This window comes from Candoia aspera, chromosome 2 (genome assembly GCF_035149785.1).
Source record: "Candoia aspera isolate rCanAsp1 chromosome 2, rCanAsp1.hap2, whole genome shotgun sequence".
NCBI classification, from domain to species: domain Eukaryota; kingdom Metazoa; phylum Chordata; class Lepidosauria; order Squamata; family Boidae; genus Candoia; species Candoia aspera.
Window position 1 is genome coordinate 141,546,612 of NC_086154.1, and position 72,089 is coordinate 141,618,700.

General features: G+C 44.7%; 1 protein-coding gene across 1 annotated transcript; it reads right to left on the reverse strand.

Annotated features, from left to right (window-relative positions):
* Positions 1 to 31,199: 31,199 nt before the first annotated feature.
* SHMT2 (serine hydroxymethyltransferase 2) lies at positions 31,200 to 54,389 on the reverse strand. Its single transcript, XM_063293922.1, has 12 exons — positions 54,250 to 54,389; positions 49,454 to 49,645; positions 48,378 to 48,457; positions 47,626 to 47,826; positions 40,327 to 40,408; positions 38,701 to 38,823; positions 37,820 to 37,959; positions 36,748 to 36,913; positions 34,976 to 35,075; positions 33,445 to 33,600; positions 32,259 to 32,366; positions 31,200 to 31,614 (listed from the first exon to the last, which is right to left on the reverse strand). The coding sequence occupies exons 1-12, from the start codon at positions 54,280 to 54,282 to the stop codon at positions 31,487 to 31,489; spliced, it is 1,509 nt and encodes a 502-aa protein (XP_063149992.1). The 5' UTR covers positions 54,283 to 54,389; the 3' UTR covers positions 31,200 to 31,486.
* Between the last annotated feature and the right edge of the window lie 17,700 nt (positions 54,390 to 72,089).

Consider the following 72,089-nt stretch of genomic DNA (forward strand, 5'->3'; position numbering starts at 1 on the left):
AAGAAAAGAAATATATAAAGAAGTGACTTCCAACTTTCATTACAAGTATAGACAAATTTAGTAACTCTTCACCCCCTATAAGATTACAAACAGATATTTCTTCATCCCATATCTCATCCCTAATTTATAAGTAAATCCATAAAACATCAACTTTTCAATCCTGGTGTCAGCAAAAAGTCCATAAACAGTTGCCAGAACTTTGCAAAAAAAAAAAAAGTCTTATTTTAACCTTGATCAAATAAATCAACTTTATATTCCTTTCTTCTACTTTTTTATATGTATTTTTATTAAAAGTTTTAAGAGCAATAATAAGAATACAAACTAAATTGAAACAGAGGAAAAAAAAGAAAATTAACAGAAAAAGGTAAAAGTGCAATAAGAAAAGAAAATAGAAAAAAATAGGAAAAAAAGGGAAAGATATGAAGAAAGATTATAAAGATAGATATAAAGGTATAAAGAAGTAGCTTCCAATGTTCTTCGCAGCAGTTATAAGTACAATTAGATTTTGACCTCTCTCTCTAAAGTTACATCATGACTCTCTTCTTTCTATAACCTATCTTGTCTAATCATCAAAACCATAAATCACAAGTTCATTTTTTTCATTTTTATGCAAAAAGTCCATAAAGGGTTTCCAGTCACCAATAAATGTAGATATTGTCCTTTCTCCATCAAAGAAGTCAGTTTGTCCACCTCAGCTTGTTCTGTCGACTTCACCAACCATACCTCCCTGGTGGATAGTGCCAAATCTTTCCATCTTTGTGCATATAGTAATCTCATCACAGTAATCATATACTGAAATAATCTTCCATGGCATTTTTCCTAACTATCCATCAATCCTAAAAGGGAAAGTTCTGGCTTCACTTGGATATTAATCTTTAAAATCCTCTCTATCAATTTATGTATTTGAATCCAATTTTTTAAAGCTTTTTTACATGTCCACCAACCATGATAAAATGTCCCTTCATGTTGTTCACATTTCCAACATACATTTGAAATGCCTTTATACATTCTAGATAATTTCTCTGGTGTTATGTATCATTTCATAAACATTCTTTTTGAGATCATAACATAATGTAAATTTCAGCTCTTTTAACCAAATCTTTTCCCATTGATCCATCTGTATATTATAACCAAAATTCTTAGCCCACTTTATCATACATTCTTTAACCTTCCTGTTTCAAATTTCAATAAAAGTTTATACATTTTAGTAATTACATGTTCATCATCACTGCACAATTGTACTTCAAATTCTGTCCTACTTTGCTCCGTACCATAAGTCTTTTTATCCATTTTGAATCTTTCTGATAACTGTAAATGGGAAAACTATTGACAACTATATCCATCTGCTATTAGTTGCTCTCCTTATTTAATCTTATATTCCCCTGATGATTTTCCAATAATTCCTGGTACATTAATTATTTGTCTTTGCCTGTGTTTCTCTTCTACGGAATGTTTCTTGTGCTGCGATCCACAGAGGTGTTTTCAGGCACAACCTGGGTTTATGTGTGTCATATTACACATTCAGCATGAAGCTGACAGCTAATTCCTTAAGACTCTTAACCACTGATTTGTTAATATGGGATTTTTAAAAGATTTTTTATCCCATCATCATCATCATCATCTATAAATAACTCAAGGTGGGGAACATACCTATTACTCCTTCTTCCTCCTGTTTTCCCCACAACGTCCACCCTGTGAGGTGGGTTGGGCTGAGAGAGAGGGACTGGCCCAAAGTCACCCAGATGGCTTTCAGGCCTAAGGCAGAACTAGAACTCGGTCTCCTGGTATTCCAACTCTTGCATCCAAATAACTAAGATCCATCTTAGTGATTGATTGATTGATTGATTGATTATGTGCCATCAAGTCATTTTCAACTTCTAGCGACCACATAGATAGATTTTCTCCATGACAATCTATCCCTAACCTGTTCTTTCAAGTCTCCGAATGGTGCACTCATGACAGAATCAAATCGAATCGAATCGAATCGAATCTTTATTGTAGCCAATGACCAGTCCATAAAACATTTGGATACATAAAATTGATATTGATTAGCTAGTTAGGTAAACAGATTTGTCAGTCAAACTGCTGTGTATCTTACATATTACATGGCAGAATTTGGCCACACTTAAGAAAATAGAGTCACTTGAATCTGAGAGTAAAAAGTTTAAATGGAACTGATCACAGTGACCAGGATATTTAATTAGGTGTGGGATTAGCAGCTCATGGCGAGTGTCAGCATAAAATGGATAGTACAGTAAGGCAAGCTTGGTGTTTCTGTGGCTTCTTCACCACAAGGCAGAGTCTGGGTTAAATAGAGTCCCTTTGTATCTCCCCTCTAAAACCGCTGATGGGACGTGTTAAACCATGCGAAGGTTAGGGCCCTCCTTAGTTTGGAAACAAGGATTTGATTTAAAACCTAGGAGGTCTGTAAGGAGTGCAGGGACTACTTAGAAATACATCGTTGGGGAGGGACATCAAGTCTGTTTGAGTATTGGTGTCCTTGAGATGCTGCTTGATTGCGTCTACTGCATGTTCCTGCCCCAGCATGTGCCCCTTGGGTTAAGGAAAAACCCAAACGTTTCAGTTTTTTATATATCACCATGGCCCAGGAAGAGACGAATTTCATGGGCTAATTATGAGATAGCTCTCCCACTTCTTCTAAGGGGATCCAAAGATAATACTGCAGACCATACAGGTTGACTCAAACTCTTAGCACATTAGATCTTTTCCCTTTGAACGGGGCAATAGGCAGTGACTACCTCACACAATTCACCCATTGGGCAGGAGTCAGACCTTCCCTTCTAGACTATACGATCATTTCTAGAAGCCTCTGTTCCTTTCTGCTGGACTTCCAAATTTACTATCACCCTGAGTGATCATTTCGCTAACACCCAAAGACTGCTGGGTCTTGGCATTTCCCACCTGGAAACAAGTTTGGTTCCTAGTAATGCATTAAAACTGGGGCCAACCCGTTTTAAGTGGTCATCACAACTGAGAAAGTGGAAACCTTTGTAACCTGACATCGCACTTCTCATGTCTGTGACTAGCCAACATATGAAATGCAAGTATGTTATATGGTGTGTATTGTTTTAGTTTTCTTATCTAGAAACAAACAGTGGTGTAATCATTACCAGTTGTGGACTGCCCTATGTCTGCAGTATCTCTTTTCATGGAGGCATAATCAGCTGGTAAAACTATTTAGTTGTGTATATCAATTAATATGCCTGCCTTCTTTTAGGCAACCTCTGCCTTGGGGGAGATCTAATTGACTATGAAGTCACATTATTGCTGCTCATCTTGAAGGAAGCATTGTTGTTTTACCTGGACTGCAGCTGAACTTTCTGCACACGAGTTTCCCTTCTCCCTGCTTTTTGTTCTAGTTACATCCAGTTAACATTTAAGACTAAACTAAGAATATTTAATAAATTGCAGTCTATTTCTGTCAGATTTAATCTGATTAGCTACATAAATTAGCTAATAGATTGGCAAGTTTAAAAAACAAAACAAAACACCACTACAGTGGTATCTCAGAAAAAGGTTTCAATAAAGCTTACAATTTAGTGCAGGAACTATAGTATCTTATCAAGAAGGTTCCATGTTTCTAGAGTTACCAACGTTTAAGCCAGTGTTTCTCAACCTTGGCAGCTTGAAGCTGTCTGGACTTCAACTTCCAGAATTCCCCAGCCAGCAAGGCTGGCTGGGGAATTCTCAGAGTTGAAGTCTACACATCTTCAAGCTGCCAAGGTTGAGAAACACTGGGTTAACCCATCCTCTGTAATCAGAAATCATTTGGAACCTTCACTGTCTGATTTCAGTTTGTGTTATCATAGATACAAAAAAAAAGGGAAGGAAGGAAGGAAGGAAGGAAGGAAGGAAGGAAGGAAGGAAGGAAGGAAGGAAGTTTTTGAGGAGGGAAATTAAGCCACCCTTATTATTTGATATGACAGCCAGTTTGGTCTAGTGGTCAAGGTGCTAGAGTAGAACTTAGGAGATTGGGAGTTCTAGTCCCACTTAGGCACAAAGCCAGCTGGGTGACCTTGGGCCAGTTGCTCCCGCTCAACCCTAGGAAGGAGGCAATGGCAAACCACTTCTGAAAATCTTGCCAAATAACTGCAGGGACTTGTCCAGGTAGTCCCCAGGAGTCAACCATAACTCAAAGGCACCCACATACAAAATTATTTGATATATTGAACCCCTCTGGAGCAGGGGTAGCTACAGACAGAATGAATGGAATATTTGTGGTATGGCAAGATGGATCTGAGAATCAGAGCTGGTATGTGATAGCTGTAATTACTAGCTAAGTAGGTTCTGCAATATGTAATAGTAGGAAAAAAATCCTCTTGGTTTAGGAATATTCTGTCTCTGGGAAAGTTATTTTGATCTTGCCCAGGATGAAAAGGTAGGGTGTGTGTGTGTGTGTGTGACAGTTCCTTTTATAAAAATATTTTTATCAGAATTATACAATACAATAAAAGTATAAAAATGAAAAGAAAAAAAGAAAAAGAAAAAAAGTTAGGAAATAAGGAAAAAGAAGAGATGGAAAAAAAGAAAGGAAACAGAATTTTGACTTCCACCCTTCTTTCTATTGACTAATTGCCATCTTACTCTTTAACCCTTTCTAATCTTCAAATCCACAAATCATCAGTTTAGTCTTTTCTTTTTTCAGCAAAAAGCCCGTATGAGGCTTCCAGTTTTTTTTAAAAAGTCTTCATCATTTTTTCCCTGACCAAATTGGTCAGCTTTGCCATTTCCGCAAGCTCCATCAATTTTATATTCCAGTCCTCTACTGTGGGTATTTCATTATTCTTCCGTCTTTGTGCGTATAATAATCTTGCCACAGTTACCATATACAATATTAGTTTCCCATATTTTTTTTCTAATTCAGCATACATAAAACCCAATAAAAATAATTCTGGTTTATCATAATATTAATCTGCAATATTTTCTGGGGGAGGAAAAACAGAAAGTTGCAGGACCTGGGGCCAATGCAAGTGACTAGTGCTCTCACTGCAAGATTTTCATAGTATATCACTGCTAAAGCCAGAGGAATAATAACCAAATATATAGTCCACAGTGATGCATGAAAGGCAGAATGAATCTGGTGCCTCAGTCACTATTCTACAGCCAGCGTGGCAAAATTACCAAAGGAGCACATGGCTGAACATTCTGCAAAGTTGAGAGGACTTTCCCTGTAGGCTTCCTGTTCTAGTATACGACTTTATTTACACATAGTGTAAAGAGAGCCACTGCTGTGGTTCTCAAGTCTAGTTCCCAGCAATGCAATTAGCTTGCAAAGAGCCTTTGTCAGGCCTAGTTCTCTATTTATGAAGATGGACAAAGGGTAATAATTCACAGATTTTTCTTCGTATGGCACATTCTAAATCTGCAATTGCTGAATTTTATTTTATTGTTATTATCTTTATTATTGGTGCCTTTGAGTCTGTCTTGACTCCTGGCAACTGCCTGGACAAGTCCCTGCAGTTTTCTTGGCAAGGTTTCAGAAGTGGCTTGCCCTTGCCTCCTTCCTAAGGCTGAGAGAGAGGGACTGGCCCAGGGTCACCCAGCTGGCTTCGTGCCTAAGGCAGGACTAGAACTCACAGTCTCCCAGTTTCTAGCCTGGTGCCTTCACAACAACACCAAACTGGCTCTCTTTAAAAATTACCAGCATCAAAATAGCTATAGGCTTCTCATCAGGAATTCTGCCCAGCTTGAACTCCGAACCCATAATCTTATGCTTTATGAGTAGGCAATGCCAAAGAGATCAAAACAACCCACCTTTCCTTTTCAGTTGCCAGATGAACTGTAAAAAGAAACCCACTAGCTTGTTATTTTGCTTTAAACAGTAACTCCGTATGTGTAAATGGGAAAGTGAAGAAGTTTCACAGCATGGAGATAAAGCATAACCAACTGCAAATGTCTGTAATCTCACCAATATTAAAAGCATAATAGTACACATTGTTTTATTAAAGGCAATCCCAGTAGGGTGGGGCTGTTTGTTTGTTTGTTTGCAACCTTGCCAAAGTAATTTATCATGAAATCTAACCAGAATTTGTAGCAAAGTTGCTAAGGTAATATATACTAAGTGCACTGACTCATCTTTGTCCTATGTAGCACAATTACAAAAGCTTGCTGAAGAGTTGGTAACCTTCAGGTCCATTTTTAAAATGTTGTTTTTGTTCATGCAGAGTGTGTGCATCACAGAGGTAGTTGAAGAATGAGGGGTAAATTGACAGATTTATGTAAAATACAGCTCTATACGTGGGTACAGATGTAAATAAATCTTGTCCATAAATATGAATAGGATTGTAACCTCAGGTAAATATAAATGTAGGAGATTTGTTTGATTATACAAATGATGAGTAGAAGATGCTAGTTCCCCCATCTCTCTGATCAGGATATTTGACCTCTTGGCTAGGTTGGTGGAATGTCCAAGAAAGCTGGAATGATAACCTACAGCTAAGTTTTATCCAAATGAGAAAGAGAATAGAGTTCCTAGTTATGTTTATACTAGCTGAATAGAAGAAGGAACTTGGGAAGGTTCGTCTTTTTATTACATGGTACTGTAGGGGTAGGAAAAACTGTACCTAGTGGCATTTTCTTTGGTAAGTACAGATGGTCCTCACTTAACGACCACTCGGTCAGTGACCGTTCAAATTTATGATGGTGCTGGATGAGTAGTCCTTGAAATTCTGGTCATCACAGCACCCCCATGAGTCATGTGATTGCCATTTGCAACCTTCTTTACTGGCTTCCTACAAGCAAAGTCAACGGGGATGCTGGCAGGAAGTCACAAATGGCAACCACATGATGATGTGCTTAGTGACGGTGTGGGATTCACTTAACGATGGCAACTGGAAGTGCCAGAACTGCCATCACTAAGCAGCACAGTCACGTGACATTGTGCTTTACAACCACGTTGCTTAGCCACAGAAATTCTGGTCCCAATTGCCATTGTTAACCAAGGGCTACTGTATAAGAGATCTTGGCACCTGGGACAATTTGTTAGTCAGACAAATTCTGACACACATCATTAGAATTTAAAGCATGTGGATGAGATTATTGACAACTGAAGAGAACTATGGAGAGACACATGTTCCTCTGAGACATATACAGGGTGTACCAAAAGTCAGGCCCCATAATCACAATATGTTTTAATAATTAGTATTTTTTCTAAAGAAAATGTTCCTATACTTAGGAATGTTCAAAGGCCACATGTCAAATGAGTAAGGAAGTGTTAAGAAAATAGCAACCAGCTTCAACATTTAATATAACTTACATAAAAAATTGTCTATGGGGCTTGACTTTTGGTGTACCCTGTGTACGTAGCCAAAGAGTTACCTGAAGTAAGCAGTAAAAAAACCCCAACCTCTGAACTTGAGCATGAAAGATGCCCCAGAGGAATTCAGAGCTCTGATAGCAACTTTTTGGTTGGGAAATTTTTTACTTGTTTTGAAGCTAGGACAATGCTGGCCTATAAGATTTGTAGCCTAGTGCACCGCAGGGAGCAGAAAGATTTTTAAGAGCCTAGTACATTGAGATGGGAGAATAAAATATATCTGACAGGCAGATACATATATCTGCAGGGCACCAAATAATCTAGAATAGAGGGCGTATGCCTACATGGCTGAGGGCAAATGTGCCTGCTTCTCCATGGGGCTGTACAAACTTGGCTTATTTTCTCATTTTGAAGCTACTATGCAAACAGTTGGAGCTCTATATGGCACTGTGCCTGATGGTCTCCCCAACAGATAGTTGTCACAGCGACTGGATTCACAAGGAGTCTCTTTGTTGTTGTTAGTTTTTAGTGTTAATTTTGAAATCTTAATTCCATCCTTTCAGCTTTACACATATAGATATCTTTGTTCTCTAACACTCTGTTTGAAGTGACTATACTACAGAGAACTTCGTTTTGCACAAAACCTGTCCCTCACAGCAGGAGGAAGCTGGGACTGGTGCAATAGGAAGTCCCCGGTGACCTCTTGACTGATTATCAGGAGGGACTGTGACTAGCCCAGAGTCACCCAGCTAACTTCCATGCCTAAGGAAGGACTAGAACTCATGGTCTCCCAGTTTCTAGTCCAGCACCTTAACCATTACACCAAACTAGAATAGAAGACTCTAAAACCTGGGGCTAATGCCAATTTTCCACCTAACCCAGAGAACAGCAAGGGGAGTGGTGGACCCAGCTCACAGACTCCCAGATTGATTGATTGATTGATTGATTGATTAGTTTCATATCTCATCATTCTTTCAAGAGCTCCAGGCAGTGTACACAGCTCTTCCTCCTATTTTCCACCACACATGTACATTTTTGTAAGTCCTTGCACGGGTGCTCCTATAAACATCAGAGGGGAGCATCTTAGCTACCACAGCTCATTGTGGGAAGGTCAGAATAAAAAATAATATAATGCTATTTATATACCATTATCATTGACTGTTCTGGGTATTTTGTCAGTATTTGACAGAAGATATGTCACAGCTTTACCATTTGACAGTTGAGTTTGATGAGATTTCATTTCTGACACCTGCCAAAAGTAAAGCAGGTAAGAGATGCCAACAAGCCTAGCTGCCTAAAATTCTGAAGTAAAATTTCCTATTTAGAATTGCCTGAACCACTTTAAATCACATGCCCTTGTCCTCTTTCTTAGGCAAGACAGCCAGATGGTTTCTGACTCAAAAGGACCATGAGAGGAATTGCCACCAGCCAGAATGTATTCATTCCATATACAACCTCATTAAGAAGCCATTGCTGAACCCAACAGTTCTGGACAACTTTCGTCCAATATCCAACCTTCCCCTTCTAGGGAAGATTGTTGAGAAGGCGGTCAGGCTGTGGCTTCAGAGGGCCCTGGAGAAAACAGATTATCTTGACCCTTTTCAATTGGGTTTCAGACCAGGACATACTATTGAGATAGTTTTGGTCATGCTTGTTGATGAGCTCTGGCGGAGCTGGGATGGGGGTAGTGCAACTGTCCTGGCTTGACTTGATCTCTCAGCAGCTTTCAAGACCATCAACTGTAGTATCCTTCTGGACTGCCTACAAGAATTAGGAGCGGGGGGCACTGTGTGGCAGTAGTTTTCCTTCTTTCTCTGTGGCCAGTTCCAGTCAGTGGTGGTGGGAAGGAGAATCCTGCCTGAGGCCCCTGAAGTGTGAGGTGCCATCTACTCATTTCCCACTCTTATTTAACATCTATATGAGGCCACTGGAGAAATTTGGTTTGAGGTCAAGTATCACCAGTATGCTGATGATAACCAGCTGTATATTTTGACCCCAGGCCAACAAAGTGATGTGGTTGAGTCCCAGTATCTGGAGGCTGTAGGTCTGGGTGAGGAGGAACAGACTCAGTCTCAATCCCAGCCAGACCTAGTGGCTGTGAGTCCTTGGACCACCAGAACTGGAGACTATGCCTTCCAAAGAAAAGTCCTAGTGGGTCATCTGGAAGTCACTGAGGGCTCTTCTACATTCAGCCTTTGCCAATCCACCACTAGATGCCATTCCTACATGGACTTCCTTGGGCAGCCAAACTTAATTCAGCTGTGGTATAACTTGTCACAAATCTATAATTTTCCATTTGTGGCACTGGAGCTCCATCCAAAGGATTTGGGAGCATTCTTGGGAACTTTCATCTTACCCAGTCTCCTCTAATAGAGCTCACAGATAACTTTACAGGTGTAGCTTATTGTTCTAGTCATTTTCACAATTCCTGTTTAAAATCTTGTGGGTCTTCATTTTCCCTGCTTACACAAACAGGCTATACCTTGCCGTCACCCACAGCTTCAGGGCTCAAGGAAGGCTCTCTTCTCATGTTCTACATTGCAACCTACAACCATGGCTGCAGTTGTAGGAAAAAGCACAAACTATGTATTGAAACATGGGTGGTGGGGGCAGGAAGCATATTTTTTTCTGTGTAGAAAAGAAGCAAGGGGGGTATTGGTATTCCAAGAGCTACCATAGGAACTAATGGGATGAGGCTTTGACTGACTGAAGATTTTTGCATTTCCGTAGGGCTGTATTTTTCAACTTGGCAACTTTAGTCAAGCCAACTTTTCATGTGGACTTCAACACCCAAAATTCCCCAGCCAGCCATGGGTTCTGGGAGTTGAAGAAGTTGAAGCCATGGAGTTCTGAGAATTCTGGGAGTTGAAGTCCACATGTGTTAAAGTTGCCAGGGTTGAGAAACACTGCCCTAGTGGTTGAATGGAGAAAGCAATCATTGGTTCATGATGGCTTCCACCTGTTCTCATTTTTTGCAGTCAACAGGAGTAAAAATGACCACACAGATGACACTGTGGGAGGTGGGGAGGGACTGAGGTGTAGAGACAATTGCCCTGATACTCATTTTTAGGTAATAAGAAGAAGGAAAATTTAAAGGCAGAGAGATGAAATACAAATTGACCTGTAAGTAAATGCTCAGTAAATAGACAGTAAATAGATACTCACTGGCTGATTTTGGGCCAGTCAGTCTCTCTCAGCCTAACCTTCAGAGCTGTTGTAGGAAAAATAGGAGAAAGGAGTGTCTTGAATGAAGGAATGATTGGATATGCCATCAAAACAGTATCAGAGGAGTGCCTTGAGTTCCTGAATGAATTATGGGATATAAATTGGATGGATGGACAGGCTTCTGTTCTCGCAGGAAGCCCCCTTGATGAACTTCGACGTGCCTCTATTCTCAATCTGGTCTTACCTCACTGAGCTGATGCTGATGATTTGAGAAAAAAAAATTCTTCCATTCCCATTTCTTTTTTCCTTGAGCAGAGACTTCTTACCTTTTAATCTCTGTATGCATCTTAGGAAAAAAAAGATGCCTGGTAATAATAAGTGAGTAGCAAGCAGATAGGAACAACTGCCATCTTTATCATCATGGCTCAGGGCTTTCACGTCTTAATACTGGAGGAAATTCAGCTGCTTCTTTGCACTCGGTAGCTTCAATTTTCCCCATTGTTCTTCTTTACAATTATATTACATTTGGAAAGGTGGAATAGTTTCAGCACTGACCTGAGAAGAGTTAATCCAGCCTCATTCAAAGAAAAGAGGCCTGCATCTGACAGTCAGATTTCCACCCCTTGTCAGGCCTTGGTGTCATGTCTGCCAATGTCCTGAATAATAATTTAAATGGAAAGATGCAGGTTATTTCCCCCTGGGCAGCTCACCACAATCTCTGATTATTGCCTGACAGATAAATATGCATTAAAATGCTTTGCTCAAGTCTATATTTACTTGGCTTAAAACAGCCAGTAACCATAAGAACTGAGCACCCTTTAATATATTTTTGTACAATTATTCCCAAGCAAATATACACATACAGCCAATTCCTTATCTCCATACACTGCCTCTGTTCACAAAATATATGTGTTCATTCCAGTGGTTGCATTTACCATTGTATTTGAGAAAATACAGGAGAGGAAGGAAGTCAAATTTGTAGTGTTTGAAAAGGTAATGTTTCATGGAGTTAGGAAATTCTCACTTTTGGGTTCACATGTGCAGCACAAGTACTGTATGGAACAGGGAGCTGGATCATATTCTTTCGCCCTATCTTTGCATCCCCTTGTATTATCCCCATCCAAGCCCCAAAATTCACATATGGTAAAGGAGAGCACAGGTCTATTTCACAGATACATTTGGTATCTACAAACCATGATGATGATGATGATGATGATGATGCCAGTTTTTGACTCCTGGTGACTGCCTGGACTAGTCCCTGCAGTTTTCTTGGCAAGATTTCGGAAGCGGTTTGCCATTGCCTTCCTTCCAGGGCTGAGAGAGAGTGACTGGCCTAAAGTCACCCAACTGGCTTTGTGGCAAAGGTGGGACTAAAACTCCTGGTCTCCCGGTCTCTAGCCTGGTGCCTTAACCTCTACACCAAACTGGATCTACCACTATGACCCCTGCTTAACCATGACTCCCATTAGCAACTGTATTAATCTCATGATTGTGCATAGACTTTATCCCCACTGTAATTCAAATAAACTTGGGGCAGGCCAGCAGATGTTTTGTCATGTTTCCCTCATACCCGCTCACCCATACACAACCTGAGATGGCTTCACAGTTGAAAACAAGTGAGAAAATACAGAAAAGGCAGAATAGAATTGTTTCAAGGGGACACATTTAGTTGCCATCAAGGATGGCACTATCAGGCAGAGACAAATCTGATTCAGGAAAAGTCGGCCAGCAGAGATGAAGAACAGAAAATCCTAATAAATTGTGCCCCGGAGTTAAAAATGTCCCATTTTAAATTTTCTGTCTCTGAAACCAAAAAAGCTAAAAGAAAGCAAAAAGAAACCCATAAGTGTATGTTGGTTGCTAGAAAGTCCATCAACTTTTGTGAAACGAAAGGAGATAGCTGAACAATACAGAGCTGATTTCATAACATGAATCAGAGGTGCAGGGCAATTAAAAACATATTCAGGCAAGATTGATGTCCATAGAGAATTTGAAAATTCAAAGAATTAGTAATATTTAACCTGGCATTTTCAAGAATGGAATCCTATTGAAAGGCAGTATAGCATAGTGGTTAAGGGGTTGGACTGGCACTGAGGGACCTGGGTTCAAGTCCATCCTTAGTCACAGCAGCTGACTTGGTGTCTGGCTCTTGACAGCAAGATTTTCCCAAGGGATTCCTTATCAGGTTTACTGAAAGGGAAAAGGAATTCAGTTACAGAAATCTGTGCTACTAGAGGGTTTTCACCTTCAAAAGCCATTTTCTCTCCCATCCTGCTACGGTGGGAATTTTTCCAGCTTCTTAACACAACCTGTGTGTGAATTGGCCACAAGGCCATTCTTTTGACTAATAAAAGAGGAATGTCCAGATGTCCAGGATGGGAATCTTTCTCAGGCTGCGATCACACCATTACACTGGACAACTATGAACAAGACATCCTTTCTCAGCCTGATCTAACTCACAGCGTTGTTGTTGTGGGGGGAAATGGTCGGAGGAAGTGCCTTGAGCTTCTAAAAGTAGAAGTGGGATATAAATCTCACAAAGAAAGAAAGAATAAATGACAGGGGTCACTTATTATTTATTATGGACATACGTTGATCTCCATGGGATGAAAAGAGAGGTTTGGAGAGTTGAAGGACTATCTTTTACGATGTTTCATGTACAACAAAGTTCATAAGAGCAAAAATGTTTAAATGTTAAAGGATCAAAGAAGACATCTTTGTTGTTTGTATCTCTAAGCAATGTTGCCCCTACCCCTATGCCTATGGAACACCTCATTAACCCATTGTATCGGTTGCCATAAGATACTGAGGCCAGTAATGCATTTTTTTAAATAAATAAATAAATACACAGATTAGGTCATTAGGCTTACATTTTAGGTCTGGGACTGGCAGAATGACTATTTGGGAATGACCAATAGCAGATGGGATACTCCCTTTCTCCTAAGGCTTCAGGCATATTTTTCCTAATGCATATGTTTGGGGCCAATTTCAGAAGTTGCATCCTGGGAGCTGGTTTGACCTCTGCAAACTCCTAATATGCTATTGCTGTACCTAGGAAGATATTATTCACATATGCAGATTATTCACAGGTCCCCCACAATGTTCATGAGATCATACAAGAGAGGAGCAGAAATTTATTAGAAAGAAGAGTGACCTTATACCACCAACAGAAACTAAGCTACATCTTTCTGTATCAGGCAAGAAATAAATCTGCTTCTTGCTTTTCATTAGCTTCTTCAATGTGGTAGGTAATTTCACACAACTATGGTAGAAATCTCCTTCTTGGCTCCATTTACCTCTCCCTGTCTCAGTTATTCGTTCTTCAACAGCATATTCTCAATGGACTCATCCAATCTAAAGTATCCTCAGAATTTTTGCCATCGTTTCACCAAATATCAAGTCATTTCTCTACAATCCCTCCCACTCTTCCTATCTCACAATTCGCTGTTTCTTTCAGGGTGCTAAAGCCTTACCTTTTCAGAATCTTATCAGAAAGCTCAGTGATTGCATCCTAGGACAGAGTTGATCCATAAAGGAGCCAGTGATGTAGTAGTAGTTAAGGTGCTGAGCTTGCTCTGGGGATATCCAGATTCATCCACCTTCAGCTGCAGAAGCTCACTGGGAGACTTTGGGCCAGTCTCCCTCTCTCCCTCTCTCTCTGTCTCTCTCTCTCTCACATACACAGGTTACCCTGCCTCACAAAATGGGACAACAGACACTACAGTATATACTACCTTGAGTTCCAGAAGGAAAGGCAGTGCTTGTGTGTGTGAGTGTGAGAGAGAGAGAGAGAGAATAATAATAAAAGCAACAACAAACACTAGATTGGCTTTCAGTCAGACCATTGGTCCATGCAGCGATGCTTTAAGGCCTCAGGAAAACATCAGGTAGCTGAGAGTCTCCAAACTGGAAATCCCAGGAACCAAAACATGGATTTTTTGCATTCACATCATGAGTTCTACCATGTAAAGTTGCCTTTAAATGAGATAATCCATTAACCCACCTAATTCAGTACAATACAGGTAGTCCTTGTTTAGCAACCACAACTGGGACCAGCAACTGGGTTGTTAAGGGAAGCAGTCACTAAGTGAAACTGCAACTGTGCTTATCATCTTACTTCGGCTTTCCTTTGCTTTGCAGACCTCCAAAGATAGTAAATGAGGGCATTGGTCGCAAAGTTACTTTATCATCACCATCGTAACTGAGAAAGGTCACTGTCTGAGGGAGTAGCTAAACAAGGTCTACATATACTGTCAAATAATACAGTTTATAAGAACTGTATAAGAAGTTCTATAAGAACTTAGGGAGAAAGGTAAAGGTAAAGGTTTCCCTTGACGTAAAGTCCAGTCGTGTCCGACTCTAGGGGGCGGTGCTCATCTCCGTTTCAAAGCCTTGGAGCCGGCGTTGTCCATAGGACACTTCCGGGTCATGTGGCCAGCATGACTCACGGAACGCCGTTACCTTCCCGCCGAAGCGGTACCAATTAATCTACTCACATTTGCATGTTTTCGAACTGCTTGGTGTGCAGAAGCTGGGACGAGCAACGGGAGCTCACCCCGCCGCGCGGTTTCGAACCGCCGACCTTCCGATCGACAGCTCAGCGGTTTAACCCGCAGCGCTTTCAAAACCCAGTTTTTAGGACCTTCTATATGGGAAGCACATACCCAAATAGTATCTTGCCTATATAATCATTGACATGGGAGTACACTCTCATGTACACTACACTATAACCTATGACAGTCCAAAAAAATAAAATTAAGTTCAATATCCCCATTTTTTCCCTCACAAAACAGTTCCTTCCAGAAATGAAAAGGCTATTAACTGCATTTAAATCTACAGTTTTAACAAGTTTAGATCTGAATAAAATGTTCCATCTAACAGGCAGAACACTTTCATTCGCTCTGCTTTAAGGAACTTTGTAAGTATCGGGGATTGTACCCCTAGCACTTCATGAAAAGTATTATGAATTTAAATGTATCCAGAAGAAACATCCATTAACCAAATTTTACTTTGTTAAATATCTATTTCATAATTTTATTAGCAAAATTTAAACGTGGGCTATTACTCACAAACAACACTTGCAGTTAAGAACGCTGTTGGGCTTAAAAATGTATAAAAACGAAGGAGCAAGGTTGTTCTGACTAGCTCAGCATTCACTAAAATATGATTTTAAAAAAATTAGAGTTCAATAAAGAGCGTTCAAGGGGATTTTGTACAAAAAAAGGATGATTTTGCAAAGTTGCCCATCATGCTTACTATGCATTAAACTCGGCTTTTCAGGTGCCCTTGAGCATTCGGTAGGACTGTGGCGGGTTAATTGCCAAGGTCTTTTGAACCCGACTGCAAAAGCTTCTCTGCAGACACCCCCCCCCACCCCGTTTTCCCGTGACTCAGGACAATGATTTTCAAATTGTTTTCTTGCTCACTTCTAATACTTTTACACCTCAAAAGGCAATTTGGGGCAAAAAATAAATAAAATCTCTCTCCACATTGTTTATACGGTTAGTAGAGTTGACAGAAAAGGATTGTGACTAGACTTGACAGATTGTGGCTTACAACCATCGTTGCGTTAGCTCATTGCTATATGGGTCTCATTTGAAAGAGTGCATCTTGGTTAAAAGGAAAACAAACAGCGGGAAGAGGTTAAAGGTTGTACATCCATTAGTGTAAACTGGGTTCTAACCCTCGCTTTGCTCTAGTTTTCTTGCTTCCCTGTGCAATCCACTCTAACCTATACGGCAACTATAACCTATGCAGAAATCAGGAGTGGGGTAGCACCTTTTCGGGCAAACAAACTTTATTAAAATGCACAAGCTTCATGCGTTTTGCAGTAATAACATTTGTTAGTCTGAAAAGGTGCTACCACACGCCTCCTGATTTTTGGCTACCGTAGGCCAGCATGGCTGTCCTCCTACAGTGGTCTGTATGGTAACTTATTATGCATGGTGCTTTCAGACTGGGATGAAGAATGTGACTATAAGCCTCCCTACCAAACTCCCTAGTGTATCTTTTGTCATCCACTGAAAGGCATGGAGGAAGCTAGTGCGATTGCTTCATGCCTCTCTGCATATCAAGGAAGGGGGTCCAAAGGGGGGAGGGTTGGCTAGGGGAGGGGAACAGGGCTCCGGCCCCATCCAGGGAGGATCTTAGGCCATCCGCGATGACTCTTGGGAGATGCTCTGACATGCAGCCAATAAAAAGCCTCATGCTGAGCTCTGTGCACAGAATCATGAGGCTTGCCAGTCCATGCTTTCCCATCACAGGCTTCTGCATCAAAGGCCAGGCCTGCATCACCTCCTGAACGATAAAAATCACACTTCCAAATGGGTACAAAGTGCCTTTGCCTTACTCCTGACTATCTGCATACATGGCTGGGCTTGGAAGGAAGACCTTCCAGGAAACAGGTGGATTTCAGGTACATCTGAAGTTCTGCACTTTGGGTCTTGGAAATGAAAACTGAAAATCTACTGGGGACCCTAAACTAAATACAGCCATAAACTGAGAAGAGTAGTAGGCAAGTCCAGGAAAGCTCAGGGTGCCACAAGCAGCATTTATAAATGCCAACCCATCTTGGGAGCAGCCATTTTGCTAACTGGGAGTTGAGACCCCCTGGTCAAACAAGGATGCAGACAAATTCATGTCCTGTTGTCTGAAAACAGCTGTATTAAATACTGCTAGCCACTCTTGGCTGATCTCAAAGAGCTAAGATGGGCTGGACCTGGTGAGTCCTCGGTGGAAAATGACCAGAAAATCCTGGGGCTGTAACCTAGACTGGAAAGTCCCAAAGACATCCCGCAAGGATACTATGGCAAACCAATTCCATATATTCTTGCCAAAAAATCTACATGGAGATGTCCAGACTCAACCTTTTTATGACTGTGGGTTCCACACAGCAGGCTGGCTGGAGGAGAAGGCTGCAAAGGCATATATGTAGACACATTATCCAACACACACTCTCCATTCACGCAGAGACACACAAACAGTCATATCTAGTGAACTGCAGCAGAAACAAGGTCATATTTTTTACCACGGACCAATGCAGAGAGACTGTTCAACTTCCCGTTCTGTTTTCAATTAACTGCCATTTATCATCATGCCTAGAGGCCATAGTTAATCTTAATTGCATTTCACTCAAGCAAGCCAGCTAGATTCATAATCCATGATTTGAAATTGGGTGGCTAGAATAAGTCATAGTTAAATGAACTTCATACAGGTTCAGAGATAAACCAAATGTTTATCAGTTAAAGTCTCAGCCCAACCCACCTCACAGGGTTGTTGTTGTGGGGAAAACAGGAGGAGGAAGGAGTATTAGGTCTGTTCACCGCCTTGAGTTATTTATAAAAGTAATAAAGGCGGGATAAAAATTAAATAAATAAAGTGATTGTATCCTGTTTCTCAGGGCTACTCTGGAGGGAAAAAAAGAGTTAAGATGTACAAAATTGCATAGGCCCAAGGTTTATTCTTGGGGCCTATCAGTCTTTAATCCAGTGTTCAGGTTCACTGGATTCAGCCCCCATAATGCTCAGCCAGCATGGGTCTTTGAGTGAGATGGGCTCACTAAATTTGAAATATAACATAAATAAAAGGGAGAAGGCTACCTTTACCTTTCCACTGAGAGCTGTCATCTTACCTCTTGTATTTGCCCACCACCAGCTGTAGAAACTAGGGAAGTGAGTTATCCAGGAAAAGCATCCAGACAACCTAACTCTGCAGAAAAATGCACAGTGCCAGCAGCAGGTATAACTTTCATTATATATATATATATATATATATATATATATGTAAAACAATTTATATAAGCCATATCAGAATGATAGGAAATGGGGAATAATGAAATAAATACATTTAAAAAGCCGTGTACAATAATTAGGCCAATATATATATATATATTGGCCTAATTATTGTACACGGCTTTTTAAATGTACTTATTTCATTATTCCCCATTTCCTATCATTCTGATATGGCTTATATAAATTGTTTTTTATAAAACAACTAGTTCAAAACCTTTAAAAAAAAAGAGCTGCCACCACCACCCAACAGAATTAAAATAGCAGGAAGCTTTTAAAAACTTACAATAAAAAATTATTCCCCCCTAAAATCCAGTTTATGTCCCAGTCTCTGTAAGAATGAGTAGTACAGTATATCTCTTGTCTCCGGATAATAATCCATGAAACTAATGAAGCAGACCATTGTCCGTAAAAATTAGGCTATTTCAAATTCGCTATGTTTAAAGGGCCAGAATAATATTTGTGGTTTTTCCCTAAACTAATTCATTCTTTCCTTTTAGAAATACAGCAGTAGAGTGGAAGAGTGTGAACTACAGGGGCTCATGGCGATTTCTCTCCCCCCATTTTTTAAAAAATGTATTAATACGTTTATACCCTGCCTTTCAAGATAGCTCACAGAACAAGGAGTGATGTTTTATCCTCACAACCCTACTGCAATGTAGATTGCAGTAGGAGATGTTGACTGAGGACTACAGTTAGTCTCCTTGGGCCCAGTCCACCGCTTTTAGCTATATGACCCCCACTTCCCCCACACTAGAGTCCCTTTTTATTAGTGCTTGAAGCACCAACACTAATTCAAACTGCAACATGTGGGTGGGTTGGTGGGTCCAGGTCCCCTAATTGTCTTTCCGATCAAGATATCTTTATAGCAAGTGAACTCCAGAAAACAGGCTGGGTATAAAAACTGTCTTGGTGCACATTACAAGCAGCAGAGCAAGGAGCAGCTCAGTTGCAAATTCCAGATGACACACTCGTTACATATAACTTCATTTTGTTTCTTTCCAGCTGGGAGAAGAAAAATCACGAATTATGGAATAATCGGAGCCCCAGTGACCAGTACAAGGTACGTACAGGACCAGACTATCAGTGAGCACCCCAGCGTAAAACTAATGAAAAATATGGTCCAATAATTAATCCTGGAAAAACCTTGGCAGATATGGAAAGGAGGGGCTGGGAGTCAACTCTGTGAGGATTTAGGAGGTGCATTTTAAGGAAAAATAGTCATTGCCTCTTACCACAGTAATCTCAGTGAGGAGCGGAAAGGGAACTGTTGTTCACCAATAATACCTTCTTCCCTAGTTATTTGCCATGTCTATGGACTCCAAAGACCTGAAGAAGGATCGCCGAGACTGCTGAGAGTGTCATGCAGAGTGAGTTCCCCGCTCCTGTCATGTTCAAGGAAAGCTGCTGGACTTGCCACTGGCACAGCCCCATCTTCCGCCCTCTTGTCAGGCAGAATGCGTCAGCCTTGTAAGGTTCTCGCTTAAGCTTCTGCATAAGCCAAGATAACTTTGCAGCCCTTCTTCCCTGCCTCTGCAGTTTGATGGGATCAAACGCAAAGATCGCCAGTCAACATCCACAGCCCATCCACCAGAATTAAAAGTATGCATTGACCCATTCTACCTCTAGGAAATGCCCCTAAATATTGAGCTAACAAACAACTTGTTTATAAAAAAAATCAGGAGGGGGAGAGAGGGAGAGAAATAGTGACACTAAGCACATTCCTTTTGGTCCCATTTGTGCACACTTCTTGGTTATTTTCCTTCCCTTCCTGCAAATATCCTTGACCTTGATGTGCGGCATTTCCTGCCTCCCACGCTCAGTTTTACCATTCCCACAGAGACAGGACAGTCCTAGTACCTAGATTTTGGATCTAATAATGCCAGTTGACGCCTTTGAGAGGACACCACCCATCATCAATTCTGAAAGGAGTAGTAAGGGATCCTGTTTAGTCTGCAAATGTACCTATCTGGGCCTCATGAGTTGTAGCCTAACATAACTTGAATCCTTGGCCAAGGGTATTATTGTATAGGTATCCAAATTACTTGTGTATTTCTATATTTTTGCTCACCACTAAGCTGTTTCAAAAAGAGTTGAAAGTGGTTTGAGAGAGGTGTTGCTTCTGTTAACAGACGTAAAGCCAGCTCTTTTTTGTCTCACACTCTTGTCTCACAGGCTCTCTGGGAAGAATTCAATAATAGAAGAACCTGTAAGAGCATTTTCTCAGAGGCAACATGAGGTGTGGGTATGCAGACCATACTCCCACTGGGAGTCAATAATAATAATAATAATAATAATAATAATAATAATAATAATAGCACGATTCTCTTTCAAACTGCCTTTACCTCTGGGAAAAGTGTGTCCTCCCTATGTGGGTTATGTGGTTTGTCTCCAACCACAAAACACAAATACAGACCAAAGGTAGACCAGCGAATAGGCTACTGTGCGGATCCCAGAAGCTACTCAAAGTTTTCCCCCAAGACCCCGCCCTCTCCCCCACTCACTTCCTGTTCCTCCTCTTTCTTTTTCCTGGGGGCTGCAGCAGCAGGGAACACAGTCACTTGACCCTCTGCCATTTAGCAGATGCTGTCTGTTGCTACAGGACCAGACAAAGGGCATCTGCAATCAGATTGTTCCCTGTTTCTTTCTCCCTTAAAATAGCAGTGGGGAGAGATTCCCATTTTGATCAGAGCAGCTTGGGGGAAAACTGTAAACTTGGTTCCTCCCCTCCGCTGTTTTCTGATGGAAATTACGAACTCTTTGAAAGCTGTTCTTTGCCCACTGGGTGTCAGAAACACAGGCAGAAACACAGGCTTCCTCATGCGCAAAGCTAAGGGCAGTTATGAGAAAGGGCCACTTGGATCAGAAAAATAATATAATGTGAAACGGTTGTCCGAAATCTGCCTCTAGAGCTGCTGCTTCAGTCCCAACAGAATTCCACCCCTGTTGCAGCTCTTTTAAAATAAAAAAATAAGTAGTATCAAGGAACTCCATCCCTAACTTTCTACAGTATTTTACTTTGGGCTCTAAGCAAAACTGGCAAGCCTCCACTTCAGGATCTAGGAACAGAAGCAGAGCTGTGGCCCCAAGGCAAACTTTTCAGATACTCTGACTAATTCCATCTTTAATCTTCAGTTAAAGCACCAGCATCTACCTTCTAGGGAGCAGACCTACTTGGAGCTTGCAGACGTAACCTGCAGTTTGGGCAGGAACCGCAGCAGAAGTGGCAGCACCAAGTGCTGTCTTGAGGGCAGAGTAGTGCCAGCAGGTTGCATCAGCACAAGAGCTATCAGATCTGGCCTGCAAAAATCTGGATGACTGCTGGAAGGCAGTCTTGCTCCTACCTATAGTTGTGGTCTTTTTGGTCTGAAAGCAAAAAGAAGACGGGGATGGATAACACCACCCACCTGACAGATCTGCAGGGAGAGGTTGCCACACTTACCCACAGCCTTCTTCGCCTGTTGTGACAGTCTAGGCCAGTGCCTCAGTTCCTCTAAAGTGTGCCCTTCTTTTAAAGACTGAAGGCCAGGCAGAAGCCTCCGTGCCTAGGGGGCCCATGGTGGCTACCGCCCCCTTCCTTCACTGTCATAGTCAAGATGCATTCAGACATCCTGCAGTTATTTGATGGGCGTGGCTGGTTTCCCAAAGTTAAGCAAGTTCAGACTGGGTTAGTACTTGGATAGGAGACCACCAGGAAACCTTTCTAAGAAGACAAAACATCTTGGAAGAAGACACTTCAGTATTACTGCCCAAGAAAATCTGTGAAGCCACTAGGAGCTGAGCTCCACTGAAGGGACTCTTTACCTTTACCATTCTCCACTAGTCTTCCCCCACCCTGTCAGCCCTCAATTCGATTCAGGCTTTCTTTCAAGGATTTCCTCTAATTCTGTATTATTACAGGACAGGAGGTGACTAGCAATTACAGTACCAGTAAGCTAAAACGTGGTGGTGGTGCGGGTTAAAGCGCTGAGCTGCTGAGCTTGCCAATTGGAAGGTCGGCAGTTTGAATCCGCGTGACGGGGTGAGCTCCTGTTGCTAGTCCCAGCTCCTGCCAACCTAGCAGTTCGAAAACATGCAAATGTGAGTAGATTAATCGGTGGGCAGGCAACGGCGTTCTGTTTAGTCATGCCGGCCACATGACCACAGAAGTGTCTACAAACGCCGGCTCTTCGGCTTTGAAACGGAGATGAGCACCGCCCCCTAGAGTCGGACACGACTGGACTTAATGTCAAGGGAAACCTTTACCCTTTACTAAGCTAAAACTGCAGTGTTTTTATCCTCTCCTTCACCTAATCCTTACATACCTTCTGTTATACCTCTTCTCTCACACCAAGACAATTTCCTTGCAGAGAAAAAGAAATGACCTCTTTGTCCCTACATAGAAAAAAATTATTTAAATCTGGTGAGGTTTAGAGCTGACATCCCAAATCAACCTAAGCAGTGAGAATATACAGTTAGGCAAATCTGATCTGAGTCCATACTTGAGGCCCAGCTGCAGTTTGTCTAACCACAGTTACTGCAAAAAGCCATAGTTCATGTGTAAGCCATATACTATGGTTTATTACATTACAGCTTTCCATAACGTATAACCTCTTGATGATCATTCCACAAACCTGTAATGTACCAAGACTGCCAGGTCCCAACATATAAACCTGGCCTTTATTTTTAACATCCCTACTATTCTCCAGCCCATTGATCATTCTGGTTCCTGCCTTTTGGAACAGACTTTGACACTTGGTAGAGAGGATGGAGAGAGCCAGTTTGGTGCAGTGGTTAAGGCACCAGGTTAGAAGTTGGGAGACCGTGATCTAGTCCCGCCTTAGGCCCAAAGCCAGCTGGATGACCTTGGGCCAGTCCCTCTCTCTCAGCCCTAGGAAGGAGGCAAGGGCAAACCGCTTCTGAAAAATCTTGCCAAGAAAACTGCAGGGACTTGTCCAAGCAGTTGCCAGGACTCAACACTGACTCAAAGGTGTGTGCACACATGTGCACACACACAGAGCAAGGAGTGTGATCAAAGAAATTGCCATGCCTATATGAGCAATTTTTTTAGAACTGCTATAGGAAAAGACAGACATGACTTCCACCTGGCAGTCTTGTAGGACTGGGAATCAATCAAATATGTAGATGTAGTGTAAATAATCAGCTGCATTACAGTGTAAGCTAGGGATGCAGCTCGATTTGTACTACCACTTCACAGCTATTACAACTGATGGTCCTTCTTCTGAAGATAGGTCACATTTCCTATAGCCGTTGTCTTTTGGCTCTGAAAACAAGAAGGGGGGGGGGATAGATAACCCCACCATCTAACAAGTCTGCCGTGAAAAAGTGGCATGTGTTGTCTCCTGCTGCTCCCCTAAATCTGTAGTTTCCTGCCACCCTTTAGGAATAGATGACAGTTCTGCTTGGACCGGGGAGAGAAATGCAACATTCACTATTATTCGAGATGGCCCTCCCACTCCATTTCCCCCCGCCCTGCCTAAGCCACACATGCCGGAGGCAAAATCCAATCGCGTTGAACAAATCCAATTTGCAGTAGCAGCTAATAGAGTTTGTTGCTGGTTTAAGTGATGGCAGCGTCAGAAACGCTCTGAAAAGCATCTAGGCCTCTGGCCAAGTGGAGAAAGAATGAAGTTGCATGCTGAACCATCCACACATATGGGCCTGGCCAAGCTCTGCTTCATTTCCTCCTCAGCCTTTGACTGGGATCCAAAGAAAATGAGGACACAAAATCTTCCAGGAGAATGATGCAATTACATCTCTAAGCAGTGTCCTGTTTTGATTGATGTTAGGCAAAGGTAGAGAGGAAGACTCAAGCCCCACTGGGATCAAACTCCTGGGGTCAGCCCACATCTCTGTTTCTCTCATTAGTTTCCCTCTTCCTTCCTAAAGGCAACATCTCAGTTGTGGGTCATGAATGCAGCCCCAACTTCTTTCTTAGGGTCCTTCCCTGCTGGCCCACTTTTCTTCCATGTGACGGGAACAAGTCAAGAATTCTGCTGCACCCTTGAGAAGGCAGAGGTGGCAGTTCAGGGTCAGAGGTTGAACAAGTTTCCATATGTCTAGGACAGTAAGACCCTGATTTGCTGGTGAGGACATCGGTGTATAATGGCAAAAGAACTGCTCTATGTGTATTTGTGTACACCAGTTAGGATCTAGAAAGGAAAATGCAATAGCCTATAAGGGAATGCCCTGCCTTTCAGCACAAACAAAGGTGTAGAACAGATAAATTTTTACTCCATCTTCTCTAGCATTCAGCTGCGCTCACATAAAGCAGCTATATTCATACAAAATATGAATTCATGGTTAACTGAACCACGTTACTGAATTAACCCAACTGCTTGGATTTGTACAACATACTGAATTATCAAGTAACCACACTGAGCCACAAGCAAAGCGACCACACTTAAGTCCCCGTAACAGCAGCCAGAAGATGCATCACTAGCCATTCTTGAAGGACACTTCGTTACAATCTAGGCCTCACCTCATCTTCAGTTCATAGCCAAGGCCAGCTATCTGATACCATATTAAACTGGTGCTTTGCACCTTTTCCCAACACAGGTGTCACAAGGTTCATTTCGGTACAGGTAGTCCTCACTTACTGACTGTCCTATACAGCAACCATTCAAAGTTACGATGGTACTAAAAAATAACTTTGCAACCAATCCTCACATTTATGATCGTTGCAGCATCCTGCAGTCACTTGATTGCCATTTGCATGCTTTGCAACCAGCATGCATTTTTGCTTGTGACAAGCAGAGTTAATACCGTACAATATGAAAGGCAGAAGTAAAATCATAAGTCATGATCACATGATTTTTTGCTTAGTGACCACGTCACTTAATGACCAAAGGGGAAGTAAGGTCATAAACCCAGTTATGGTCACGTGATTTTCTGCCTAGCGACTGTGTCACTTAGCAACTCAGTTGCAGTCCCAATTGTGGTTGCTAAGTGAGGACTACCTGTTGCATCAACTTAATGAGAGCAGGTTTTATATCACTTCAATAGCTGGGCGATGCTCTGAAGACGCTATAAGCCAGCAGAGACCTAAGTGAATATCTTGTGGCGCTTCAACAGCGACCATGGTGATAACACAGCAGGAGCTGGGAGGTGCCCAACTCCCATTGGCTACTTTTAGCTGCTGCAAGCCCATCCTTCCCCTTGGGTTGCTGGCAACTTCCCTCTAGGGCCGTTTTGGCTCAGGCAGCAGGAGTGATTGGGCACCGAGCAAAGCAGGATGGGGGTTTTCCAAAGCAAGCAAAAGTGTGAGAGAGGCACAGCAAGAGAAAGGGAATGTTGAGGGAAGGGGAACCTCAGAGAGGCAGGCTGGTGACAGCAATAAAGCAAGAGAGGCCACCACCCCCCACCCCAAGGAACAGGTTCTGATGGATAGCTAAACTCATGGGTCTGGCCATCTGTCAAAACTTGCCTCCTTCCAGGCAAAGGCCATTAGGGAGAGCAGTTGGCTTTTGTTTTTCCAGCCTAGCAGGTGGGATTGGGAACAGGGAAAATGCTTGCAGCCACCAATCACTGTTTGTTTGTTTGTTTACTCTTGACCTGCATTAAACTGTCAGGAAAAACACTACTTGCTCCCTCGTTAATGAGGCAGAGTAAAGGTCAGTTCTGGGAACAGAGCAAATTTACCCAGTCATACTTTGAGACACTTCACAGAGTGGAGGAAATTGGAACCGTTCCTGTGTCACAAATGCTGGTCCTCATCAGAGGAAACTGCAGGTCCAGACTGAATAATAATTGGCTCCTTCCAGGGCAAAAGGGGAGCTTTTGTTTACACCTTAAGAGAATAAACCATCTAGTCCACCAGCCTCCCCTACAGCAATTTCCATCATTCCCAGCCACAGTGACCAGGTGTGGAAAAAATATAGTCGGATGCTTTTGGAGACTCTCTTATCCTCTTTAAAGCTGCCAAATACTAATAGCAATACGTACATCTCCAGGTGCTAATCCTTAGATAGCCACACCCATCTTATCCAGGTACAGCAGAAAGATTTTGGTGGGCTTGGAGAAACCTGCAAAAGGATGTTAAAATAATCTTATTTTAAGGGGATCCCTGAAAGCTGCTCAGTGGGAATGAAATACACACAATGGCTGCAGAATATTGCCAGGAGGTACATGAAAAATTTTACAGGAGGAGATGGAATGAGATGTAGTGGCATAAAAGAGAGTATGGCTGGCTGGCACCTGAACAGCACAACTCTGCCTTGCAAACCTACCTCTTGTTCTAGATGTCTCAACTGCTTTGGAAAACAAAAACTACTGAGTCAAGAGGATAGACCAAAAGAACAGGAGACCTGAATTCCCCTTTACTGTTATCAAACCATTAATACAAGGAAGAGGTTCTCTGGATTGCAGCCTAGCAGGCTTATGAAATGCAGTTTGCCATGACCGTATGGACAGTGATCTATACCTTCTAAATCTGAAAGCCTGCTGTCCCATTCGTGCTTCATGCCATCAGTTTTGCCCAAGAACCAAGATATTTGCTAGGCCTGCTAGCCAATTCTATATTGCCAATTAAGATGAGCATAGTTCAGAGCTACATTTCCTGGATCAATATCTGCAAAAAAAATGCCACCATGGTGAGTGGATTTAAAAACAAGCTTTGCAACCCTTGTTAGCTGTTAGGTCAGAGCAGAGAAACTTGCAGTACTATTAGCTCCATGGCTGTTGCTACATTTTATGTAATACATCCCCATGATATCCTGACCGTCAGTCCTGGCTTGCTAGAATTTTCAGAAGGCACCCACGTTGCACAACTTGTTTAGGTTTTTGCAATGCATTGTGTTGGCTTAGCTACCCAACCTGCCCCCCTTCCAAAAAAAAAAATCAGTTTAACCTTTACTGAGTTGGCAAAAAACAGATCTTCTCCATCAAGACATAAGCAATATTGCACATATGCTTGTTCTTTTTATTTCTTTCTTGGAAATGAGTAATATTGGTGCTGATGGTAAACAGTAATGGTGCAGAATGGGAGTCCCATGTTCTGCAGCTCTGGGATATTTTTCAGAGCAGGAGTGATTATGACATCGGTCAATGTGATTGACAGCCTTGTTCTGGCAAATGAAAGAGGTGATAACAAGACTTTCAAGTTTTACTTCTGTGTGTGACAGGTTAATGCAGAAGAAGGCAGAGAATGAGAAAACTAATAAAACTGAAACTGAATACAGTACTCCTTTTCTTTAAAAGGGTTTTTACACCATGCTAGCCATTTAAATGTTAGCACTTCTTTGCAAGATTGTTTGCATTTCTAATTAAAAACTAAAGGTTGCATTTCAGCTGGTTGAAGCTCTTTTGTTAAAGCTCAGTGGGATTTACAGGTTAAACCTAGGAAATCAAAAGTAAGCGCCACGGAGTTCAAGGAGATGGAATCAGTGGTTGTTTGTTTTGGGTAGCTGTGTTGAATAAGGGATCAATATTACTTCTTTGTTTTTGTGCTTGAGAGTGTTTTCAATTTCCTGGGGGCTTGAATATGGATGGAGGCTGTCATGATGAGCTCTTGCAGTACCGAATTGACCATTACACAGATAATGAATTTCTGAGAGTGGGGGCTCTGCCCTAATGTCATCGAGGATTGGGGCAGGGATAGTCTGATGGAGGTCAGGGCTATGCTACATAAATATCAGCCACACTCTCCCATTTCTTTAGCAGTTTTGATCCTGAATGGCTGAGAAAGCAAGATTGTCATACCTACCTTCAGCCTAATGGCTTGAAGCTCAATCTTTCCTAGTTGAGTATCCCTGGCTGCTATGGGACTTGGAACAGGAAAGCCTGTTGTTGCTTAATCCAAGTTGGAATACAGGGAAATAAATCTTTCCATTTCTTCATCTTTGTCCACGTCACTGATTTATGCTCAGCCAGTGATAGCTATCATACCCGGCAGGACTCCAGAAGATTCTGCTCTTCTGTGAATTTAAAGTGACCTACATCTGCATTATAAAATGGGTTGCCCACTTTTCTGAAAGAGAGGGCAGGTAGACAGCTGCGTACGTTCAAGGTGTGCATGACCATAGACAAAGCCAGCCAGACTACAGCTACAAATAGCAAGGCATACCAATAGCATAAATCAGATGGTAGCGATTAACAGCAGATTATAAGTCCACTGACTTTTATTTGGTATGTAAGGAGATACACATTTCACCCCTGGAAGCAGAAGCTCAACTCTAAAGTTACAGGTGAGAAATGATCTAGTAGTATTACTTAGCTTCTTTTTTCTTAGGGGAAAAAAAACATTGAAAGGAACCTTAAGTAACAAATGAAGATATGGTTTGCAGGACATTGAACTGCAAACTAGCTAACCATATTTTATCTTGTGTATCATACAAAGCCTGTCTGTGTTGTCAGTCTAATAGTTCAAGGTGCCGTGCAAACCCGCACAACTGGATTGAGCAAGTCATGGTTGAATTAATCATTGTTGTCTGAACATATTCTTACAGAATGAGCAAATAAGCGCTCTTTGGAACACAAGGATCATAACCATTGCATTACAGCGATATTCTGCTGGCATGCAGAACCTTATAGGGGTCATTGGCTTATGACCGTCTTCCCCAACCCGGTGCCCTCCAGAGGTGTTGGACTGTAAGTGCCAGCGCGGCCATTCAGGCATGAGAAAACCACAGCACTTCTGTCCTGAGATGCATCCAGCATCATGCGATTACCAGCATTGCACAAAAATAAGCTTAATATCAAAACACAGGATCAAAGCCAGCTGTGGTAGAAGAAACAGAACATCTGGAAGTTGAAACTAGAGCAATTTAACTAAGGCACCAGTTGTCACCAGCAAGAGTAATTAATCATCAGGATAAGCTGCCAGGGCATGCAGGGAGGAGGAAGGAATAAAATTTTCTGTAACTTGCAGCTTTCCAGTGATTTAGGAACTTCCTCTAAAGCTAGATTTGAATGAAGTTGTCTGATTTATTAATAAGTAGAGGGAAATAGTATGCTCCCAGAACAAGGGAAGAATGGATAATATCAAGGGGATTGTTTACCCTTTGAAACTATTAATCTAAAAGTTGAGGAAGAGATGGGAGCCTCTTTCAGCACATTCTCCCAGCTACGTGGCTCAAAAGCACCCACCTAATATTTTATTCCAAATGTTACACATAGAATATACAAATGTTTGTGTCCAGCGGAGGGGGGAAAGCAAGACACAGCAATGTTCCCCTGGAAGCTGTGCCTTGAAGCAAATCGTGCCTGAAATGGTCCCTTTTGGGTAGCAGCAGCAGCAGCATCACCCCCATTCTTTCACTCTAGTGCTTGATCCTCAAGGACAAAGTAAGACTTTCTCATGGAATTCTGCTACAGCCACTGTCTCCTCCCCAAGTTTATCATGCCGTCAACGTCGACTTACTCGTCCAAATACAATTAAAATTCACATGGCCAAATACTACAATGAAAGAAGATACGTAGTAGGGTAGTAGGTGGGTTATTCCGTGCGTACATCTTCTGCAGTGAAGAGGCCGTCGCGCTGACAAATAAAGCATTCAGGATTAGAGTCGCGATTGCCCCATTTAAGAGTTACGTGCATTAGCATTTGAGGAACTCCAACAGTTCTCCTTTATGAGTATTATTTTGGTAGATTTCCTGTCTACAAGGTGTCTACGCCAATGGACATTTACCACAGCCTTGCCAGGCGGATGCTGTCCAGCTAGTTGAGTAGCAATTCTGAGAAACACAGGAAGTACCTTAGGGGAAACACCAGATGTATGAAGGCTGATTGATTAGGTAGCGACCTGGCATAGTGTCCACACAGCCACTTGTAAGCTGATGCTCAGCACTGAGCGAGCAAAAGCCTACCCCATGGCTGCACGTTTGTTAAGGGTTAGGTGCCTGTGCAACGTGTCTATATTTAATCATCCTTTCTGCCTGGTTGTGACAGAGCTCAGCGGATGAGTCCAGTTGCAAGGCTCCACATGACCTCCTCATGGCAGCTGGCTGTCTTTTTCAGAGGAACTCCTTTGGCTGGGTATGGAGGGTGTGACCCTGCTTCTCAACAAGTGGCTCAGGGTGGCTCCTCCACTCCACATGACTCTTTCACAATCTCAGTGGAGGGGCCCCTCCGTTGCACTGCTGGTCTCCAGTGCTGCCTGCTGATCCAGCGAGATCTGCCATGACCAAGTGAGGAGGAGCAAGTACAGATGTGTTGACCTGATGACATTTGGTGGGGGGGGGGAGATGATGATCCTAGGCTCCAAAACTTAACTCCCCAACTCCCACTGACTCAAGATTGAGCTATTTGTGGTTTCATTAGCTGAAGTATTACACTAGCAAAGAGCCCCCACGAATAATCCAGGCCACCTGTAATTAGACAATCAGGAATGTAGGGAATGGCAGCAGGACAATCATCCCCATTTGACCAGACAGTGCAGACTACCGACTTGTTCTATGATAAATTTTTACCATTAAACCGTGCTAAATCTATTTTTTTAAAAAATGAAATAAAAACAGATTACCGTAAATGGCCACCTGCATTCACTAAGTGAGAGAAGTGCTCTTCTTAAGAGAGCAGAAGTGTTTGCATAGAATGTTTCCTCTCAGGGACTACTAGTCCCGATGGCTCCATGCTGCCACCAAGATCAGAAGTCACACATTTCTGATGCTAATTGCTGGCGGACAACAGTGGAGCGGGCTTTTGCCTTTTACCTCTTCCTTGTGGGAAATTCAGCAGCATCTAATTGGCAACTATGGGAAATCAGGATATTGAATTAGGTAGGCCTTTGATATGATCCAGTGGGTGTGAGGTGATCTATTGTTGTAAGGTATGGTTCTGCCTACATCTGTTGGTACTTAGAAACATTACTATGACTAACAAGGGCTACACTCCCATTCACCTCTCTGGCTGTGCATATACATGCAGAGAAGTTTGCATGAAACATGTACACAAGACACCTGCAGGCACAGATGACAAAACGGCAGTAACGTTCCCAGAGGGTTCAAGGGTCTTCATTCATAGCAAATGAAAGTGAGGTGAATCACTTTAACTCTTACAAGTCATTCTGCATAATGCGATACATGTATTGTGAATCAGAGCCAGGTCTTGTTTCTACACAGAAGGTGGTCAGTGGTTTTGAGTCATTATAAAATGGGAACTTGGAATAGAGAAAAAATGGCCAAGGAGATCACCTCTCTGAAAAGGGGCTCCACTGGCTAGCTCTCAGAGGCAAGGCTCCGGGGACTCTGCATATCTGGTTGGTTGGAAGCCCTGCCCATCTAGGTGTAATGGTTAGCCAGTCTTTGGTTGAACTAGATCTCAATGCTTGTCAAAGCCAGGCATGGGGAAGGCACGGGCAAAGGTTTCAACACGCTGCCGAAGGTCTGACAACCTCTGCTTTGTCCCTGGGTCAGAAAGCAAAAAGGATCTGAAATCTTGCAGTTTGGCTGTAGGGAGAAGAAAGAAAGAGGGTAAGTAAACTGGAGGTCTCAAACACACAGAAAAATACAAGGCACAGGAGAAAATCCTCTGATCCCAGAATGTTCCCAGGTACTTCCTATTTCTCATCTATAATTACAATGAATCCTTAGGGCAGCTTTCCCCTGCCTTGACTGGTGAATATGGGGATTGGACCAGCATGTCTGAGGGACATCATGTTGAGGAAGGTTGCTACTGGCTTCCCACATCCCCTCAAGTATAATATAGTTGCTCTCCCTCTCTTCCAGGACTGAGAGAGAACTGAAAAATCTGGAGTAGCAGGTGTTAGCACTTTTACCCACTTTTGTTTTTAGGGAATTAAATGGTGGAAAAAACTTGAAAGTCTCTGATGAAATTACAGAGCAAGTTTAACAAGAAGGTGGTAACCAGCTTTCAGAGGATGCTTGTTACCCTGTGAGTCTCAGCTGAACCACAGAATCCCCTCAATTAGAATATAGCAAAGAATGCAGTGAGTCTATCAAACATAACCAAGTAGCTCATCAATGCCCCCACAGTTGTAGCCAATGCAGTTTCCACTCCAACTCACTGACTGGAAAAGAACATGGCCAATATGTATCAGCAGATGCTGGCTTTTCATAACACATTGACTTACAGGTCTTCTGTTTGACATCCAGTCCAATCTGGATTCCTTCATCAATAAACTCAACAACCTTCTGGAAATCAGCTTCCTGGAACCGTCGGGAAGTGAGGGCAGGTGCTCCTGTGGGAAAAGCCAAAATGAACTGGATAGGGTGTTGTTTTTGACATCTAAAGACCAAACTTACAAATAAACACCATACAGTGAAACTATGAATGGATAATGTTACAGTGCGTAAGCAAGAGAAGAAAAGTTCCCACACATACAGGAGTGCAAATCCAGTTCATAAATTCTCCTTCCCATCTATATCAGGGGTGTATAGGTAAGTTCTTCTACAGCAAGGTAAGGGGTGGGGATTCATGTAAATTGTGTGTAAGAAATGGGACAGCAGCAGGTGATTCAACATGGAAATGGTGTGCAAATTTTGCAGATCTGAGAGATGCTGCTGCAAAACCAAAATCTATGATTGTAAAACACTCATCAGTTCTTGGCCTTCGAAGCTCTGAGGGAAAATTTGAAGGAATGAGCAGCATGGCCAAGTAGAGAGGACAGTAGTCAGAGTGAGGAGGTTCAGTGACCTGTAAAACAAATCTTGTTATTCTACAACCCATGCCCTTAAGGATCTGGGGAAAAAAATAGTTACAGCCTATAACACATAGAAATCTGCATTCTGTGCTTATTAATACCTATTCACTTACTCTGCTTAAATTTATTTTGCTGATAAGGCTTCTGTGACATTTTTGAAGCTATCTCTATGGCCTTAAGGACTTTTTAAAAACATAAAACTCTCAGCATTCTGAATCTTGCAACCTCAGTGTTTGCGAGGATTGAGTCTAAATATATTCAGCCGCTGAAGGAATAGTGACTGTTGAATGGATTCTCCTTCCCAACCCCATGGATCTTCCCAAAATAGCTTCAAGTGCTGAAGAGTAGTTTGAGGGGGCCCAAAATAAGGAAGCACAGAAAATCTCACTGTCTTTGCTGAACTCTGCTCTTGTAATACTGGATGTAGTCCACTCTGTATTGATGAAATAGGTACCATTCCTGAATTTCTAAACTGGTTAGCCATGGGAAAAAACCATGTTTTTTTTTAAGCATCTGAAATTAGGGTTGCCATGGTGCAGAATCATGTTTTTTTAAGACAGATTATCCATAGCTGTGAAACCACCACACACATCTTTTTTTAACTCCCTGCTCTTACCAAGACGCAGGCCTCCAGGTGTCAAAGCACTCTTGTCCCCAGGACAGGTATTCTTGTTAGTAGTTATAGACACTAGTTCCAGTACTCTTTCAGCCCGGGCCCCATCAATGCCTTTTGGTCGCAGATCCACCAGGACTAGGTGGTTATCCGTGCCACCTAGCCCAAAAGAATGAGAAGAGTCAAGTTTTCTCCCTGTAATCTATCCAATTCACAGCAATCCTCTCTATCAGCTTTGCCCAACTTGTTAGCCTCCAAATGTAATGGACAACTCCCATAACTCCTATCAGCAAGTGCATGCTGCTCCATACCCAACTAGAGATTCATTCAGAAGAGTTATTTTGGTGACACTTAACATTCAAGTAGAATTGCCCTGCTGATTCAAGGTAAGGGAGTTCCTTGTTCAGCTTTTCTGTCTAAATCACTTCTTGATCATAGCTAAGATATGGTACAGATCCCCTTCATGAAGTAAATTAACTCTTTCATTTTACTGACCCCAATCCCCAAGCCAACAAATCCTGTGTCAATGACCTCCATAGGTTAACTATGTCCTCCTTGAAGTTCTCAGAAGGTGGAATAGAACCCATCTTCCTTTCAGCTCTCAGAGCAGAGAGATTCAGATAATATAAGATGGTATCATGACCCCATGCACTGTCTGGGATTTTACATGACTTCTTTGAAAAGTTCATTTTCATATCATTCTTGAACCTACTTCTACTCCTTTTTATAAATGATGGACCAAACTGCTAAAAAATCTCTAACTTGATTTTCCTAAACTTATTATGGCCTAAGAGGAAGCCATTCTTACTAGGAAAAGATGACACAGAAAACTCTTAGAAAAGCATTTTTTTCCAACATTAATGGGCAATATTTTGGCTAAATCTGAGTCACCGGGGGACAATAGTGGCCTCCACTGCACTCGCTAAGAATTACCCCATTACAAGCCACATAGCTCTGAAAACTACATATGCAGCAATATTAAGCAAACACCTCCCCGGGCACAATCTCATGTTACATTGTTTACCTCAACATAACAGGGATTATATCTTGTTTGAAAACATTTTATAGTTCTTGGCTGAGTCAACCATTTGAAGATGCCCTCCCACCTATCACAGTATTTTTCACATTCTTTCAGAGACTTGCTAAGCTACCAAGCATGCATCTGCAATAGCTACAGACCTTCATATCTCCACTATATATAGCCTCTTCTTTTTTGTTAATTTTGCCTGAACAACCAGTTTCTTCATGTATCAAAACAAGGCTACAATGTAAAAGATGGTGCAACTGGTTGTACCAGTTCAGACTGTTGGTGGAGATTTCTATCCCACATGGAAAAGTCCATGCACGCACATAGCATATGAAAACCTGGCCTAGAATTATTCTCTTACCTCAGAATCGTTCTATATGGTGGCTACTAATGGGGGAGAACAGTAAAATACAGCATTTTCACCTAGTTTGACCAACAGCTCAGCCCAGAAAAAGCTGCTCCCAGGTGTGTTCTAGCTCAAGAAGCAACAGCAGATCTTCATTCTACCTGAAACAAGATTGTATCCTCGTTGTAGCAATGCCTCTGCCATGGCCTTGGAGTTCTTCAGGACCTGCTGACAATACTCCTGGAACATCGGTGAGCTGGCCTAAAGCAGAATGGATGCAAAGTTGGGAAGAATCAGCATTACTCCTTCTACAGCAGGACATTTTTTAAAATTTACTTTCTATCCCTTTATTATTTTTATAAATAACTCAAGGCAGGGAACATACCTAATACTCCTTCCTCCTCCTCCTTTCCCCACAACAACCCTGTGAGGGGAGTTGGGCTGAGAGAGAGGGACTGGCCCAAGGTCACCCAGCTGGCTTTCATGCCTAAGGCAGGACATTACAGCACATCATGGAGGCGTAAGGGACTACTTTATATTTGGGTTGATATATTATGCTAAGCCCACTCTGAATCAACCACAATTTATTTTAGGGCAACAAGCCTCTGTCAGAAACCATGATTTGTTTATGGCTTACTGATTAAAACTATACTGTTATGTGAAAATAGGGACATATGGTTTTAAAGCATATCTGGTGATATTGTCGCTCACCCACCTCCCTCACCAATTCAAAGTTACAGGACAAGAGCAGCTAAAAAGTTGGCCAAAGAAGTCAGGATTATTTTGCTTATCTGCAAAACTAATCCTGTTTTGTTTACAGCTTGTTCAGTTGCACATGCTTAAAACAAAGCATGGCTTAATGTGATGTATGAAGAGAACCTGTTTATCTACCCATCCAAATTAATATATCCAAATAACTAAGGCCTCATTCCACAGATTCTCTTAAAACTGCATTACACTGGTTAAAAAAAAGCCAACAAGTGCATTACTAGTAAACATTAAATTACTAGGATATTGTACAGATAATACAATATCGCAGCGCATGTAGGCAATTGCACAGTGCATGTAGGCACATATGTAACATCTGTCAGCAACTCCTTGAATCAAATGCATCTTTTCCCAGAACTGTTCTGCAGCTGCAGAGAGCAGCTGCACAATCCTGGGAAAAAGAGAAGATGCTTTAAGGAGTTGCCGACAGATGCTACATGAGTGTCTCTGCATTCTGAAGCCACTTTTTATTTTTAAATCCAAAGTGTTGCGCAGCTCTAGTGGATTGCTATGTTCATTCCCAGACCTCCCATCCTCTGGATTACTCAGAGTCCAGTCCAGGTTTCCCTAGTTCCCAGAACTCCCACCCACCATGGAACTGAGATCCAATGTACTTGGGCGGTACCAGGTTGGGGAATGCAGGACTAGTTCCTCCCAGGAGCATGTGAGCCACCATGCTGAATCAGATACGGAAGACACTCTTCTCTACAGCACAATACAGTGAACTCAGCTGTGACTGACTCCCCAGGATCTACTCCACTGGGATGGCTGCACGCTTCTTTGCCCCAACATAAATCCTCAGATGTTGCCCTTCAGATTAAGTCTGGATTTATAATTAGATTGCATGACACAACCAGAGTAGAGAACATGGAAACAATCCACAGGAAAGCAGTAATGTAGTTGGCCATATTTTGCAATGGTCAAACAACAGATGTTGTTCTGGCGTCTCAGCAGAACAGGCTGTGCACACAAAGGGCCAAGCAGGTTAGTTGCTTTCAGCAAAATCCCTGGCTTGCCTGTCGGAAGCTTCCTTTCTTCAGAGGCTGCTGGAAGTCCAAGACTTTACAAGGCTAAGTATTGCCCAGTTCATGTCAATACCAGTAACTGTATTAAAATCCACACAAGACCACCAATCTCCAGATAAAACAGGGCCCTTCTTTCCCACCTGTTTCAGTGCCACTGCAACTGCAGCAATGGTGTGGTTGTGGGGGCCTCCTTGCAAAGAGGGGAAGACTGCGAAGTTGATTTTGTCCTCCAGATCGTAAAGCGTCTCCCGGCCACTCTTCTTGTCCACAGAACGGGCACCCTTACGATAGAAAATCAGCCCTGATCTGTGTGCAATATGAAGACAGAAGCATCAAAACAAAGGCCTCTCAGCTAGCACACCTATTGCAGAGATCCTCAAATATTGCTCCAAGAGGTGCAAGGCTAAATATATTCCCTTTGCAGTCATAAAAAATCCTGCATCCATATAATGTCCTCCATCAAAGCTGTGTGTTTGTAGTAATTGTACAAAAGCAAAGACAACAGCAATGATGATGGTCACAGGAGACAACTTCACCTCCTTGGGATTCTGTTCGCAAACAAAAAGGCAAGTTTCATGTTCTTGCAACTACTGAATGGCTGCTGAAATCTCAGAAGTCAGAAGAAGAAATCAGCAATGCGCCATCCCTTTCTGACTTCATACGGAACTCCAAGGATAATCTCTCCTGATTAACTCTGGCCTAAGTTTACAAGAAGCCCCAGCTGGTGACATGAATCTGGTAAAATTTGGCCTGCTGGCTCAAGAGACTATGCACAGGCAACACAGTGCTTCCTATTTCTCCCAAGTAATTCACACTTCCTATATTGGAAGTGGCAGAGAAACCACAGAACCTATAAACCTAAAGGACACAAACAGGTCAAATGAAGGAAAACGATGTTTGCATCACATCAGACCCTTGGCCTATCTGCCTCAACACCACATATATTGATGTCAGTTGCTCTCTACAGCTTCAGAGAGGAATCTGCCCCAACATTTCCTAGAAATGCCATGGTACGGACACAGGACTTCCTGAATGCAAACTACATTAACTGTCATGGAGCCACAGTCCTTCTTGGTGCATCTGCAAAAAAGGTGGATACTATGGCTCTTTAGATATTGTTAGATTATAACTCTCAAAATCCCTGATCCCTGGCACATGTATGTGCTGCCTGTATAGAATGGCACATTCCCACCTACTGTATATCATGCTTACCTTGCACCACGCAGAGTCTTGTGAGTGGTGCTAGTCACCATGTCAGCATAGTCAAAGGGTGATGGGATGACTTTGGCTGCCACCAGACCACTGATGTGGGCCATGTCAGCAAGCAGGTAGGCCTTCACCTCTTCACACACCTGACAAAAAGGGACAGGTGAGGACAGGTAATCTCACACTACCTTTGTCCATTTATTGTCACCAAACATGCAAGGAAGAAAGATAGCCAACTCCTAGGGCAAGGGTACCCTGGCCTTTTGGGACAGTGGACACATTGAACAGTTGGAGAGCATGCTGTAGGCATGCAAATATTTTTCATGGAGAGGCTTCCCAAACACAAAATGATTGCTACACTGTATGTGGCCAATTACAAAGCACCAGTTTTCCAGAACAGAAGCTGGTGAGATTCTAGCCTCACTATCAGACCCACCTTTTTGCCTTCAACGTTCACAATGTGAACGTTTTTACAATGTACTATGCCAAAACCACAAACCACGTTTATTTTCTAGAAGTGCTTATAGCATTACAGGTATTCTTAGAAACAATTGTTGTTTTGGACGCTGGTGATTTGTAACATGAAACACACCCTTTCTATTTTACTTAAAATTAAAAGCATCTTTTTTATAAAAAATTAAGAGAGAGAGCCAAGCCCCTGATGAACGAAGGCAAGTGTCCACAAGCATATTGATGTTCACAGGCTCCATGATGGGAACCCAGGACCCGGGCAGCCAAGAGTACTCAGAAGTTCAATAAGTAATTTTGGTCTTGATCCCCAAGTTCCCATTAGACCTCACTGGGAAAGGTAAGGAGAAAGGAGCATTAAACAAACCCCTACCGTTCATTCAGTTTAACTTTTGTCCTCTCAACCCACTAAGGCATACCTTCTTGATGCGGGCATAGTCAATAAGACGCGCATAAGCGCTGGTGCCAGCAATGATGAGACGTGGCCGGAACAGTCGGGCAGTTAACTCAAGCTGGTCATAATCAATGATTCCTGTTGTTGGCTGGACAGTGGACAGAGAAACAGATCAATACTAGCCTCTCCAAATACTGGTAAAGTTAGTACAAATACTTGTGTAGATCAGCATACAAGAAATACATAATCTCTAGCATCTTGCATCAAATACAGCCAAGATATTGAAGTAGAGGGATTACTAGCCATCACTTCCCAGCCACTGTACTTATAGCTGGCTGACACTGCCAACCATCAGTTTCCTGGTTTTCTAAGAGGGAGTCAAAAGAATTGCAAGAGGATCCAAACAAGGGCATCCACAGAGAATCTGGCTGGAACTAAAACTGAAAGGATTCCTTTTTAAACAAGTACTTTTATTGGCTGTCAGTACTGGAAACATAATAATATAAACACATCCTGATGGTCTCCTTTCTCCTTCCGGGAAAGGCAGTGCTAGCAATAAGGATCCTCAACTTTGATGGTAGAAAACAAGCTACTGGGTGTGGGAATAACAGATAAGATCCTCTGAACCAGCTTTCCTCAACTAGGCATCATCCAGATGCATAGGACTGCAAGCCCCAAAGTTCCCAAATCAACATGGACAAATTGCTATAAACCACCTTGACTGCTGCAACATCAGGAAGGTAGATTTACATTTAACAAGCACATAAAGACGTAATATAATAAGGGGCACTAGTTGAGAAGGTGATTCTATACCTTTGTTAAAAGCAGAAGAAAAGCTGACAGCCAGGCATCAAGGCTGGATTCAACCACCCAAGTGTAAAATTCACTACTTCACCCAGAATATAAACTTAAAAAACTTAAACAAAATATAACACAACACAACAGAAGGCTCTAAGTTGGGAAGTTTATTCTACATTTTTGCAAAAACAGAAGTTGAGAGTCACTCATGAAGGTTGGATGAAGTCATCCAAGTGTAAAAAGCTCTACTTTGCTCAGAAGAGTGATCTTCAGGCACAGCATATCCAAGAAGAGAGACATCAAAGCTACTAAGTCTGAAGGGGTGATATGGTACTGATTTGCTGGCATGAATGAATGAAGTTGGTGCTCGTGAATCCAAATTCTGCAAGTTAAGCATATCCGTCCAATTTTCCCTTTCTTCACAACTTAATCTGCAGAGTTTACTAATATGCATAATTTATTCTAATTTCTGTCAGCCACAGGGAGGGGCAGGAAGATCCATATGCAGCTGAAACTCTTCCCACCATCCCCTTGATGACTGGAAAACTTATTTAGCCATAACTCCGATTTCAGAAAGCACTGCTCACAAGCTTGCACGACTACCTTGGCAACCCAGAAGCTAGACTGTTTTGCTTTGTTGTCATTTAAATCATAATAAAAGTCTAGATTTTTAGAAAGTTCAGTTTGATCTTCATTCCCATCTTCTGCATGTAGCCAGAATCACAGCATGCACAAAGTTTTGATCAGGGGCTGTTTATCACACCATTCTAGAGCTGCATTTTCACCCTATTGTCAGAAGCAGAAAAAGAAGTCGGGGCCATGTAAATATTTTGAACTCCTGCTATTTACTCACATTGAGTTTGTAAGGCATGGACTCAAAGAAGATGGATGTGGCAGAGATACGCTTGACATCAGACATGTACCCATGAGTCAGGCTGCCAAGAAGAAGGAAGACATTCTGTCAGGACAAAGCTTAAGCCTCAATCACAGCACAACTCAGGTCAGGAAGCTCAGGGAAAAAAATATTTCTGTCTAAAGGGGCCACAAATTAGCCAGGCACTTTCCCCTCAAGTCGAAAGGCCACCATGAGGTTGGGCAGTACTGAGAGAGGTTGTCATGCGCTGCCTACCTCTGAATAACGTTCAGACACTGGGTTGCAAAGCAGGCTCTGGTTTATTTCAGGATAGGTACAACGTTGTTAGAAAAAAGCTGAGAGTGACAGGAGCGCGCCGGTGCGGGGTTTAAATACCCCGCGCCGGTCAGCGCCCCCTCGCTCTCGATCACGTCACCCCCCTTTGTCCCATGTGTTGCCCTGCCATTGGTTGAGGGTTTCCAGGATCGCCCATCCTCCGGTTTTCAATCTTCTGCTGATTGCTTTCAGCTGGGCGATCCCCGTTGCAATTGCCGCTGATGGCTTGGGTGGCTCCGTGATCCGTTTATCTATTGTCTATTAGCCGTTAGTCGTTGTGGGTTGATGGCTACTTAACTTGTCCCCCTTCACCTATTTCCTTGTCATTGTCATGAGTGCCATTGCGCTGATGACTTTAGCTCAACGGCACTCATGACATACTGCCCCCTTTCCGAATAGTGTTCTCCCCCGGGTTTCTGGGTTTTCCCCATGGAGCTGTCAAAACGCCATTTTTTTTTTTTTTTTTTTTTTTTTTTTTTTTTTTTCAAAGTTCCCGCCGGAGTAGTTGTCGCCCCTCCCTTTGCTCCTCCCTCTACCACGTGCCTTCCCAGGGTGTGTCCATGGTGCGCATGCTCGGGTTCTGACCTGGCGTGCGCATGCTCCAACCACACCCTGTTTGTTTGGCTCAGTTCGGCGAGGCGAGAGGCGTGGCTGGTCGGGTGCTGCTCAGCTCCAGGTAGGGCCCTTTTTTGCTTATTTGGAGTGCGTCGCCTTTGTTGTGTCTCCTGGGCGTTGCCCCCAGGTTGCCCTGTTGACTTGCTTGCCACTCCCCCGCGGCCAGGGGGCGGGGGGAGGGTGCTGGCGATCGTTTGTCACCACCCCGTGGGCCCGGGGCGGGGGGAGTGAGTCCCGGGGGGGGGGAGGTCCACCCAAGTCGCGGGCTTGGGGGGGGCCCCTTCCCTTGGGGCACGGGAGGCGGGGGGAGGCCTGCGGGGGGGGGGGTTGGTTTTGCTGACCTTGATTGCGGTTTGTCGGGGTATGCCCGGTGGAATGCTCTGGTCAGGTCAGGCGCTTTAACGTTGTGCGCCGCCACCCATTCCGGGTGGGGGAAGTGTTTCCACCTGACCAGATAGTGTAGGGTTCCTCGTTGCTTGCGTGAGTCGAGGATGTCCCTTATCTCGAAGTGGTGTTGCCCGTCGATCATAAGCGGTGCGGGCTGAGGCGTGCTTGGGTGCCATCGGGAGGTGGTTGCCGGTTTTAGGAGGCTGGTGTGGAACACCGGGTGGAGCCTCCGGAGGTTGTGTGGCAGGTCCAGGCGTATTGCTACCGGGTTCACTATTTGCGTGACTCGGAACGGCCCGATGTACTTAGGCCCCAGTTTTTTCGAGGGTTGGGTTGACTTTAGGAACTTGGTGGAGAGATAGGCCATATCCCCCGCCTGGAACGTCGGTTGTTGGCGCCGGTGCTTGTCGGCCTGCTCTTTGTAAGCAGCCTGTGCCTCCTTCAGCGCCGCCGTGATTACTGGCCATGCTTCCGCGATCTTCCGTCCCCAGTCGCTGGCGTCCACCTGGGGTTCCGGGGGTTGAGGTAGCTCCGGTATGGGGACGAAGTCGCGCCCCGAGACTACTTCGAACGGGGTTTTTCCCGTGCTCGTGTGGACGGCGTTGTTGTATGCGACTTCGGCGAACGGGAGCAGTTCAGCCCAGTCGTCCTGGTGGTAGTTCGTATAGGATCGTATAAATTGCTCTAAGGTGGCATTAAGAACCTCAGTGGCTCCGTCCGTCTGCGGATGCCAAGCCGTAGACAGGGCCTGTTGGGTCCCCGTCAGCTTCAAGAAGGCCCGCCAGAATTTGGAGGTGAACTGTGTGCCCCTGTCGGTCACCACACGTGCGGGACATCCGTGTAGCCTGTACACGTGGATGAGGAAGAGTTTGGCTAGTTGTTGTGAGGATGGGACTGACGTGCAGGGGATGAAGTGGGCCTGCTTTGAGAAGTAGTCCTTCACCACCCAAATGGCCGTTTTCTTCTGGCTGGGTGGGAGGTCCACTATAAAATCCATAGAGATTTCCTCCCATGGGCGGGAGGGTTCTGCCACCCGTTGCAATAGCCCCGCGGGTTTGCCTGGTGCCCGTTTGGCCCTAGCGCACGTTGGGCAGGACGCCACGTAGGTTTTTACGTCTCGCCTGAGCGCGGGCCACCAGAATTGCCGCCGTGTTAGGTGTAGGGTCTTGAGGAACCCAAAGTGTCCCGCTTGCTTGGCGTCGTGTGACCTATGCAAGATCGCCTGGCGTTGCGAGTCCGGGACGTAGATTCTGCCTTCCCCCCATGCTAGGTCTTGCGCCATCGTTACCTTGTCGGGGTTTGCCAGGAACCAGGGGTCGGTTTTGAGGGCGGCGGCGAGGTCCGTGCGCATTCCCCCTGGTAGTTGCGGTTGCCGTCTTTCCGTCGCCGGTTGTCCCGCCGTCGGCTGCGCCGTAGCGTCGAGCTGCCTCCGTGCGCCGCTTCGGGTGGTCACGGCCATCCCCAGTTGCGAGGCGGATAGGACCGTCCCAATGGTGTCTGGGGCGGGCTCTTCGTCTTGGGGCAGCCGGGAGAGGGCGTCGGCCAGGAAGTTCTTCTTGCCCGGCATGAACTTCAACTGGAAATCAAAGCGGCTGAAGAATTGTGCCCATCGGACCTGTTTTGGGCTAAGGCGTCTAGGCGTTCGTAGGGCCTCGAGGTTCCGGTGGTCCGTCCAGACCTCGAATGGTTGGGTGGCTCCCTCGAGTAGGTGACGCCATGTTTCTAGTGCCGATTTCACCGCAAAGGCTTCTTTCTCCCAGACGTGCCATCGCCTCTCTGTCTCGGAGAACTTCCTTGACAGGTAGGCGCATGGTTTCAGGAGCCCCGTGGAGTCTTTTTGTAGCAGGATGGCTCCCAGGGAGAAGTCTGAGGCGTCGGCTTGGACCACGAACGGCCGTTCTGGGTCCGGGTGCGCGAGGATTGGCTCCGTCGTGAACAGCGCTTTCAGCTTGTCGAATGCGGTCTGGCACGCGGGAGTCCAATTCAGCACTGTGCCTGGGTTCTTGGCGCGTCTGGTGTCCCCCACCCCTTTGGTTTTGAGGAGGTCCGTTAAGGGGAGGGCTATCTCAGCGAACCCCCGGGCGAAGGACCTGTAGAAATTCGCGAATCCCAGGAAGCTCTGTAGTTGCCGTCTGTTGCGGGGCCGCTCCCAGTTTAGTACCGCTTCGACTTTTGCGGGGTCCATTTCGATGCCGTCCCCGGAGATTCGATACCCCAAATAGTCTAGGCGCTCTTTGTGAAACTCGCACTTTGTGGGCTTTGCATAGAGCTGCGCCCTTCTGAGCTTGTCGAGGACTTGCCTGACTAAGGTTACGTGTTCCTCGTATGTTTTTGTGTAAATAAGGACGTCGTCGATGTAGACCAGGACCCCTTTAAACAGATGTTCATGCAGTACCTCATTGATGAGCTGCATGAACACCCCAGGGGCCCCCGCGAGTCCGAAGGGCAGTACCTTGTACTGGAAAGCGCCTAGGGGGCAGTTGAACGCCGTCTTCCATTCGTCCCCCTCCCTGATTCGGATGCGATAGTACGCCTCGCGCAGGTCCAATTTGGAAAAGACTTTGCCCGTGGACAGGTGGGCGAGCATGTCCTTCACCAGGGGTAAGGGGTATTTGTTGGACAGGGAAGCCGCGTTTAGGCCCCGGTAGTCGGTACAGAGCCGTAGGGTCCCGTCTTTCTTCTCCCGGAATAAGACGGGGGCTCCGACCGGTGAGCATGCTGGCTCTATAAATCCCCTGTCTAGGTTTTTATCGATGAACTCCCGGAGGGTTGCCATCTCCTTCGGGGTCATCGAATAGATCTTTGGTCTAGGTAGGGGGACGTCGGGCAGTAGGTCGATTCGGCAATCCGTCTTGCGGTGGGGGGGTAGTTGGTCTGCCTCTGCTTCTCCGAAGACCTCGGAGAAGTCGGCGTATTGTTCCGGTAGGTCTGCAGTGGTAGCGGCGTTGTCTTGTGTGGTCGCCTCCGCTCGTCCTACCGTGGGGTTGCTTTTGCCAGCTGGTACTGGTGCTCGATACTCGCCGTCGCCGAATGTGAAGGTGCGGGTCGCCCAGTTGATCCGCGGGTTGTTTTTCGCGAGCCATGGCATCCCCAGGACTGCAATGGGCCGTCCGATGGGCGTGACTACGAACGACGTGCGCTCGGTGTGAGTGCCCATTTGCAGGGTGACCGGCTCGGTTTGTAGCGTGGCTGGTTTCCCCCCCGCTGTGGAGCCGTCCAGCTGGTGGAATGCTAGCGGCGTGGGGAGGGGGAAGCAGCGGAGTTCGAGTTTGGCGACTAGGTCGGGGTGGATAAGGTTTTTTGAGCACCCCGAGTCCACTAGTGCCGCGGCCGTGGTGGCTCCGTTGCCGGCAGAGAGTTGAATTGCTGCCAATATTACGGAGCTTTTGTCGTTTCGTTGAGGTGGTTCGCGTTGCTGTCCCGCCGCCTGCCTCGCCACGCGTTTCAGGGCAGGCGGGGAGCATTTCCCGCCGGCTGGTCGGGGTCGGTATTGTCCCCTTCTCCCCAGTAAGCGTCCCAGCCATCTTCCGGTGTCGCTGTGGCCACGGTCATTCGGCGGTGAGGGGGCGGCCCCGGGTTGGGTGGTTTGGGGCTAATTTTCGGGGCGGGCTTGGGCGCGCTGGTCGGCAGTCGGTTGGCGAAGCAGTCCGCCGTCTTGTGCCCTAATTTGCCGCACCTCCCGCAGGGCTCCCGGTTGAACTTCATTTTTGGGTATATGGGGCCGGCCATCCCCCCGTGTGGTGCGGGTACCTTTTTCCCGACGTAGTTTGTGTCTTCCGTGGTTGTCATAAGGAAGGTGCGGTGCGCGTGTTCGGCTTTCCCCGCGAGGTGGATCCACCCGTGTAACGTTTCTGGGTCGTCGCGGTAGAGGGCCCATTGGAGAACGTCGCGGTTGAGCCCCTTTTTGAAGATTTCTAGCAGGGTGGTCTCAGACCAGTCGCAGACCTTTCCCGCGAGGGCTTTGAACTCCAGGGCGTAGTCAGGGACCGTGCGTGTGCCCTGTTTAAGTCTCTGGAGTGCGCTTTTCGCCCGTACTTTAGCTAGGGGGTCTTCGAAATAGGTTTTCATCTCGTTGATGAAAGCAGGGAAGGTGGCGAGGGCGGGGGAGCTGGACTCGTACAGTTGGACGTACCAGTCCGCCGCCCTGTCTTGGAGTTTGATCGCCACGGCGGCGATCTTGTCGGCCTCGGAGTCATAGGAGTGTCCGTGCCTCCCCATGAACTCCCTAGCGTTGGTCACAAAAAACGAGAGTTTTGTGGGGGTCCCATCGAAGAAGATGGGGAAGTCCTTTGGGGCCCGGGCGTTTTGTGCGGCCCCGCCTCTCGCTTCTCGGGGTGTGGTGTCGGCCGCCTGTGCCGTCTGCTGGCCCTCCGCTGGCCCGTGTGGGTTCGATGCTTCGCTCGGGGTGTGGGCTTGTGCGGGGACGTCGTTGGGTGGCGCGGGGGGCATAAGCGCCTGGAGCATGGTCCGGAGTTCCGTCAGCTGAGCCCGCATGGCCGCGAGTTCAGCTCGTGCCTCCTCGTCCACAGCCCGCGCCGCCGCTGGGGCCGGTTCCGTTGGCGCGTCCTCGGGGGTGGGTTGCCGGCGGGGTTCATCGTCCCTCTGCCGCGGGTCCGCTTCCTCCGCCGTCTGATGGGTGTCTCCGTCGTCCTCCTCCGTGTCGAGCGCCGTGGGGCTGTCGCTCCACGCCCGTTGCTGGGGTGCGATGTGGGGCGCGGGGTCCTCCGCTGGTTTCGGAAGTCGTGCTGCTCCCTCCCGCGGTCGGGTTGCCTCCGTCGCCATCTCCCCTTGGGGTTGGAGCTGAGGCTCGGGTCGGGTTGGGTGGGCGTCCATGGCTCCGGGAGTCCGCGGTGCCTCTGGCCTCGGTCGGTCCTCCTCTGCCTCTTGCCGCGCGGCTCGCCCTCCTTGCCCGTGCCGTTCCGGCCTCATCTTGCTGGTCTTCTCGCCGTCTACTCCTCCCGCGGCTCGTTGTCGTCCGGTGGGGCTCGGCGAGGCTGAGTTTATGACTCTCAGCTTTATGTCATGCGCTGCCTACCTCTGAATAACGTTCAGACACTGGGTTGCAAAGCAGGCTCTGGTTTATTTCAGGATAGGTACAACGTTGTTAGAAAAAAGCTGAGAGTGACAGGAGCGCGCCGGTGCGGGGTTTAAATACCCCGCGCCGGTCAGCGCCCCCTCGCTCTCGATCACGTCACCCCCCTTTGTCCCATGTGTTGCCCTGCCATTGGTTGAGGGTTTCCAGGATCGCCCATCCTCCGGTTTTCAATCTTCTGCTGATTGCTTTCAGCTGGGCGATCCCCGTTGCAATTGCCGCTGATGGCTTGGGTGGCTCCGTGATCCGTTTATCTATTGTCTATTAGCCGTTAGTCGTTGTGGGTTGATGGCTACTTAACTTGTCCCCCTTCACCTATTTCCTTGTCATTGTCATGAGTGCCATTGCGCTGATGACTTTAGCTCAACGGCACTCATGACAGAGGTGTAGATTATGGGGGACGCAAGGGATAGCAGTCCACAGAGGGAGAAGAGCAGATCCTCGTCAACATCACCCATGACCAGAGGAGGTGCCAGAAACTCCTACAGGCCAAAACTGAAAAAGACATGGCCATGACTAAATGAGAGAGAGACTCCAAGGAGGTAAGCCTCAGCCTATGAGGAGTTTCATGTACAGCTGGTCAAAAAGGGTACTCCAAAAATGCCACTTATGGGTCCTCAGTCATTCTGGATCAGCATGGCAGTATGAATTCTTCTCCCTGTCTCTTCCAGCTCCTTCAGCAACTATTTCCTGTGGCTCTGTTAGTCCTTCAGGGTTATCCTTATGCACCATCCCCCTCCCTCTTTCCCCTCAGCTATCCCAATGTGGCACCCCAAACCTCCATTTCTGCCCCTTCTGATATGTTCACTAGATTGGAACATCTCGGGGGCTTTTCTCCCCAAGTTTCACTCCCCAGCCCACACACGTACTGGCCCCCGTCAGGCAAATCCAGGCCCATGAGTCGCTCGTGCGGCTGCAGCAAGGCTGTGTAGGCAGCAAAATTGGCTGGGGACCCAGAATAAGGCTGGACATTCACCCCCCAGCGCTCAGGATCCAGGTCAAAAGCTTCAAGAGCACGGCGTTCGCAGAGCAGCTCAATGCGGTCTACCACCTCGGAACCCCCATAATACCTGCATCAGGGTATCAACAGCAACAAAGGAAATGTTAGGAACAGAAAAAGCCTTGATGCCACTATAATCTCTGAAACAGAGAAAAACCAGAAGAAAATCTTACCTACGTCCTCCATGCCACCACACTGTACAAAGAATATTACCTAGGCAACCATTCCCTAACAAAGCCTTCTGGCCATCCCTTCTCTGCACATAAGCCCCTCCACCTGTTCCATCATTACCATTTTTCCTTTCTCATTTCCAAAATAGAGTTATAACATGGGAATTGTGGTCCTAACTGATCTGGAAGGTGCCAAGTTGGGGAAGGCAACTGTAGGCCCAGAATGGAGGCACTATGGCCCTCCAAATGTTGTTTGTCTACAATTCCCAGGTAAATAGGACCAGTAGGCATATTGGAGCCGAACAACAACTAGAGGGCCAGAGTTTCCTGTTCTAAGGCAAACTGCTGAGAACACACTCAGGCAATCTCTTTTCACCCGTTCTCATGTCTTCCCATTCCAATCCGCTACCATCTTCTTTGCCCCAGATGGTCCCATAATAAATTATACTACCTCTTGCCGGGATAGCCCTCTGAATACTTGTTGTTGAGACAGGACCCAAGGGCCTCCAAGGCAGCCCGGCTACAGAAATTCTGAAATTGAGGAAAGAGAAAAAAGAAAGTGCAAAATGGGAGACAAAGAAAGTGATCTCCCAATCTCTCTGTCTCTGACAACATACACACCCACATATCAGGTAGGGGCATGACTTTTCTGGTTCTCTTATGCCACAGAAGAAAAATAGCTATATTTTGTGGGGCGACAGGTTAATTCAGATGAACACAGTGGGAAGATCAGCTGTTCCTCCTATGCACCTTCCCAGTGAAACCAGTGCTGTTAATGTCAACTTTGGAAGCAAGCAATAGCAGGTGGGGGTGAATATCCAGTAGAACAGCAGAAGGTGAGAAACAGCTGCTGTTTCCTAACCCAAATCCAGAAAGAAATAATATTTTGGGTTTTTTAAAACTTTGGCTAGGCAGTATGAAAAATATGTTGTTGGTTTCCAGTTAAGGCAATTATAATCCATCCATTAATATTACAGCAGGAAAAACATTACAGATTCTATATTTCTTACAACTATTTTATAAGATAGACCAGTTTGCAAATAGAGAACCTAATTCAACAGAACAGCAGTCCCAATAAAGTTCTCTAGTGAGTTGCAGCTGCAAAGAATTGACTTTCAACCCACATTCTAAGCCATTGACTGGGATGAGACAAATGAACGGACAGTAGGCCAGCCGACTACTGAGTATTAGCCATGCTCAGGGATAACATACCCATTGCAGAGGGAGGGACAACGCCATTAAAGGATGGAAAACTATCACCTTTGCAGATGGTTTATGGGTTTTCAAGAAACATCTGGTTTGCTACTGTACCAGGAAATATGATGGACACAAGAAGAATAAAACTGAAACTTCTTGATTTGTATTCTTAAAGATCTGGGTGCATTTGTGCTTATGAAGTAACTAAGCCTCTCCTGAATAGATGTCTTTAGGAGTCGAGGAAGAGGACAACACTTCCTCATTGGAAGGATCCAAAGTAAAACACATCTACTTCACCTTCATCCCAGGGCTTCATCCCATGTCACTCACCTCTGAGGCAATGAGTTCTAGTCCCCGGCACTGGCGATCCTTCTCTTGCTGCACCAACTCCCACATCTCAGGGTCACTCTCTGCCAAGCTCTCCTGCCCAGTCCAGCCTGATGCCTCCTTGGAAGAAGCTGCAGCTGCCCTGCTGTGTTGGGCCCGCAGACTCCCCCTTGCCTGGCAGCATCTTTGTAGGGGCTGGGAAGGTAAAAGAACAGGCAGGATCACAAGAGAGCCAGCATAAACCATTCCAGTAAAAAACAAATTGATTTTTCTCATTTATGATTATCCAGAGGAGGCAAAATCTTTTACTGGAAACTCCATCAATGTGTGTTCTACATGACCAGCTAGACCAGCTGAGAACTTTGGAACTCCAGATGTTATTGGACAAGAATGCCAGTCAGTCCCATCCCATATGGCCAACAGCTGGGGATTATGTGATCATAGCTAAATTTCATTTGAGAGTCCAAGCTTGGAAGCTACTGAGGTCAACAATCCAAGTAGGAAAAGACAACATAAAATTAGGAAAATTCTGGGGAAAAAATGACTGGTTTAAATAAGAAGGTTGTCCTTCCCCCTCACCAGGCACCAAGACAAGCAAAGTCTTATTTTAAAAGGAAGATCTTGGAGATTTCCTATAAACCAGGATTGAAGGGGCTAAGCATATCTCCAAGGGCAGCAGATTCTACAGTTTTGGGGCTACCATTGAAAAATCCTGCCTTCTAGTCCACATTCTTCTTACTTAATCTCAGAATGGGACCTCAAGCAGGGCCTCCCTCAATTATCTGACAGAAGAGACAGAATCATTTTGGACAGGGAAGAACTGAGCAGAGATAAGTCTTCCAAAGCAGTAAAAATACTTATGGAAAAGACTTCATAGCCAGGAGAAGAGCATTTGGGGAACAGAAAGTGCTGGTTCCCAAATCACCACTCATAATATATCTATCTATCTATCTATCTATCTATCTATCTATCTATCTATCTATCTATCTATCTATCTATCTAATTTATCCCTGCCCATCTACTCCCATCAGGGGACTCTGGGCGGTTTACAACAATCGATTAAAAACCATAACCATAAATACACAAAATAAAATATAATAAATAATATAAATAGAGGTAAAAATAAAGAATCCAAGTGGTGAAGAATCTAAAACAGTCCAAGTATGGGAGGAGTGGTCTGTAGCAACCATCCCCATGTAGATCTATTCCCCTCTCCACCCCAAGCGAGGCGGCAGAACCAGGTCTTCAGACTCCGCCAAAAGGCCAGGAGTGATGGGGCCAATCTCACCTCCGGGGCAGCATGTTCCACAGGGCAGGAGCTACTGTGGAGAAGGCCCGCTTCCTGGACCCTGCCAGATGAATTCTCTTACAGACGGGGTCCACAGCGTGCCCTCTCTGCACGATCGGGTGGGACAGGTTGATGTAATGGTGAAGAGGTGGTCCCTCAGGTAATCTGGCCCCATGCCATGTAGGGCTTTAAAGGTAATAACCAACACCTTGAATTGGACCCGGAAGCAAACTAGTACCCAATGCAGCTCGCGCAGCAGTGGTGTTACATGTGCCCTTCTAGGGGCACCAAAAACAGCTCACGCAGCTGTATTCTGAACCAGCTGGAGCTTCCGGATACTTTTCAAGGGTAGCCCCATGTAGAGCACATTGCAATAGTCTATATGAGAGATAACAAGGGTATGAGTAACTGTTCGAAGGGCCGCCCAGTCCAGGAAGGGGCGTAACTGGTGCACAGCACGTAGCTGCAGAAAGGCTCCCCTGGCCACGGCTGCCACCTGCTCTTCGAGCAGGAGCCATGAGTCCAGGAGGATCCCCAAGTTATGCACCAGGTCTGTCTGGGGCAGTGCAACCCCATCCAGAACCAGAGATGTTAATGTCCCAGATACAGAAGAACCATTAACCCACAGCCACTTGGTCTTAGTAGAAGCCTGTAGTTCCCCATCCAGGTCCCCACAGCTCCCAGACACTTGGAGAGGGTAGTCGCGGCATCACTTACTTCACCCGGGATGGAGATATACAATTGAGTATCATCAGCATATTGATGATACCTCATCCCATGGTGACGGATGATCTCACCCAGTGGTTTCATGTAGATGTTAAAAAGGAGAGGGGAGAGTACTGATCCCTGTGGCACCCCACAAAGAAGGGGCCATGGGGCCGATCTCTCCTCCCCTATCAACACCGACTGGGATCGGCCCTGGAGAAAGGAGGTGAACCAGCATAAGACTACGCCACCCACCCCCAACTCCCTGAGCCGCCCCAAAAGGATACCATGGTTGATGGTATCGAAGGCCGCTGAGAGATCAAGGAGAGCGAGGATGGATGCACTGCCTCTATCCTGCTCCCACCAGAGATCATCCATAAGTGCCTTCAAATAGAATTGCAAGGGAATAATGGCAGGAGAGGGGTATATCTGAGCACCCCAGATGCATCTGACTGGCCACTGTGAGAAACAAAATGCTGGACTAAGATGGGCCTAGGCCTGATCTGCAGGGCTATTCTTATGCTCAGTGAAGTATCCCCTGATGATCAACAGCAATCTTGAAAGATATTGACATACTAGGACTTGGCAGTAATCCCCACCCTTGGGTCCCCAGAAATTACTGCTCTACAATCAGCACAGGTAATGGCCAAGAAGGATGGGAGTTATATTCAAAAAGCATCTGGAGCCATTCAGGTCTGGGAACTACTGCCTATACAGATTTATACAACTTGGAACTCTCCAGATGTATCAATACTACAACTCCCAACAGTACAAAGAGCATTGTCCACAGAGCCCATTGGATTTGGAGATTGAGGTAGGAGGAGGCTGATGTAAAGACTAGTTTACCCAGTGAGTTACATTGACCCAGCATAGATCTTCAGCCCAACTCTATTACTCCATTCACTCTGCCATGCTGGCTCTTGCAGCAGCAACCTGTAGCAATTATGTTCATGTCAGAACTAGACTATTACCACACAAATCTGATGGGTAGCAAGAAGCTTACACTGCAAGCTTCTGTCATTAGACAGCTTTTGAGCACAGTGATAGTTTCTGAAGATTGGGGGGAAGAGGTGTCATGCAGTCAAAATGTAAGTTTTGCTAACGTTAAGGTACACGGCCCCACACATTGGCAAGAAGACAACCCAAAATTGCTCAAGTTCAACAGCTTCTAAGTTGTCTCAGTGAATTTACAGAATAGCATTTATATCCCTTACAGCACAATACACAAATGAAGCTCAGAAAAGGGATTATATTTCTAGCCACTTGACTCAATGAATGAGCAGCGGAGTGAGAACTCAAAAGACAAGCTGGAGGGGTGAGCGGGGCAGTCAATTTCAAGGTCTGATGAAACAGAGATGGCTTTGTGCGGCAGATGGGCAAGTAGGCCTCTTTTGAGTAGAACAGCAGAGGTCTCCATTTGTGCTGCTGAGCTGGCAAGTCCAGCCAGGGAAGAACTTATGGGCGCGTATGTGCACACGAAGCGGGATTGGTTCCTTCATCTCCACCACTGAACACATTTCAAAGCAAGGCAGTTACCACAAATGGCAGGCACCTTGGGGGGAAAAGCAGCTGGCTTTTATTTTCTTTATTAAAGGGATTATCAGAAAACCATCATCTCCTCTGCAGATGATGCAACGGCCTCATTTAGGTTGCATCAGCAAAGTAGCACAACTCAAGAATGCATCAAGTTTGGTATTAAGAGTGAAATGAGCCAGCCAGAAGATTTTTTTTTTAAATTCCTCTCTGAATTACCAAGGGTTATTCGGTAATAGGCACATTTGACATGTTGCAAAGATAGATTTGCCACACAACCTTTGAACTTGTGTCTTTTTTTGTTGTTGGTTTTTAAAAAGGAGAGTTGTACTGACATTATCTAATCAAGATACACAGCCCGCAAATCAGAGAGCAATTTTCAGGGAGGCAGGTCATTTTATTGATTAGGTTCCAGGGTACAACAGAGTTGCTGCCAAGGGACCTTTAGCCAGGTCACAGAGTAACTGCAAAAAGTTACTTTTGTTTCTGATCTATCCCTCTCTTCCCCTTCCTGCCACCAACAGCCCTAAAGCAATTCTGAAGTCTTCTGTAATTCCTTTCCTTCAAGCTGCAATGTCAGATAGGACAGTATGTGACAGAAAAGAGATGCTACAAAAATTAGCCCATAAAAATCAGCAAAGCGTGACTGCTTGGAGAGGTTTCCGCTGATAATGGTGTCTCAGTCCTGAACGTCAAGATAACTTCGCCGTGCTCTGTGCCGCATCCAAGAGCTATTAGCCAGAATTAAATAATAATTGAGCAGCAGAATGGCAACGATCTGTGCCGCTATCAGATCCCTGCTATAAGCCTCAGGCGGGCATATAAACTCCTTAGCCAAGAAGCTCCGATTTCTAAACTTGCACACTTAACAGTCCCGTTCAAAACAAAAGATATAAAATGGAGGGAGGGAGGAGATAGATCTTTCCTGGAGCAGCGAAACTTTTTGCTGTTCGGAGGACGAGGAGCAGAGGAACTGAACGGAGTGTGGAAAACAGCCTAGGCCCTGTTACCCACCACCCTCCACGCGGGTTGCGGGGACGGGAAGATGATAATTAAGGTCAGATCATTGCTACTTTGCAAAACAAGCTGTCCGCTCCCCATCCCAAGAGGCTCCAAGTATCAAAGACCGCCGGCTGAAAAGCGCTCCTCAGAAGTTACCTATGAAGTAACCACCCCTCTTCTCCGCATCTCTGCCCCCACTTCAAGGGGGCAACGGAACTTGCTGCCTTCCCCTCCACAATGAGCCCAATCTGTCATTCGCCCCATACCTTACCTTGACAAAGTGTCTAAAAGGAAAAGACAGCATAACAGCCTAAGGCGAAGAAAGTGCAAGCTGTTGCTCGCGTTAAGTGAGTCCAAAGACTTAAAGAAAATCAGAAACCAAGCCGCTGGGCTTTAAAAAAAAAAAAAACGGAGGGAAACACGTGGCTCTTCTTTCGCCACTGCCAGCTACTACCGGGTGCAAAAGGCACTATGGGAGTTGGAGTTTTTGCTCTCGATGCTCTTTCGCTTGCTCTTACGCGAAGCCAGGGAAGCGGTGTGTCTTCCGGGTGGGGATATGCAGCGATCGTTGTGGGAGGAATGACTTTGTTTAAACCTGTCTCGGTGAAAGCGAAAGCGAGTGTCGGTGACGTAACATCGAAGGATATATTCCAAATCGTTAAGACCCATAATGGGGTTGTTGCCTTTGAGTTCCGTGACTGAATTTAGGTCAGAGCACCCGCCTGTTTATCCAGACGGGAGATTTAAAACCTGGCTGCTCTTCCACAGCATTGTATGATTGCATATTTAATTCATTAATTTATTCCCCAAGCTCCCACCCCCCCACACAATCTCTGCAGTACTCTCCTATACTTTAAACGGCTGCAAAATTCAACAGGCAAAGCTCCACGGTCGCATCTCCACCAATGTCATGAGCGATCCGGCAACAAAAGAAGTAGAATCCGTATTACGACAACATCTTTAATAGATGCAGGCTTACAAAAAAAGCATGCGCCCTTTTGAATTTCCAAGAATTTCTCTGTGGGTGAGAGGGTTAAAAATCCAGGTTAAAAGGAGCGGGAAACGGTAGTGGTGTTTAGACCACTTCCATGCCTTTTTAGATAGCATAACAGGGAAACCTAGAAGATAAACAAGCCTTGCCCTATAACCAAGCGAAAAATGGTGTAGTCTTCATTTCTGAAAATAGATACAGTAGCTTGCTTTTAAAAATAGACAGAAAAAAGGAGACAGCAGTCATTAATTACTGGAGTGGAGATATCAGACAGGGTTGAGAAAGAACTCCTTTCTTTAAGGAACTAAAACTGTCTAAACTAATGAGAAGGATTGTCTGATGAAGGGAAGGACCAAACTGTTGGACTGCTCTCTCACTAAACTCTGTTACATGCTTTGGAGGTTTCTATGTGGAATGAAGATATTCAATAGATCAGATTCCGTAAGTCTGGAAAGGGCATCACCTGCCAGATGTCAATAATCTTGAACTCTACTAGGACTACAAATTCGGGCTGCAAAGAAACTGGGGTTGTATCACTTTGCTACCATCTAGCGGTCCTCCAGATTTTTGCCATCTGGATCTGGTAGCTCTACCTCCATCCCTGTAAGGTGGGCAATAGCTGACCCCCCAACATATTACAGAATCACATGATAAAGTTTTCCCTGGATTTCATTACTTCTGTGTGTGTGTGTATAAAACAATTAAATAGGAAAAAAGTATTTGATGAATAGCTACTGCTTCACTTCCATATTGCTCATTCAGATTTTTAAAACAGAATTTATTAGTAAGTTTTTTCTACCTAAGAAGGTCCTGACACGATGCTCATGTGAGCAAAAAGTTTGTAGGTTAGGATACTGTTCACCATAGCCCTGTAAAAGAGGGGAATATATAAAGGGAATCCTGTTATGCTCAGTGGGGAGGAAAACTCCCTCACGAAACCAGGTGGTGGCATTCTACCCGAATAGGAAAAATTATTCTTCTGCACAAGGAATGAATCCAGAGTATTCCTAGTTGGTACCTTGATGAGAAAAGTGCCAGGAGTAGCAAGGAACCAAGAGAAACGAGTGAAGTGAGAGCCACAGATTCCACACTGCCCCTCTCTTGATGAAGATGAAGCAAAAGGACAGCAACAGACCAAAAAGGGGGAAAGTTCTGCTGTATCAAGAATGGGCAATCAATGATCCTGTTACCTTCCAAGATATTCCAAGTCAGTTTGGCTTATGCTGAGAGGTGATGTACACTGCAACCCAGCAAGGTGTCTATGTTCCTGCACATCCAGATAGATAACTAGATCATCCAAGGATCCACCTAGACATCCTGAACCTTACAGTGGCCAGCCAGAAGTTTCCAGGGTAGCCCACAAAAAGATGGGTAAAGGTAAGGTTGCCCTCAAGTTGGGCTAAGAGTTCTTCTCTATGTTCCAGAAGTGGCTTGCCATTGCCTTCTTCTGGGATGTTTTTCTGATTTCCCAGTCTAGCCAACCACCCTGGCAGTCCCAGGTGGCCCCATCCACATATTAATCAGAGCCAACCCAACTTAATTTCTGAGGCCAGCCAAGCTCAGTTGCCACCTGCTGTGGCTCTATGCCACAGCTCTCCATTAGGGCAATTGCTAACTTGAATTGCTGTTTCTGGAGGCAGCGAACAGCAAACATGTCTATTATCCAGTGATGGATAATCATCTCATTCATCCTTTGTGCTACATTATGGTTTGTGGAATAAGCCAGAATCAGCTGGATTCATACAATACACTAAACCACAAAGTATGGTTTACAAGCTACAATGATTGGGTTCATACAACATGGTAAGCAAAATCAAGCAAAATGGATTATGACAATGTTGTATCACGTAATTTAACACCATCTGAGTCTGTGCAAATTTCTCTAATCCCATTTTAAAACCATCTAAATTAGAAATTCCTATCATCACACCTTTTTTAGCACTGAATTCCATAAACAAATGTTTGAAGAGGTCCTTCCTTTGCTGCTCTGAATCTGATACAGATTAATTTCACTGGATGAACCTGAATCTCAGTATTCGCAGGAGAAGGGGCAAACTTTTCTCTCCACTACTGTCATGAGTACTGATGGCGAGCAGGAGGGGGCCTCTATCCAGGGGGGAAAACGCATGCGTAGTACTGAGGAATCGTAGTACTGAGGAAAGAGACACAGATCAGACCCGCCTTGACTTTTGGGGTTCATCTGTCTGGGTTTTTCCCACGCTTCTTCAGTTTGTTAGGATTTTCTGTCTAATGTAGCAGTAACAAACACTAGAGACCTATTCCTCGTCTCAGCGTGATTTCTGACTGTTAGGACAACTACCTAGGCATTCTGGTCACTTTTTCTTCTCAACTAAAAAGACCCAAGTGCTTTACTTCTTCCTTCCGGAGAACTTCTTTGACCACTTGACCATGTGGGTTACTTTTTTTGCACCTCCTTCGACCTCTAATGGACTCTTGTAAAGAGGGAGCAAACAGACTTGCATGGAAATATATAAGGGGTAATGGCAACAGAGATTTGCATGATGGTATTCTGATGCTGGCAGTTTTACTTTCCAGCTTTAATAGTCTCTAGCATGTGGCGGTGGCTCTAGCAGACACGGCGCTGCAGGTTAAACCGCTGAGCTGCTGAGCTTGCCGATCGGAAGGTCGGCGGTTCGAATCCGCGTGACGGGGTGAGCTCCCGTTACTAGTCCCAGCTCCTGCCAACCTAGCAGTTCGAAAACACGCAAATGTGAGTAGATTAATAGGCACCCCTTCAGCGGGCAGGTAACGGCGTTCCCTTTAGTCATGCCGGCCACATGACCACGGAAGTGTCTACAGACAAACGCCGGCTCTTCGGCTTTGAAACGGAGATGAGCACCGCCCCCTAGAGTCGGACACGACTGGACTTAATGTCAAGGGAAACGTTTACCTTTACCTATTCTGATCCTGGCAGTTTTACTTTCCAGCTTTAATAGTCTCTAGCATGGATTTTTAAAAAGGTGTTGTTGTTGTTCTGTAAATCTGCCACCAAGTGTTAATTCATTCCCATCCCAAATCCTCTTGCTTTTTGCTGGTTCAGATCCATACTGTATGCATTCTGGATTTTATCATGACTCCCAGCACGATCAGGTAAGTGAGAGTAAGACTGCAACTTCAGTGTACAACACTTCACCTTTACTTGGTTTAGTATTCTCATACATTCTTTTGTCTGGAAGACTTTTTTCAGAGCCTTTCACAACTCACATTGGCTTTCCCTACCCCAAACAGCTTGGCCACCTTGATGCTCTGTCCTATCCTACCTTTGCACTATAGGTAGTCCTCATTTAATGACCACAATTGGGACTGGAATTTTGGTTGCTAAGCAAAGTGGCCATTAAGTGAATCCAACCCAATTTTATGACAATTTTTGCAGCAGTCATTAAGCAAATCACCGCATGTGTTAAATGAGCCACATGATTGTTAAGTGAATCACGCAGTTCCCCACTGATGTTGCTTGCCAGAAGTCAGCCGGGAAGGTCAAAACTGGCAATCACATGACCATGGCATGCTGCAATGGTCATAAATGCAAACCGGTTGCCAACCATGCAGATCATGATCACATGACTATGGGGATGCTGTGATGGCTGTAAATGTGAGGACTGGTAGTAATTTTTTCCAGCATCATTGTAAGTCCAAACTGTTACTATACGAATGGTTGTTAAGCGAGAACTACTTGTACTTACTACCAAGATGAGAAGTTCCTTACCAGAATACAAATTCAAAAGTAGACCCTTGACCCTTGCTGTGACTCTCCTCCTAATGTGAAGCAGCCCCCCACCCCAGTTGTGTACTCTGCTCAGTCTTTTTGTGTTTTGTCCATGGACCCCAGCAGGTTTTAAGTCCCCTGCTGAGCAATAGCTAAGAGGTTTCGCAAACTCAGAGTTATCACAGTGGCATGAGCACTGCAACATTTTGTCACGTACTAGTTTGTGGCATATTTGGAATTACTCCGCTGCCCAATAAAGCATACAAATTAGTTGCTGATCTAGCTCTTTGCACGTTCCTCAATCTTAATATTTTGCTCTGCTGATCCAAGCTGTCCTAACTGCCAGGAACCACGCTGAGACAAGGAACTGGTCTCTAATGTTTTATTGCTTGTACATAACAGGAATCCTAACAAACTGAAGAAGAGTGGGAAAACCCCAGCCATATAAACCCCAAAGGTTAAGGCGGTCCCGATCTGTGTCTCTTGGAATGGCTGACCAATTCCTCAGTGCTACGCATGCGCTTGACAGTCTGGATGGGAGCCCCCTGCTCGCCATCCTCACTCATGACACAAGCCTTCTTCAGCCCTAGCAACAACTCTGGAAATAAGCAAGTGTTGTATTTTTCTTCCCCCTCTTATCCCAGGTCTGTCTTATCATGTGGTGATTTGAGATAGATGGGGCCAATAATGCTGCTGCTCTGATTTTGTGAGCCATGGTGATTGGCTGCTTCTCTTAGAGGGGTGGGATGTCATTGAATCAGAGCTGTTCCCTTGAACTGTTCAGGGGTTTGTTTTGGGTTTGTAAAGAATCCAAGGAGGGAAAATTTTATTATAAGACGGGTTTGGTAGCTTGTTCCTGGTAAGTCTGTTGCTGTCTGCAGTTTTTGATGGATAGTTGGGTCGCTTGCTTGAGTCTGTATTTTGGAAACTGTATTGGGTCTTTTGGGTCACCATGGGATTTTTCAGGAAAAAAGATAAGTAATGGCAAGCATAGCTCCCACTAAAGCAGTGTTTCTCAACCATGGCAGCTTGAAGATGTGTGGACTTCAACTCCCAGAATTCCCCAGCCAGCCTTGCTGACTGGGGAATTCTGGGAGTTGAAGTCCACATGTCTTAAAGTTGCCAAGATTGAGAAACACTGTGCTGTATCTTAGTCAATCTGTGAGCACAGCACAGGTCAAGGTGCAGGTGGTTTGAAGAAGTGGCTACAAGGAACTTCCATAAACACTTATGGGAGAACAAAGAAGGTTTAAGAATATCATTTCCAGCCAGCACTGAGTTTCTCACTTCTCTCTCTCTCTCTTTCTCTCTCTCTCTCTCTCTCTTTTAGCTAATAACTACTGCAAGGAGAAGGGCAGGTGTGACTGGCTACCTTTTAAGCTTCTCCATGCTTGCATCTCTACTGTAGAACCATTATGATGATGGATAGTGTAGACTAATCATTACAGTGGCAAACATGCATTGATTAAAACAGGCTAAATAAAGCCAATTTACTTGCCCACAATTAAAATTAAGAAAATTATTCCAGGGTTAGCAGCAAGATTCTGCTGCACTTTGGTCATTAATTGATGAATTGGTTGCTTGCTACCCTCAAATCAGATGACTTTAATCAACCAAAACCAAGGAATCAGGTGACAGGGCACGAAAGGTGTACATTTATTCCCCTCCTGGTATAGCCTGCCTCCCAAACCATTATTTATCTCTGTTTCTGCAGGGCCAAGACCAATAGATGAACAGCATAAAGGAGCATGAGGTTTCCTGCTGCCCTGTAATACATCTGCATTATGTATTAATTATTGCTGTTAAGTGACGACTGTGTTGTGTGCTTAATCCTGCAGCAACACTCAGCAGAGAGGCAGTTAAATGCCACATGTGGCACTGCTTGCTACTGGGAAGGCCCTATAGGAATGTTCTCATTAAAGAAGGGAATGGGCACAATCAGGCACTAAAAATGAAGCTGTATTGAAAGGAAGCACTCAGGTGGCTGAGCCTTTAAGAGCAGCTTGTCCTGCTGATCTTAGACAGTGATAACATTGTTTTTTCCTGCTGTGAAAAGCTTCACCTGTTGATTTTGGTAGATCAAGTTGCTCTTAAAGGTACAGAAAAAGAGCAGAAAAGGGTTGTTTTTTTCCTGTTCACTTAGCAACCCTAGGACATTTCTATCTTTTGTGATCAATGGGTATTTGCAACTCTAATCTTAGCAAATAGGCCAGCTGCAAGGCTTCTACTGCACACCGCTACATTCCTCCAGTCCTTGAGTCGGCAGAGAAGTATCCTGGTATAATTTGTGTTGCCCCGATGGCCAAGCTCTATTCTGAATTCCCCTGGCAGTGTTTCCCTTCCCACCCCGTGTCACCTGCTGGCAAGCAAACCACCACCAGTCACCAACATGTGATGGTGCTAGTCTGGGTGAATGTTGGCAGATGCCTGGACTACTTGCTTTAGCTATCTTTCAAATTGCTCAGGTGCTAGCAGGGAAATTATTCCAACAGCCGAACCAAAACGGCTGTGGATGGTGGTACCCATGAACTGGTTGGGAGGGGGTGTGTCCACAGCAGCCAATAGGAATTGAGTGAGCCTAGCCCCTGACTGCATTATCACCAACATCGTCAGTGAAGCATCATAGAGCCTTCCTATGGTTAGAGTTGCCTTTCGAAGAAGCTGGAGGCCAAAGTGGGGCCAGGATGGTGGCTAAAACTGATTTGATTTCAATTCCATTAAAATTGAATGAAAATTAAATATACATAGCATGACTACTCTCCACCTATGTATTTAATCATTGTGCCTCTTTGTCATATGAAAAATTACAGTTTACTAACAACAATTGGAGGCCTCTGGGAGCCTTAGGCAGGCTTTTTGGAGAATGGATGTGCTCCTGCAGTCGGAGGCTGTACCTCTCTGGCCTCAAGGCTCGGCACTTTGACCCTGACCTGAAGTCCTTGCAGGTGCGTCTGTTATATTCTCTGGTGCATCTAGGTTTGGGGTAAAAGCAGAGTGGACAGTCACCTTGCTTCAGCTCAGACCTTTTCTTCCCGACCTCCCATTTAACATTGCAGAGACCAAATGTCGGGCTAGATGGATCATTGGTCTTACGCTGTCTGGCAGCTCTTATGTTCCTGCACTGCTTGATTCACGCTAAGGTGCCCCAGGGACCTCTTGTTCAGGATGAAAGGTGCTTTATGATGTAGTTACTGCACAAACATATCCCAGCCACTAACGATCACTCCTTGCAAGAGTTGTGGCTTTAATTCCAACAGCCCTCTGGCTTGAGCCCAACTCGGCTTATTGCTTTCTCCTCTGTACGCATCCTCTCTGCTTTCCAGTGGAGATGCCTACACTTAGTGGAGGTTATCGACAACTAGTTATACTTGCCCTATCCTGAAATGGTTGCATTTCAATCCAGGGCCGAGAGTGAGTCAAGTCCAGCAACAGTTCAGGAAGCTGAAACCTGGGTCATGGTGAAAAGGAAAGTCTGTGTTTACTTCCTTGATCCACTGGGAATATTACTGCAGTCCGTTCTTTGGGACTGATAGATTGCAGCTATTGATATCCCTCCAGTTTTGCATTTTGCACTTCCTTAGATCAGTTAGATCTGGCAGCCTCATCCATTCTTGAGACTCAGCTTTCTTTCTGTGCAAAAGCATCCTAGGCCATTTAGAGGATTCTACCAAAAGCAGAATTCATTTTTCTCTTGGGTCATGGCTTGAGGTGGTCATGTGCAGTGAATGTTAGAATGGGGTGATCCTGGTACAATTATCTAACTCAACAGTTGGGCTGAGCCAAGCTTTACATTTCTAAAGTGCCCCAGAATAATGCTTGTTCAGGAGCATTGTGGACATTTAGAAGGTGGCTAGAGGTACTAGCCCAACTCAGTATGTGCTGGACAGGAAAAACAATGGAGGTAGCATCCATGACAGGCAATAGGGTTAGCATATACAACTCAGTCCTTCAAGGAAGAGGAATGGGGCTGTTTCTTCCTAGCAATTCAGCCTAGGGCAGTTGCTTCATTGACTAATGGTAAGATTTGCCCTGTCCAGTAAACCATAGTTCTCTTGCCCCTTCCTTGGCCATAGACTGGAACTAGGAAATTGCCAGGAATATGAGAAGCCATAATCCCAGCACATCTGGGGGCACCATGTTGAGGTAGGTTGATGTCAACACCACTGGGAGCAGTTAACAAAACTGTCAGTAAGATACTGATCTTACATCTCCTGTTTGGCAGCACATGGTTCTGGCCACAAGGTCCATTTTACCTTTTCCCCATTTGGCAATTATCAATCACTAAAAACTCTAATTGCCTCTTTTTCTCCAATATTCCTTCTCTATTCGCCAGGACCCTCTTCCTTTTCTCCTGCTAATGTCTGGTACTCTTTTTACTGTGTTCTTGAAGCAATAATGATACTTCGTGAAAGCAGTAGCTGAACAGAATCTAATTAAAATAACAGAAGAAAAACCAAACATCTGGGCTCAGGAAATAAAGATTTCGCAGTGGGAAGCAAGGAGATAAATTGCACGTGACGTCTGGCAAGAATCACTATATAGGAGCAGATGAGGAGCAGAGAGAGAGAGAGAAAAGGAAGAGGAAAGGAAGGGATGTCCACAAGGGTGGGGGCAGCCATTTCTATTTGTCACTAGGGAGAATGTGAATGTGAATGGTTTGTTCGTTCCAGGCTGATGGGCGTACCAGGAGATGTTCCCAACAGCGTCCCCCAATGCATTCCTTGTATAGTTAATTTGCTGCACAGAAATATGCTTCTCGTCAGTAATGGGTCTTGGAAACTCATAATTTGATGTAATGCTGACTCATTGATTCTACAGAGAAAGCAGGAGGAATCGTTAGTTTGGGTGGAAAACTGTAGAAGTTGAAGTAGCAGCAGCAATAGCCAATGGGTTTTTTTTAGGAAAATCTGGGAAAGATACTAAGGGCTTGCCTACAGAATGAGAATTAGCATACAGTTTCATGCTATGATGGGCAAGCTGCCCTCAATTAAACTCAGTCTCTGCCCAGTATGTAGGAGTTTTGTCAACTAATTTTCACAAAAATAAATAATCCACCTTTGTGTTCCTAGAGGTCTCTCCCACTCAGAATGCATGTTAGTGGTACATTTAATGTGCTATGAGCCACAGTTGTCTGTAATAAACCACAATAATGTCACATGCATTGTGATGTCCTATGCATCCCAATGTCAATGTGCAAGTGACTTCATGGTGCATATGATGGCATTTGCCCCCCTTATGGAACCCCGTGTATACAGCCTGTCATTCCCAACACCTTGTGTGGTTAAGAACCACCTGAAAACTTGATTCTCCTATCTGAGGAGCAAGAGATGTTAGAAGACAGGAGATAACAACCCTATGCAATGTCTGCAGAATGCAACCAAGGGAACACATTCCAAATGAGAAGATATATTCCTGACAAAATAGTGCTTAGCTGGAGGGGTGGTGTAATCATTTAATTCACAACAATTAGAGTTTGGATGCAATGCTTTGGGTATGCCAAGCAACCAGCTTCTGGGAATTAATCCACTGAACAATGCCTGAATCTGGGCAGATTCTGATCTGGTACTTTAAATCAGAGAAGAACTTTGGGGGTGAATGAATGGGTCCCTCCAGATGTTGCTGAGCTATCGTTGTCAACAGGTGCAGCTTTCATGGCCTCCAGTCAGAGATGAGGGGAGTTGTTCAGCAGCATGTGGAGATTCACACATTCTGTCCCTCTCTCTTAAGTGGACATGGCCCAGTATACTTCAGGGGCCTCTAACCTTCTGACGATAGTGGTAAAAATCAAGCCCTGCTTCACATTCTTGGAACAAAACAGGTGTTTCCGGAAGCAGGACCTTGTGTTCACTACTGCTTTCCAACTCTGCTTTTGTTCATTGCTGTGTTATTGCTAAATGAGCTGCTATTCATCCTCCCACCTTACTTAATTGTAGGGGAGAGAGGTCTTGTCAGTTGGGGGGTGGGAAGCACTCCCCTCCAGTAAGAGGAGCTGCCTTTCAAGGTCACCTTCCTATCAGAGCTTGCCATCCCCATATTGAAGAGCTGTAAAGCTCTACCTGGCAGCATTCCATCCTGGCTGACCATGAGAGAGGGCACTTTCCTACAACCACTGGCTTCATCCCCTTTGCCTCCAGAAGCATTTTCACCTCATCCTACCTGCATTCTCACTGTTGATGTCCTTGCAACGTTGAGTATTCCCAATAAGCTGACAGCACTCCCTATAACTGAGCAATGGGAAAGCACAACAGTTCCTTCCAGGCACTGCTGTTCTCCTCCATTGCCACTGTTGTTGTATCAAGTGGTCAACACTATGGTGAAATGATTGGCTAGGTGCTATGGCACCTTGATTTCAGCAGGGCAGGGAGGACAGCCAACCAGGCAGGAGATGGGACAAAAGTGACAGTTCTTGCCAGAGAATAATTGCTCACCGTGCAGTTCTAGCATCAGGGTTGCAGAGTTGCTCTCACCGTATTTCTTTTGGATGAGAAGAACTTCATTTGGCCCAACCACATAGAGCTCAGAAGTCAATCAATGTTGTTGGAACATAGGAGGGTGGCACCGATTCTGGATGTGGAAGAATGTTTAAATAGAGCCATCATATCAGGTTGTGAAAATGTAGGTGACCCCTAGAGGGAAGTAATGAATTAGTGGTTGCTGTATCTCTGTGCTGCCATCTAGTGGTTCTCTGGATTTTTGCAGACCAGCTATGGTAGCCCTGTTATAAAAGTGTAAAAGCAGAATGGCATAGCACAGGCACAGGCCTGCTTTAAAGAAGGAAGGAGTTAGAGAGCAGTAGCAACAGCAAGAAGGTCTTGGCAACTGGGATTTGCCAAATCGGTAGAAGGACTGTAGAAGACTGTTTTCTACCTGCCACTTTTGCCCTGCCCAGCAGATACAAAACTAGCATCCTTCCATCTAGGCTGAATCTCATTGAATCCTGGCAATGTCTACCTCTTGGGGTCCCTAAGGGATGGGTGATATACTTTTCTAGACCTGACCCACAGCAGCAGAAATAGCAACAGCCAATGTAAGCAGGCTCTTACGTGTCCAAGGATCTCAATAGTTAAAGTGGGGAAGGATTACACCACACCTGCTGGTGTGATTTTAGGTTGTGATAAGTATGGACCAGGGAGTTTAATGAGCCAGTGAAGCAGGATGTCAATCAAACATCTCCTGCCTGTCTCTGGTCCTCTCCTCCACTGAATGAACAATTTTCCCAGGATTGGGGAGCAGCAGTTGATTCCTCCAACCAGTTCAAGGGCTGCAAGAGATGTGGGTGGAACTCTGTTAATGTCACAAGAAGGGGCAGGGCATTGTTTTGGTGTGCTGTGAGGGGTTTGAGCAGTGGGAATAGGTAAGCTCTAGGTGGCAAACTGCTAACAACTCCATCTTTAAAAAGCTCCCCCAAATAGCTGAAATTTTGGTGCCATGGTTTCATGCTGTTTTGTGGAGGTTGTGGAGGTGTAAAATAGAGTTGGTTTGCCCCCTGGAGGTCTCCCACTCCAATTTCTAGCCATAATTTTGAAGAAAACCAACAAACATTTCAGTAGGATAGCCTTGGTTGACTACAGGTCACACATAGGCCCATGGATTGCCCACTGCTGATTTTCTGTGTAACTAAATAATTCCTGGCTACATTGCCAGGTTGCCAGCTAGTATATTGTTGCTGAGACTGAACAGCAGGTCAATTCAAAATAAAATCTCCTCTGTGATTTCATTGCAAATGATGAGGCTGACAACCAGATAAATTAATTCTACTTTATTGTAAAACTACATTGACAGAATCCTGCAAATCTGAAAGTCCAGTTCTCCCGCTGTCATCTTTACAGCCCAAGAACTTAGAGAGGATCCCTTCTGAGCCTCTTGCCCTTCCCACTATGCAGCTGTGGGCTGTTCTCCCTCTTATCTGACCGTTTCCTAGGCAGCGTCTCCTTGCCTGTCTCCCAAGGTCTTTCGCACATACCGTTACAGCCCTTTAGAGAATTAGGTGCAGCATCAATATAGACTTAATGTGCAGGAAGGAGGTGTCACCATATCTCATAGGAACCCATAATCCATTTCCCTCTCCAGACTTCCTGTTCATTCCTGCACCAATCTAAAGTGGTCATATTGTCCTAACAGCCAGGAACCACGCTGAGACAAGGAATAGGTCTCTAGTGTTTACTACTGCTACATTAGACAGAAAATCCTAACAAACTGAAGAAGCATGGGAAAAACCCAGACAGATGAACCCCAAAAGTCAAGGCGGGTCTGATCTGTGTCTCTTTGAATGGCTGCTTAATTCCTCAGTACTACGCATGCGTTTTCCCCCCTGGATAGAGGCCCCCTCCTGCTCGCCATCAGTACTCATGACACATATCTTGTGTTGGGCAATTGGGATAGATAGAATAGAGAACCACTCACCCCACTACCTGCAGAATATAATTATGTCTAAGCACCCTTTCCCTTTCTGCAGAGCCCCTATAGTTCCTAGGTATGTTCCAGAGATGTGGGCAAGGAAGCAAATGGGGGCGATACCTAGAACACTGGATAAAACCATGTGGAATCTGATTAAACACAGGTAAGAACCCATTGTGAAGCTCATTCTGTGGCAGCAAGGGCAGCAAAGATGGTTTTCTTATCTCCCTCTGTGGTATCCCGTGGAACTTTTCCAGATGGTAAAGAACATATTGCAAACTGGCGCAGAGAGAAAGATGATGGTACCTTGCAGGTATATGGTGACTGATTTGCTGGGCCTTTCAGATATTTCAGTCACCTCATCAGAGGTTATATTTCATCCACCACACTCTTTAACCTCTGCAATGGAAACACTGAGTATCAGGTTATCAGCAGTACGGCTAAGAACTCTCCAATGTGCAAATGACATCCATCTTTATCTCCCCTTTTCACCTCTACTCAGGTGAGATGTTCAGTGTATTAAACCAGGGCCTGGACAGGGTAATGAGCTGAATGAGGGCTAAATGGCTGAGGCTCAATGCAGGCAAGACAGAGATACTCTTTGGGAGTGATTCAGTTCTCAAGTTAAGTGGTGGTTCTGGAAGAAGGTGCATTCCACCTCAAGGATTAGCCGTGTGGTCTGAGAATGCTGTTGGATTCAACATGTGCTGCCGTGAGTGGAACCATAGTTTAACCTACCTAGGGTCACCTTACTGCCAGCATGAGGATGAGCTCATATGTTTCTCTGCAACATCCATTCAAAAGATACCTAGATGCAGCATCCATTCCATTAAAATGTGCTTTATATGGACCTCTTTTTCCTGTGGGCCCTTTCACTGAGCTGCCTTTGCAGAACCCCCTCCTTTTCCACTAAGGGGGAAAAACAAGCCTAGTAATGATTTGAGGAATTAATGCCTCACAGTGTGCTGAGCAGAGGGTTCGTTCCTCAGCATGGAGATGAAGGGTAGATGGATATTTTAAACAGAGAGAGGGACTTCTTGCAGTCTCGGCAAGCTAAAAGGTTGATCTAGCAGGCTGTTCAAAGTTACTTTTTAAAACACCAGTTAATTCAATGTCAGTGCACAAAAGTAGATCCCATGCCATTTTATTTTTGTTTATGAATGTATAAACGCCTTCAATTGAAAGAGTCTAAGTGGTGCACAAGGGCAACAGCAAAGCCAAAGGTGGCGGCTTCAGGCCCTCTGCTCCTGTTGGGAACGCTTCAACGTAACCCCTTTTCTCTGTAGAAAATGTCCCTCTTTAATTGCCAGAACTCCAGGAGGGAGACTTGATCTCCCCTTCATTAGGGTTACCCCCAGCTCTGCTACTGGGTGAACTTCTACAGTGTATTCAGTAAATGTGATAATGATGATAACAACAACAATAACTGTCACAAAGACACAATGTGGTTGTTTTTAATATATGCCACTAAAAGTGGAGCTGTAGAAGATGCACTATATAACTTTTACCCCCAAAAAGGTAATTCACAGGCCTGTAGGACATTGTAAGATTGATGAAGCTCTAAACATCTAAACTGCATTTTAGAGCAAAATGAAAAGTAGAATCTAATTTGGAATGGATATGCAGTTAGGTCCACATTTATTGATGAAAATCACAGAAAAATATGGTCAGTGATACCAAGCTGTAATCCAAAAGGTATATTGAATATGACTTTTTGGGTCAAGTTTATATGGTGGCACCTATTTGACTGGGTTGAGCTAAAGAAACTAGTCCAACCTTTCCTAATTTGATACCCTCCATTCCTCATGATTTTCAGCCAACACAGCTGGGAATTATAAGGATTGAAGTCCAACACCTCTAGAGTTTCCAGGCTGGGCAAAGTTGAATGAAGAGAATAATAACAACAGCAGCAACAACAATAATAATAATGTTATCAGCATGAATCAGTCCCTTGCAGGATGAAGGCCTCTTCATTGAAGGTTATGGACAGTCATCTACCATGCTGGTCCAATGCAGGTTGGTAGGCAGATATTTTTTAACTTCCCAATCTGGGAGAGAGGGAGGGAGAGATTGGTGCAAAGTCACCCACCCAGCTTCCATGCCTAAAGGAGAACTAGAACTTGGATCTCCCTACACCTAGGCCATCACCTTATCCATTATACCAAACTTGTTGTTGTTGTTCGGTGCCTTCGAGTCAATGTTGACTCCTGGTGACTGCCTGGACAAGTCCTTGCAGTTTTCTTGGCAAGATTTTGGTAGTGGTTCGCCCTTGCCTGCTTCCTAGGACTGAGAGAGAGGGACTGGCCCAAGGTCCCCCCACTGGCTTTGTGCTTAAGGCAAGACTAGAACTCAGAGTTTCCCAGTTTCTAGCCCAGTGCCTTAAGCACTACACAAAAATCAAGAGACAGAAAGTCTAATTTTGAATGTTAAATCATGGACTCAAGGCAGTCTTGCAGATTCTGCACATACATTTGTGTCCTCTGTTGCTTAGACCAGCAAAAAATACTGTACATCAGTAACCTATAACCAGAGCTTAAACAAATTCTTTCCTGGCAATGGTTAAACTCTGTTTAATGTAATGAGAAGCTACTGTAGATGGAAACTTTTTTTTACAACAGCAGCTTCCTTTGTTCTGCTGCCTGGAGGGTGAACAGAAGATTGGACTAATGAAACTTATTTGACAGAGGTGGGATGGGAAAGCTGGACACTGGAGCAGTTCTTGCAACTGACACAAATATTTGAGTTCCTATTTAATGACATCCTATGAATGCAAAAGTTTCACCACACTGGAACATCTCAGAGCAATAGCCAGCAACCTTGCTTGTTGGTTTCACTGTACTCCCTTTGCTCTGACAGGAGGCACTCTATGTTTTAAATGTCTGACTTTTATGATATGATCCATGTGCTGCAAACTTAAATTGGGGGTTGACACTTATTCCTTCCCCACAAGAATGTTTGGGAAATCTCCTGAGTCAATTTCCCCTCCTCTCTCTCTCCAAGCACCCAAAATACAAGGTTTTATACTGAAGTAGTGTATTGATTGCTGTGTGGAATGGATAGGTCGTGCATGCCTCTTTGCAGTTCTATAATGTAGCACAAGGAGCAATATAACACAACTCTCCTACCATCCTTTTTTGTGTGTGTCTGTGTGTGCTTTCAAGTCACACTCCTGGTGACTGCCTGGACTAGTCTCTGCAGTTTTCTTGGCAAGATTTCGGAAGTGGTTTGCCCTTGCCTCCTTCCTAGGGCTGAGAGAGAGTAGCTGGTCCAAGGTGACCCAGGTGGTTTCATACCTAAGGCAGGACTAGAACTCCCCGTCTCCTGGTCTCGATCCCAGTGCCTTAACCACTACACCAAACTGGCTCTACCATCCTCTTACCCCCACAGGGTTTGGAATGACTTTCTGTACAAGCTATGAACCTCGGCTCTACAAAGTTCAACAGCATAGCTGCAATCTCTCCAAAGCTACATAGGTCCCATCAAGACCTCTTTGCTTTTGTCTTGAAGGCCATGAGCCCTTTGCACTGCTTTTGGCAGCTGACAGCCCTTTGAAGAGAGCTGCTTAGAAGCTTTTGCCCATATCTCACAGCTGAAAGTCCTTCCTTCCTTGAAGAGAATGACAGAGACAGCCCTTTGCGCTGTGCCTTGAAGCCAGCATCTGAGGGTTTTGATAAAGTCCTGGTTCATGGAAGCAGATTCGTCCTCTGTGCTTTCACCTCCTTTCAAGTGTGTAGTTTCAGATATGGGTGTGTAAGTGAGTAAAGCATGTTGTCATTCTCTGCCTTCTGCCACTGACAGGACAGTCACCACTGCTTATCTCAGGAAGTTGGGGGAGAAGGAAGCACCAGGGTATGTCAGACAGAGAAAGAAATAAAGCCCTTCTGAATAAAGCTGGCTGGGAAATGAGAATTGATAGAAGTCCAGTTCGAATTTCTTAGAACAGGGGAATTCCTCCATTATACCTTTATTTATTTGTTTGATTTATATGCATTTTTTTCCTTCAGGAGCTTGACGAAGCATTTATAGCACTTCCAATTTTTCTCACAGCAATGTTGTGAGATAGTTTGGACTGAGACAGAGGGATAGACCCAAAGCCTCTGATATACTTGAGCCTTGAAGAGTATTTGACAGTAGTTTAAAGTCAAGTTTCCCTTCATTCATATCCTGAAGATGGTAACTCACCACCTCATGATCTATGAAAGGGTCACCCCAGTAATAATAATAAAAAAAGATTTAATGTCACCATTGGAACCCCAAACTTATTACACCCTTGTTATCTACAGCTAGATTCTGGAAAAAAGTTCAAAGGGTTGCATTAGCAATATGGTATAATAAAATCTGGTTGGTATCTCTTCTTGGAAAAAAATTAACATATACATTAATTGTTAAAATACAAATGGAAATAAGGACGTATTTAAAGAAATCTGGGACATTTTTGATAAATTATACAAATGGCCACAAAGGCAAAGAACCTGAAGCTCATGTGAAGGTTTGGGAACCATAGCCTCTCGTTCAAAGCATAAATCACTTTGTAATCCATTTAATCAGCCTGAAAGTTAATTAATTTTGTAGGTTTTAAAAAAATGTTGCATTTTTTCCTTTCCGAATTTGATCTGAATGCTTTATTGTAATGCTGTAAAGACTTAACATTTATTATATCCCATAATAATTTAAAAAATGAAAATAATTAAAGAAAGGTTTCAAGTAAAAGAACTAGATCTAAGGCAGGAAGACCACCAATAACAAGGGACTGTTTCCGAGTATACATACGTACATGTGTGGGCTTGCAGCATAAAGTAGCTTCCCCACAATGGGGACTGCAGTTTTGCTCACTTCTAGCCAGCCCTCATTAGACCTGCTGCTCTGGGCACTAGGCTGGGGAGGGCTGCTCAGATGCTTTGATGATGGCCACCAATCGGAATTCCCAAAACTGGACCAACTGACCCAGTGAGTTGGTGTCATGCATCTTTTCCATCGACAGAATCTCCTCACAGCA

Excerpts from the sequence above, each read along its gene's own strand:
- SHMT2 (XM_063293922.1), bottom strand. The coding sequence starts at position 54,282 with ATGCTGTCTTTTCCTTTTAGACACTTTGTCAAG. Across the intron at positions 47,827-48,377 it reads GAGGGCTATCCCGGCAAGAG|GTATTATGGGGGTTCCGAGG; the intron begins GTAGTATAATTT and ends ACCCTGATGCAG. Across the intron at positions 37,960-38,700 it reads ACTATGCCCGCATCAAGAAG|GTGTGTGAAGAGGTGAAGGC; the intron begins GTATGCCTTAGT and ends CCTTTTTGTCAG.